A 72,089-nucleotide genomic window follows, 5' to 3' on the forward strand; every position below is an offset into this window, starting at 1 on the left:
TGCCGCTCCGAGGGGAACCTCGCCCGGAGCTACCAATTCCAAACACTTTGTGTCTGCCGACCCCGAATCTCCCGATGTCTTTTTCGGCTCGTTTGACGGCTCGTTCGGGACCCCCTGTCCGGCAGCGGCAGCCGGCGCACACGGGGCTCTTCCCGGAGCTCTGCCGTCCCTCCGCGCTGCCCGCCGGGCTGCCGGCAGTGCTCCCTGCTCCAGCGCCGAACTCACCGGCCTCGCCCGGAGCAGCGGCGCTCCTCCACTCACCGACGGCACCCGGAGCAGGGGCTGCCCGGCGGGCGCGGGCGCTGCATCGCGGGAGCGCGGACGGGGTGCCCGGCACGGCCGCCGCCACTGCCGGGAAAGCCGCCGCCTCCGCGGGTCCCGCGGGCGCTGAGTGGCTGCGCGGCCGGGCCGGGGCGGAGCGGAGCGCGGGGGCGGCCGCCGTCCCGGCGCGGCCCCGTCCCCAAACAGCGCCGAGAGAAGCGGCGGGCGGTGCCGGGCCAGCCGCCGCCGCGCCGTGCCGGCTCCGCCGTGCCGGCTCCGCCGTGCCGGCCCCGCCGTACGCCCCGGCCCCGCGCCATGGAGACCGAGCCGGCCGCCGCCGCGCAGGTGAGAGCGGCGCCCGCGGCCCCGGCAGCGCGGCCCGGCCGGCGCGGCGCGAGGGGCGGGGCGCCCGTCACGAGCCCGCGGAGCACGTGGCGCCGCCCCGCCCCCCGGAACGTGCTGAGTCACGGTAGGGGCGGGGCCGCGCAGCCCCCGCCCGCTGCCCGCGGGGGGGCCGGGCCGGGCCGGGCCGGGCCGGGGTCAGCGAGGGCCGCCCGCAGCCGCCGCCCGCAGCCTCGGCAGCGCGCGGAGGGCCGGGCAGGGCGAGGGGCCGGAGCCGCCTCCGAGGGAGCGGCTGGGGAGGTGCCGGCGCCGGAGGGGCTGCCCAAACCCGGTGCAGCCTCGAGTCGCTGCCCCCGGCGGGCCCGAGCGCTCCCGTTCCGCACTCGGGTGAGTTACCGCCGCTTCCCGCTGCTGCAGCCCGGGCCCGCTACGGGGCTGTTGCACAACCACGCGCTGTCCCGGGGCGGCTCTGGGTTCGCCTTCGGGTCCGGATCAGCCTCGCACACGCAGCCCGAGGAGCCCGAGCTGGACTGGCCCGGCCGGGGAGCGCCCCGGCACCTCCGCCTGCTGGAAACGCCCCGCCAGGGCTTTGGGCACAGAACACACGGGGCCGGGGTGGCCTCTCCTAGGGCGAGTGTCCTGGAGGCTCAGAGGTGTTTGTGGTTTGTACTCGTGTGCTGTGGAGCCTTTTCTCTCGAAGCCTGGGGAAGCTCAGTACTGTTATGTTGCAAACTAGTTGCACAAGAGTTACGTGAATAACTGAAAACATGCTTGAACTCCATTTTAAATTTATATAATTGTGCTTTTCTTGGACTTTTAAATAGAAATGTATCCTTATCAACAAAGTGCTAGGTCTAAGGAAGTAATACTTAAAACTTGTTCTGGATCTACTTTAATTCTTTTTTTACTGCAAAATTAAGACTCAAGTGTTCAGACGCTCTTCTAGTGTGTGTTGGTACAATATACGCTATGCAGTAGAGTTTCATCTAACATTGTCCATTCTTTAGGATATATAAGTGGGTACTTCCTACAGGTACTATCACTTTAGCAGTATTGGATGTACCTTTTTCTGTTCATTGGATACAGTTCCTTTCAAGTCTTGGGCTGCTCATAGCTCTGCTTGGCCCATCTGTTTTTCTAGCCGTGGGTAGCACAGCCATGACCTCCACCTTGCCTCCTCAGTTTGTTGGAAAATACTGCAGCAAAAATCACTGTCTTGGCCTGTGCTACGTAAACACCCTGTGAATTTGGTTTTGCCTATATTATCCAGGCACTTTTGGTCTCATTCCTAAGGGACTCTTGACAGACCAATTCCTGCATATATGCTTTTGTACCTTCTTCACCAATCCACTGTGACTTCTCTTCCAGAAACCTTGCTTTTGTTACTCGTTTGCCTGCTTTGCCAGACCCTCTCTACTAAGCCACCTGTTACACTTTTCCTATCTGAGCTCAGCAGCTGCTGGTTTCTTCTCTTGCAGACCTGCCTGAAAAGGCACTGTGTTTTTTAGATAGCAACTTATCATGATGTTTGATATACAGTTCTAAATGTATTCATTAAATGGAAAATTCACATACCCTGTACCATAAAATGTTCACTCAGAATGAACAAGGGGGACCACAATTTCATTTAGCCCCTCAGATTTTGCAAGGCAGCAGATGAGAAGGGTGTTCTTAGTGTCTGTGTGTCTGGTAGCAATTGTCATTCCAGTAAAGGTGAGTGTGCAGGGATTGATCGAACTCCTTAACCAGAGTGTAAAACCTCTGCTTTCAGCTACGTACTTCTGTGGGAGTTAGCAGAGCTATTGCCTGCAATATTCTTGTAAGAAGTATTCCCTTGTTGTACCTTCCTGCCTGGAAATAGGATACACCTCTGTATACAGAGATGAACTGAAACGTTGCTTACATGGACCTCAAACCATCCAAGAAAAAAGATTGCAATGGAACAAATAGTCTGGATGTTTCAAATCACACTTGTGAAGGCAGGACTTAGTAGCTGTTCCCTTTAAGTAAATGTGAAGTTATTGAAATGGTTGCTTGTAACCTTGTAAAAAAGCTCAACAAGCTCCTTAGTTATTAAATTTTGACCCTCACAACAAGAGGGCAAAAAGAATTCCCTTTCCAACACAAATAATGAAGCTGTGGGTTACACTGGAGTGGAAGTAAGACGAATTACAACAATTGGCAAAACCAAGTAGACAAATAATTGAGTGTGCATGCAAGTGTATCTGTTAGGGTTTTTCTACCTAGAGAGCTGTCCTGAAGAGTCTCCAGCTCAATTTGTGTGATCTCTTCAGTCTAGAGGGCTTTAATGAGGAATTACACATACTTCTCTTTTTGTTGTCCTGCTGCATTAAATTGTTAAGTGAGTGGGTTTATTTTTATTCTCTAATAGCCTCTCATTTCCACATGAGGGCAGATTCTGTGGGAAAGTCAAACAAGTACCCCACTCAGAGCTTTTTGGGTTGTTGTTGTTTTTTTTTTTTTGTTTGTTTGTTTCTTGATAATGAGATTTAATAACTTTATTGAATAGGAATATCTGATCAAGATATTTGTAGATATATCTATTCACGTATGTGTGTGGATAAGATTCAGAAATGCCCATATTTCTGAATATATTGTTAGCTACTAAAATGGAGGACAGGTTTGGAGGAAGTAGATGAGAGGGTGGCACAAGCACTTCCTTAAGTAAAAATGCATTTATTTTGACACTCCCAGTAGTTCTGTGCTCGCTTTGATATCGAGCTGTATTGGTAAAGCTTTCTTTCCTTCAAAACTCAGAAAAGAATATCTTCCAGTTAAGCCAGTGTTAGATATAATGCAGTGTAGCATGTTTGGCTGGAATGAATGTAGCCTAGCAGGAGCTGATCTTGTCAATCCATTGAGGAGAACAGCTAATTGGATACTGTTATTAGTGTAGTAAATATCCATCATATGAATCCTGTTCTGTAGCTTGTCTTTAAAATCTACCAAGAACTTACAGTTGTATTGGAAACTGGGGGAAGTGCAAGTTCATTGTCTCAGAAAACCTGAGTATCTGACTTGAAGAAATTAATTTTTAGCTCTCAAAGTTGGAAAAGAGATTGGCTTTGAAAGTTTATTGGGAAATGTTTGAAAGAGACCAAACTAGAACAAAAAAGAACACTCATTGTCAGTAGAAGGCAGCTGGATGTTCTTGTGTGCTTTAAAGAACTTGAGAAATTTTCATAGGACTGTGTGGGCGGTTAGGAAGGTTTGTGTACACTTCCCGCTAATGTTCATGGGCAAGAATAAATTTTGGCTTTCTGTCTCTTACTTTTTCCTTTTTTAATTGAAAAAATAGAGATGGTATAATACTCATCCTGAATAAAAATGCAGTCGGTTATATATAACCCTGAAAGACAAGGAAGTGGTTGAAAATTATTATCGTATCTATTGTTGGACATGAATACCCTTTTGATTTCTTTTGCTTTCTTTACCTCTTAAATTTGCAAAGCAGAAAAATACTTGTTTGGTAGGTACTGCCACTTTCATGATCCCGACTAAAATGAATGTAGCAATAGCATCTTGAACATGCTTATTTTGTTAAAAAAATGTCAGATACCTTTGTGGAACATGCTGGACTTTGTGAGGTGATGTTGAGGAATACTAGAAGTGGAAGGACCTAAGTGAAGTATTTATTCTGAGTAAAATCAATTCATCTTATTCCTTACTCGAGTTTTTCATACATAGTTGTAAAATTTTGTTGTACTTGTTCCTTCAGTAGAACTAAGAAAACCCAAAACAGTGAAAGCTGTTGGAGTTTGTCTTTGAAAGTTTTTGGAATGCAGTAGACTTTGCAAGGAGAATGAAAATAGTCAATTGCAGGCTCAGAAAAGGGTGAACTTGAGGGAGAAAGAGAAAATATAGAAAGTCCAGATGAAGATGCCAGTAAATTATGCCAAGTGTACCCATACCTGTAACACCGGGTGTGTGATTGATTGTGAAGAAGAAATTAGTTGGATTTTTGTACCTAGAACACTGCTTCTTCCTTTTTTTTTCTCTTTGCAATTATAAAGATAAGCTTTAAAATTACTAAACCATTCACTAAAATTAGGCCAATTTGTGCAAGTGTGATGTATTTACAGTTATTGTCTTGGCTGAGGCCGATGCAGTACAAGTTCAGACAGTAACCCATTGGCATGAATTAAATATTAATCCCCTGCTGATTGAGTCGCAGCCAGCAAGAAGTCCTGCAAAGTCTCCAGGTTAATCACCTGGTTAAAGTTTGCTTTGGCCTCTATCTCATTCCAACCCTCAGTAACTTATTGTTTTAATATAGCACATTCCTAGAAAACTTGAAAGTGTTTGAAGTCTGTTAATTTTTCTGACCCAGTATATTATACCAAAGTTGGACTTTGCCACAGAATGCTGCTTGAGGTGAAGGGGAAGGAATACAACACGTTGGTCGGCTTAGTCCTTTTTCAGCAATAAACAGGTTTAATTGGTTTTGAAAACACGCCACCTCTGCAAGTCTTTGAATATGGACCAATGAAAAGTTGTGGAGGAGGAGCTGGAAGCCATGACTTTGAATTTGTGTTATCCAAGGATGACTGATACACTGTGAACCACAATGCCGCTCAGGGTTGCTCAACTGCAATTCTTGTATGGCATATTTGTTTCATTAAGGTAAACAATTAAACCAGTGGTAAGAGCTGAAGGCGGCAGTGCTCTCTGTAGTGGATAAAACTGCTGAAAACCATGGAAGGGTTATCTGAAACAGATACCGGCAAATGCATTTCAATTAAAGATAGGCAATGTGTACTTTTAGCTTTCCTACCCTGTAACTGCTTTCTGTGCAGGAAAAGCAAAGCTAATGACAGTCACACGTTAATTGGCAGGAGTAAGAATTTAATTATCTTGTAGCACTTAAGTTTTTCTAAAGTGAAAGAGCAGTATTACTGCTCTGTGCAGCACAGTAGTGAAGCAAGCACAGGGACAACTATTTTACTGTTTATGATTTATAGATACATATTTCTTAATTTTTCTTTAGCATTCTTTAAAATAAGGAAATAAAATATACATTCCCCAGCAGATTATCTTGTTTTAATATTACTTTAGTTTTACTTTGACATGCATATGCCAACAGTGTCCATTTCAAATGGAAGCAAAGTCTCTCAGAACCATACATTTAAATTAAGTATTAATTTGGCACCATACATTTAAATTAAATATTTATTTGGGTAACCAAGCAATCTGTAACAATATTTAGTAAGGATAAAAGTGTTTAATTATTTGACTGCTTTGGAGAGGAGCATTTGTCTTTATCTTATGAAGGATCTTCTGTTTTCTGTCCTATGCCATTTTGAAATCATGGTGAAATATTTTCTCTGTTTTATTTAAGTAACACATTGATTTTTCAATGTAACGTGTCAATACATTGGCTTTGTATTTGCCTCTTAATTTATATGTTAATATTCACTTTAAAATTCACTTTAAAATAATTAGATGTTTTCATATGTTGTTCTGGAGATCTCGGAAAGCTATTAGGAGATCATAAGAGTGTTAATAACTCAAAGTTAAGTTACCATTGTCTTACCAGCAGAGTATAGCTGCTGATCAGTAGTATATTATTAAACCCTAGCACAAGTACTAATTGGCAAAGCTCTAGTAGAATGGGTATAGCTTAGAAATAAAATTTATGTGTCTGCAATTTATGTACTACAGATACAGTTGAAGTTTATTACGTCAGTTTGGATTTCTGATTTTGGCCTGATTAGCTGCAGTTTTTATACTGGGAGGAGGGAATATAAAACAGTGTTTGTTTAGCAAAGTTATTTGGAAGGTATTGTAAATGACTATTAATGTTTTCTATCTTTAAATGTAAACTAAACCATTCCTATAGGTAATGTCTTCATTGTCAATGCTGTTGCAGTACTGAGGGAGTTGAAACCACACAACTTTGTACATGTCTTGCAGTTAGACTTTTAGCCTAACTCCTGCAGTATTATTATTAGCAATATAGTTAAAAAAGAGAAGAGAAAGGAAAAGAAAGTTCCTTTAAGGTTGAAGTTGCAGCAAGAAGTTATGTAAGATCAGTTTGAAACCATCTCTTTAAAACCTTTTAAGGAAGTATCTTCTGTATTGCTATGAAATGTAAAGATATCAATCTTTCTGTCCATGCCACTACTTCTGTCTTGCAGTTTCAAAGTTTTATTGCTGTTTGCTGTATTGATTTTACATGCTGTCTCTTGTAAGTATAACAAAAATTCCAGTCCTGGAGACAGCTTGCGAAACAAAGTTTGCATAATTGAGAAATTGACTCAGAAGGAGCTTGGTTGATAGTGTGCCTGTAAGAGGACGTTTGTTTTATGATTAAGGGTGTGTCTATTTGCTGTGTTTGAAAATTAATATCTACAAAATGTTAAAGCAGTGGCTTTTCAACAGCTGAGTTATGTGAAAAGTTGCTATGACTTTGATTTGCTTCCTGCTTAGGTCATCACCACCGTTTAGCTGTAAAGAGATGATAAAAAGATCCTGGGGGTTTTTGTTTGTTTGAAACCTTGTGGTAAAATTAGTATCTTCCTACTTCTTGCTGTAATTAGAGTGGAACAACTCCTGTGCTGCTTGGGTTTCCCAGTGGGAGATCCCCGTTCAGAATTCTCAGGCAGCACGTGGTTGATGCAGGTCTGCTGCTCGGAATGCTGCCTGCTCCCATGTAAGGTGGCCAGTTGTAATGTTTGCTCTGCAGCTGGCCGCCTGGGCGTGGGCACGCCATCATTTCTTCTTTCTGCCTTCAGGAACTGTTTGCTTGAGTTATGTGCTGTTGAGTAAGAAGACTGAATTTTGTTCTAAATCAGGCTATTTCCAGTTGTATTGTGTGCAGTTATGTGACGAGATGACGTGTTCCACAGTCAGCTGGGTAGCAGAACAATGGACAAGAGAGGATGGCAGGGATGAGTTAGTGGCTCTAAAGGCTGGTGCAGCTCAGCTCAGATGGGTAAGATTTTCAGATGCTTCATGGCTGGAAGGAGAGCATGGAGACTGTAGCAGCAGAGGTCGTCCAAGATCTGTCAGTGGGACTATTCCACCCCAGTTTGTGACACTAATGCTTGGCTTCACCGCTATCACAGAAGGAGTCACTGGTATGTCTGCACCAGCGCAGACATGAGTCATGAAGTCATGACTGCATCATGGAGTCATGAAGTGTCCTTGGTACAAGTGTGCTGTAGACCCTGATGCAATCTGCTGTGTATTACTTGACATGAGATGCAGGGACACGTTTTCTGTTTTCTAACACGGACTTGTATTCACGCGTGGCTTTGTTTCTCCTGTAGATGGGTCTTGAGCAGATCTGCGTCAGCTGTGGAATTTCTGGAAGATTGTCTCACTGATATTTGTAAAATAAATCAAATGATAGCATAATACGAAAACTAGAACTTACATTTGAATCTAAAACGTGATTTCTGACAGGTGGTCTTCCACATTATTTAAATTTAATTCTTTGGTTCTGGAAATGCACATCATATTTATGTGCCTTATAGCTGTGTAGGTTGTAACAGAGAATTACAGCACAGTGACTTCTGATACTGTGCTTTCTATTTTGGTTTTAGTATTTGAACTAGAATGTTATCAGGTTAATTTTTCAACTAGTATGAATTGTTGTGACTCAAGTGAAATGTTGTAGTGCCATGGAATGTGTAATCCTTTGTCATCTACTACTTCAGGAGTCTAGTCTTCACTGACCACTCTCGGGAATCCTTGCTCAGCTGACAGCTAGCGTGTACATCTCTAGACATCTTTCATCTCTCAAAGTTTCTTTTTGTTGGCAAAGGGAAGAATGGAAGCCACTTAAATAATAAAACTGTTAATGGAGTGCTTCAAATTAGTCTGAAAAATCTCACTAAGGTCAGACCCATAGAATTATTTTTTGATAAAATGGGCTATGAATCTACTGTATAGTCCAAGGGGACAGACATGGAAGAAGCCCCAAGAAAAATGGTGGGTAGTGGAGGCTCTTGATTTGGATGGAATGACACAGTTACTGATGGTTGAGTTCTGCAGTTTTGTTGCTCTTTTGAAGATATTGAGCATTACTTTGGCAAGAGGTATAAAACCATTTACCTACTCTGGTTTATGCCTTGGAAGATGATTTAGATCCTTCTGCTTTCGGAATTTATAAATTGAAAAGTGAGAGCTGGAATGCACCACACAGACAAAGCTTTAGTTTTCTACCCAGTTATTGTTCACTTCCTCAGTGGGTTTTCCTTTTTTAAGCAAAAGCTGTCGTTGTGCACAGAAATGATAAATTGACATATGGATGCCTGACTTGTTGGGCCTTATTGGGCTTTCTGATTTAGTTGTTTAACTTTGCAGGACCTTCATGTGAAAGAGCTTCCTGAAGCTTTTGTGGGGGTGCATGACTTCTAGAGGCTTGCTTTTTTTGCAGATAAATGTGTGGATTACAAGTGCTTAAGAAAATGAGTAAAATCTACCCTTGCTTCATTCTATGAAAGGATAATTCATGTATCTTGGTGTGGCTAGAGAAAGGGGAAAAGCAATACAAACTCCTTTAATGCTAATTAAATAATGATTTCTAGGATGCATCATGTAAATTTAGGGAGGGTGGTTTTGGTCATCAGTTCACAGTTGAATGGTGTTATTATTGGCTGAAGTATGTCACTAATGAAGGCTGTTCACAGTGTCAAACTAAGTTCATAGTGTCATTTAACCATGAATTACTCTTTTGGAAAGATCTTGCCAGCACAGCTAAAATGTGCCCCACTGGGTATACCTTTCTCAAATCTGTTACAATTCTGTACTGCCCAGTGGTGAGCAGTTGAATAGCAATGTATTTTTGATCTCTTTCCTGGGTTTAGTTTCTTTTCCCCTTGCAAAAACTAAATAATAAGTGTATTAGAGATTGAACACTCCAAAAAAACCCCCGACCCTGCTTATTTAGTCAGAACTGTGCCCTGACAATGAATTCCCAGCACGATCTATATGGATTATGCATGTGAAAAGGGCACGTTAATTGCAGGACTGACTCACAAGAGTATTTACCACCTGTGCCCCACAGACTGCAGTGGGAACTGTGTACCTATGTACTCTGCCAGATGTGGGTACATCTGGAGCAAACACTATTCCCTGCAATATAACCCTATTCTTAAGCTTTTAGTCTTAGGTAGTACTCTTGGCTGATGAGGTGTTCGTATGGAATTTCCTTGATGCAGCCATAATAGATGTCTGTGTTTCTGAAAGGGGGCTGCTGGGTATGTGCTGGCAGGACACTGGGTGAACCTCATTGCTTTCTAACTCGCCCAGACACTCTAGTTGCTTGCCATTGTAGTTTGGTCCACAAACAATAACAAAGCAAGTTGCTTGTGAGATTGTGAGGTGGAAGTTGACAAGATGTGTAGAGCATGCAGTGTCCACATCCAGGCCGTGGTGCAGCTGTAGTGACCCAGCTGGTGCTGTCCCTGTAACTTGCCCAGCCATCAGCAAAACGACAGCTGGAAATGGGGTCCTTACACTAAGGTGCCAATGCAGTCAAAATGTGTAGTACCAGGAAGATTCTGAATAATCCTGGAGAATATATGGACCCTCAAACAAACACACAGTTTTCATGTTGGCTTGAAACCTGCTTTTCCAAAATGTATGAAGCCAGAATAGTGGCTAATAGGTTATAATCCAAGATTTATACAACTTAATAAATGTTACTTGCAGTCTTTTAGGTTCTTTCTCTGTCCCTATGTTCATTTTGCTTCCTGATTTGTTTCATTGGACAAAAGAATGTGCTGTAATTTGACTGCATCATGTTTCCCAGATGACTGAGCCATTATTATAAACAAATCCTCTTGTGTATAAACTAGTGAGTATCCTGTGGCAATGTCTGCAGAGTACATGTTTGGCTGGGTACAGCAGAATAGCTTGAAGATAATAATTTAACAGGTAGCTGTTTTTCAAGTAGTGTAGGTTCAATACAGAAAATAAAGTGGGGCACAAAGGCTTTTGTGTTCCTATGGTTAAAAGATCAGCAGTATTTTTCTTATATTATTTCTTTACATATTGGGGGGTTTTGTTGTCATATAAATGACAAAATTCAATAAATGCATGTTTTATTATGATGCAGTTTTAAGTTGGGAGAAAAAAAGAAACGCAAACATAAATAAAGCATTAAAGCCGTATTTCATTTCAGAAAAATCTGGTCTATCTGAGATGGCTGCTGTTTGAATGCCTTTCAAAATGGAGTTACGTGGTGCAGTACATGGTGATTTAGACAACAGCTACAAAGTCGGCCGCAGCAGAATCACTCATTTTACTTGTTAGGGCAGCACAGCAGAATTTTGTTGATGTATCAAGCATGCAAAAACAAATAGACAGACTAACCCAGTCTTAGAAAACAATCCTGTATTTTTGCCAGCCTCCTAATTTTATTATGCAACTTGTGTAATAGATTTTAACTTGAATACATATTAACTTTTTGTGCTTATTGACTTAACTTTGGAATGCTGCTGATGCAAGATAAAGAAATAGCAAGTCAATAACTCTGTTAAGCTGAAAGAGGGATCCAGAATTTGAGTGGAAGGGACTGCAGCACTACCAGCCAAATATACTGTGGAAAAGTGTTAGTTGGATTAACACAATATAATTAAGACTGAAAAGGGAAAAACAGAACCCATTTAACCAAAACAGCAAAGCTCTGAAAACATGTACGGCTCATTGCTTTAAATACAGATGTTCCAGAAAGCACTCTGGGATGTCAAGAGTTTTAGGACTAAGTTTGAAGAAGTGAGATGACAACTACGGACATTTTTAGCTTGTTCTGAGCAGCCAGGGTCATACTTATAAATATGGGCATAATTCAGTTTATTCAAGAAAAATTCATTGTCATCACTTCACCATGTTGAATCTTACTCTGTCTTTTCCCTTTGACTAAGGCATAAATAAGGGAATTTGGAGCAGATACACAATGCATGTTTGATCTGGTCCTCAGTACTAGAGGATAACTTTGGAAAAACCAGGTACTGGGCAAAGAAAATAAGTACTAATGTCAGACTCAAGATTTTGCTTTCTGTAAGCCATGCAAATGAGACAGTGGGTTTGGATTTTTTTTTAAAGTATGTTGAGGTGGGATCAGTCTAGACTCCATTCAGCCCCTGGAGACCAACACTCCATATTAAACTCCTACTATTTTAAACCTACCATCTAAAATATGTATTGATTAAACAATTTAGAAAAGCACAGCTGCTTCTGGAGCGTCTGAGATCATGAAACAGTCTTCTGCAGAAAGATCTGCAGCACTGAGCAAGAATCGCCTGATCTGTTGTACCGTAAATGGTCTCCTCAGGGCAGACCAGATGTGGTAGGAGAAGGACATAGATGTGTATTTCTGGCTATTGATGATGAGATTGATGAGCTAGAGAGGAGAGTGTTGCTCCTGCTGCTGTGCCCCAGGCTGGGAGTGCTGTGAGGCACTTGCACATGTCCAGTGTTTTAAGGAGTGGCAGGGAGGTGGGGATTGATTGATTTTGCAGAAAAAGAGAAGACTTGCCAGAGTGAAGAAGTAAACTCTTCTGTGTCCTTCCTTTTCCTCTTCTTTGCTGTGTTTCTGATGGTGTTTTTCTTTACCTGCTTTGGTCTTGCTTTACTGTTAGCATTAGGATTTTGCAGATCTGGGAATTGAAATTGAGTTAGTACTTTAATGACCATAAACAGCCTTCAACAGGTATTTTTTATTGCAGTTACATTCTTGCTCTTCAGGCTTAAAGAAACTTGTCTTTTCACTATATGGGGTGTATTTTTTATGAGGTGTATTTTTTCCCTGGCAGTTTGCAAAGCTTGCTTGCCATGGGATGTGTATAAGAAAGCCATCATGTTGAGAGCTGTACATAACGTACAGGCTTAGCCGTTGTTGATACCATTCCTAAATATTCCACCTCTGAGAGAAGTTGTTTCTGGAGTGAGGGTTGGGAGAGTGGGTGAGTAGTATCCAGAGTTGTACTTCCAGCCAGGCAGAACCTCTCCCCATCTTTGTCAGAGTGATGCCCTTAGACAAGGCTTGTTGTGAAGCTTCTTAAGAATGCTGGACAGTCATTTTCAAAGAAATTTTTCAACTAATCTAATTTATAAGAGTAGATCCTGGCAATTTTGCATTTATTAAGAGAGCATGCTGGAATACAGTGGGAGGTACAGTTTGAAATATGAGATGTGTGTTAGGAGAAAATAGAAATTTGCATACATACACTTAACATTTCAGGAACTGATCTCATCTGGCTCTCTTGGGGCAGAAGAATGTCCCAAGACGGATGGTCAGCATGAACAGCATTTAACAGGTTTATTTTTACAGACAGGGAGTGAAAATTCTCTTGCAATATCACTTCTTTAAAGCTAGGGCTTTTCAACCCTTTTTGAGTCCTTTCCTAGTTAAGTTAGCCTGCCAGGGCTTTGAGAGTGTTTTGTGGCTCAGGCATCCAAAGACTTTAGGACCAGGAAGAGCAAATGGGCATAAAGAAAGAGAAGCAGACTGGTGTAGTGTCAAAACATACTGGTTTAGTGTCAGTGCAAGACAGAAAAAAGACACCCCCTTACATCCATCCAAGCACCTTGTTTTCTCCCAGATTTCTTAGAAGGTCTTGGTGAAAAATATGGTAGAGTTGACAGCTCTGCAGGGCAGTCAGGGTTTTGACCTTGTGTATTCACAAATCACAGGCTGCTGTCATGTGGCTTTGTTTGACAGCTGTCTGTTCTGTCACACTTCCAAACCCTGAATTCAGATGTCTGAAATTGCTGTTGTACCCTTCTGCCTGCCAGTGTAAATAACTTCTGTCATTCCCTTTCCCCCATTCTTCTCAATTGTTTTTAACAAGTTTGGGTGTTGGGCTAACTTCATCTGCTTTCTGTGCCTTCTCTTAAGCGTAAGGCTTACGTGTCCAGAATTTTGTTCTGTAATTGTAAGCTGTAATAAAGTAACTTACCTTGAAAAAGATTTAGAGAATGAAACAGTAGTTACAGAGATGCCAGAAATCATCTGAAAACATTAAATTATTTATAAATAATTCTTAAAAACTACTTGAAAAAAATCGGTTTCTCCAGAGGATGAGGGGAAGACATTCAGCTGTTGCTTCCACTGTGCTTTTCTTAAGTGGTCAGATGTTTCCAGCTCCTCTCGTACTTGCCTTATCACTTGATGGCCTCCTTTTCATTCTTGCCTTGAAGTATCTTGGGTCCTTGCGCCTGCGTCACTTCCAACACGTTTTTTTGATTAAAGCAAAAATGTAAGGTGCCTTTTTGTTCATTCCCTTCACTTTCTGGAAAACAGATAAGAATTGAGGGATACTTTGCCCTGTCTCTCTCTGTGAGTAAGGTGTAGGAATGCTTTCCTGCTCCTTGTGCGGTGCTGGTCTGAGCTCCCTGCTGGATGCAATGGCCATTGATTCTGTGCTCTTCTATTGCCTCATGCTGGCATGTGAAATCATCTGTCTTCTTGGGGTTAGGTGCTAACAGATCATGGGAAAGGAAAACAAATCCTTGTCTGATGAGAGATTCTGCTCATGTTATCTCAGTTTATGGTGCAAAAGGCATGACTTTAAGAAGTAAATGCACAAACCCCACAATGTGCTCTGTATCCAGAGGATAGCTTACAATGGGTTGAAGGTGCTGAGATACCATGTTGTTTCTCTGCTGACACTTGGGGTGCTGGATGTTTCTATTCTAGCAATGCTACCTGTAAATGGCTTATATTCCAAACAACACCAAAACCAGTCAGATAAACCAGACAGGGATGAAACAAAAGATCAGCATTTTGTTTAAAGCACGGAAGTCAGTCTGTGAAAGTAACATGGAAACAGGGTCTCTTTCCTTTGTTTACCCTTCTGCAAATGTTTGCTTAGGAGCAATAAGAGTTAATTGTCAAACTTTACAATGAGATTTTCTCATAAAATGTATAACAGACTCTGCCCAGATGGCAAATGCTGATATGTAAATCTAAAACATGAAAATTTCCATTGGGGGCCAGATGGTGGCTTAATGTGAATTGTTTAACATTTATGTTTATCTTATTAAAAGTGCCTTTGTATGTCCAAACTAAGCTATCAGTGTGATAGGAAGAACATATCACTAAATGAACAGAAAAATCAAACCATCAGTACAAGGCACCTCCTGCTTACATGGAGCATGGGAAAGCAAAGCATGTCTGTTGAGAGAAGTTGTTTCTCTGTCTTCAAAATTGCAAAGAAAATGTTAAAATCAAATCACTGTGTGTCTGCTTGGGGAAAATCTTAAACCTGTACCATTTTCTCTGAAGTTAAAAATGCTGGACAGCAGTGGTACACAAGTTGAATCCCATAACGTATTTGCCCTTGGCCTAGGCGTTGGTGTTCAGCGGGAAAGAGCTGAGCTCCAGGCGCGGGGGAAGCACCGCAGCTGCAATCCCTCCTGGGCACAGGCCTGGCTCTTCCTGCGAGGCCTCTTGGCTCTGCCAAACCCAGCATTTCCTCTGATGCAATCCAAGGAGTTGCACAACAGAGGAAAGAACAAGCGGGCACTTGTGGAGGCTGTCACATGAGGCTGTGCCTTTGCAGTAAATGTGTCTGATATTCAGGGAAGTGGTCAGCCTGGCTCTGCAGGGCAGCAGCCAACTCTGGGTCAGATGAATCTTTCATAGGACTCCCAGTGCACATGTTCCAGTTTGGATGCCAGTCTGTGCTCACTTGTCCCTCCAAATGAGTCTTTCTGAGACCAGCACATTATGTTGAGGCACCTAAAAACCAGCAGGTCACTCTTGCACAGGAAAGCTTTTCACAGCTTTAGTTTAAAGACTCCAGGTGTCAAGTACATAGCTACTTTTGGGATACTTTCACAGTAGAAGGGGAAAATTGCTTCAGTGATGAACCGAAAGTAGAATGCTTGCCTATGGGGGTACCTCTGTGTATGTCTGTGCTGGTGTTCAACAAGGCAGGGAAATAACTTAAAGAGGAAGACTGTGGGGAGGCTAAAGGAACAAAATTGCAAAATGTTTGCTTTCGACTGCAAGGTTTTTTTTAAGAGTTCTTGGCCACTACCTCGTGCTTGTGGTTGTGATTCATTCCTTAGTGAATCACTGGTCGATGTTGACTCCATTAACTTTGACCTGAGGCTTTGGACTAATGACCAGAATATTTTTTTTCTTGAAAAGGGCGGTATTACTAAAAGCATTGGCTGAAATCATAGATAAGTGTTTTAAGTGGCAGGTTAATATTTAAATCAGTGTGCTGTTAGATACTACATATCAGCTTACTGACCAGAAGAACACTTCCTCCATGTAGCCCATTTATGCAAAGAGTAATTAGTTGAATTGTTATTCAAAGTTAAGACTAATATTGCTGTAGTTATGTACAGCTTTTCAAACTGAAAATAGGAGGGCTGTTTTCTAGTTACACGGTGGTAACAAAAATAAAACAACTCATCCTTTTGGTTTTAAGCATCACTAACACAACAACTAAATAAAATTGAAAAGATGCTCCTGACAAGCATTGCCCTCCAGGGTAGAGCATGACACTGTTTGGCAAAGCTCAGCTCTTTGCCAGAGATAAAACACTGACCTAAATATGGTCCCTTGAGAAATGGTGACACAAGCCAATCAGTGCTGTCACATTTATCAAACAACAGCTCAAGATCCTGACAATCTTGATAAGCGGGCAAGCATATTCATTCAAAAAAGAATCCTGGTTGCTGAACTGATTGCTGCACACACACAGAGGCAGTGGTGTACAGCCACAGCATTTTCTTTGGTCAGCTGGTGTCTTTGGAGACATCTCATCCCACGAAGGAGGCAGCACCCAAAGCTACTTACTTTGATCATGAATATGGCCAGTAGAATGGCTGACAGATGTAATAGCTGGGTCTTGTGGTTTTGTACTAAGGCTGTGTGGATTGTCTTCTTAAGGAAAATGTGTTTTGCCTTCTGTAGCTCTTCTTTTTGTTCACTTTTGTTTTTCATGGTTTAACCTGAAACTGAGCACCAGTTCTGATATTCTTGTGCAGCAGTCTGTTGCAGCTCATAAAGGAAAACAGCTCTGCTAATTCACAGCTTTCTGCATTATATACACACAGGCACACAGAAAAAAATCTTTTGAGTCACATTTTTAATGGTGCTTTGTAAATGAATAATTCAGAAGTGAGCCCTAAAATCCAGATCCTGCAGTTTTATCCAGAACATATTGCAAATGCTCAGAGACTAGGAAGCACTTTTGGATCTGCTGCAGGAGGAGACACTGAGCAGCTGGTAAACTACTGGCCCTTAATGAAGCTATACCATATTGCAGTATCTCCAATTACTGCAGAACTTAATTAGTTTGTTTTACCCTGCCAATCTGGAAAAACCAAACACTGTCTTGGGCAGCCACTGTAATAATTTCAGCTTCTTCATTGCTGGCCATTAAAGCTGAGTTTGGTGTCTCCCAGCAAGGTATATTAAATATGTTTTAGATTTGGAAGTGCCTGCATTGTGTTACACAAAGATATTTTATGTAGTTACCCAATTTTAATAAAAATACATTTTTTTAATGTATTAATAGAAGTCATTCATGCCAAGTGAAATGAGGACACTGAATTGGTTTGTTCAAATGTGGACTTGGCCTGAAGCTTTTTGCCATAGCTGTTGTACAGACATGATCATTTTGAATGGCAGCATGAGTTGGCATGCAGGTTACTTTGCTTTTCTATTTGAAAATAACCTTTAGAGAGAAGGGAATGTTTTAATTTGATATGATGGCAAAAAAATTGTATCTTGGGTGTAGAGCTGCTGAGTGAATCAGGAAGGTTCTGTTTAAATGAAATGCAGTGTTTGGTGTATTACTTGTAGGGTGTTAATCTGAAGAGGATGACCAACACTGAACATTATTTTCACATGCTGCCCAAAGGGTAATTTTAAGCATAATGAAACATGATGTAAAATCAAAAACTTCCAGGCACCAGCTGAATGGTTGGCTGGTTGGTTGGTTGAGAAATGTGGCTACCAAGTAATAAAATTCTATATCAGCAGGCATACAAATTAATAAATTTTGGGTGTTAGGTTTTCTTCATAGAAGAAAATACTCTAGACTTCAGCCCTAAAAATATTGACTATTTGAACAGTAAAAAACAAAAATAAAATAATCTACTAACCCCCTTGCCCTCCTCCCCCAATTAAAAACCCTGATGCAATAAATTAAAAGTATTTGTAGACAAAGCAAATAGTATCAAACAATTGCTTTTTCCTAAATAGCAGAATTTTGTTTGTCTCCTGAAACACTAAAGGTGCAAGGGCAACTGATTTCCAAGAAATCTAGGTCATTGTTAGCTGTCTGATAACAGTGGACTCTGATGAGCCAGGGGCCAACTGGTTAACAGTATCTGAGACCTTGCGACCACTGTTTATACTTAGCTGCTCCAAACCAACCACATTTAGAACATCAACACTGACTAAGCTTTAAATTACAATTTCTAGTAAAAGTCTTAATAATTGTCTTGAGTGCTAGTGATGTTATGTCACTTGGTGTCTTTGAAACCAGATTCTCTGCCATCTCTGAAGCTCTGTTCTGCTGATCTTTAAGATCATTAATATTCCAAAATGCATTTTGCAGGATGGCTATTATTGTTTCTTCAGGAAGCCTCCATCATGTTTCTTAGTCAGCTTTTGCAGTTTTACAAGAACACGTGGAAAACAATTTGCACGGTCAAACTTCCCAATTTCTCTCTTTTCTCATAAAAATTACTTTCTTTATGACAAATTCATTCTGTATCTTCATATTTTTTCTAAGTTGAAAAAGAAGAATATATTTATCCTCTGGCTAGTTCCTTTATTACCTTACCAGTTGTAATAAATTCTCGGTTTCTATGAGCCTGTGTGTGGGCCACAGAAACGAAAGCACCAGGTCACACACTTCAGAAAGGTCATATAGAACCATATTTTATTTTGGTAATTTTGTAGGATTAAGAGAATAAGTTTCAGTTACGTAAGTCTACCTATTTGACACAGAGATTAAAGCTTTGCTGTTGTTCTAAACCAGGTCTGCTGGGGAGGAACTTACTTTAAAAAAGCACTTCTGTTGCAGGACATGAACTTGATCGACATCCTTTGGAGGCAAGATATAGACCTTGGGGCAAGACGTGAAGTTTTTGATTTTAGTGAGCGACAGAAGGAGTATGAACTCGAGAAACAGAAGAAACTTGAAAAGGAAAGACAAGAACAGCTCCAAAAAGAGCAGGAGAAAGCCTTGCTGGCTCAGCTGGAGTTAGACGAAGAGACAGGTGAATTTGTTCCTGTGCAGCCAGCTCAGTGCCTTCAGTCAGAAGATACTGAGCCATCTGTTGTTTTCTCACAGGTAAACTTCAGTGTTGTGAGTGTGTTTAACCCTTTTTCCCTTCACAGGAAGGCATGGTACTCATGGCTGCCTAAAATGAATTTGCGTGTGTTGCTGTAATGGAAGATCCTCAGTTATTCAAAGACGCAGTAACCTTTTTTCATAACTTTCCTATTTAGGCCACAGAGCCTTCAAAACCAGAAGCAGAGGCTTTGTCCTTTGATGACTGCATGCAGCTCTTGGCAGAAGCATTCCCATTTATAGATGAGCATGAGGTAAAAATGCACAGTACCGTGGTTTCATGGGTGGTCTTCCACAGGGTCAGTCTCACATCTTCTCTAAGATTTGTCTTCAGCATAAGACTTGATTTGTGATCTGAGTATTTTCCTCAAGCTGGCTCCAGCTGGCATAAAGCAGTGAGTAGGCTTGAGCCTATTTTTATATTATTCCATTATTTACAAAAAAAGAAGCTTTTCTTAAGAAATACCTGTTTGTTCTGCAGAAATGGTAGAACTCCAAAAGCTAGATTTTTGCTTTGGAAAATGCACATCCAGTTTTTTGAATGAGTTTTTTAGTTATCATTGTTTTGTTTGGCTTTTTAATTTTTTGCTTAAACTTTTCAGGCTTCTTCAGCTACATTTCAGTCACTGGTTCCTGCTCAGGTCAATAGCAACCCAGCCTTCATTTCTTCTGATCAAGCTCAGCCACCTGAATCCCCTGATCTAGTTCCAACCACTGATGCAGAGAATATGCAGAACATAGAGCAAGTTTGGGAAGAATTATTGTCCCTTCCAGAGTTACAGGTTAGTATGATAAGCATCTGAAAAGCAAAGCATGATATTTTTGGAGGACTGTAGTATTTTGGAGAAGGCAGTACAATAGCATCTGAACAGATGGTGATAATGACGGGTTCTACACCTGTAGGGTGCTTATAACAATATGAGCTTTAATTTTTTCAAAAATAATATCTTGAAAAACATGTAGAAAGAAGGAAATGAGTTGTTTATGGATCAGCCTTAATGAAACTTCTCAGTCAAAACTTCCTCTTGTTTAGCAAGTCACTGTTTGCCTCTGTGTGCAACTTGTTACAGCGTGATCATGGTTAAAATTCAGCTGCTCAAAAATGGACACTTCTGAGTCATGGATCTACAACAGGAATTGTTTTCACAAGTGTTATTTTAAATAGTAGGGGACTTTTTGGCAGTGTCTGTGTGAATATGATTACTTTTGATTTCAACTTTTATCTAAGGAAAAGTTTTTTTTTAAAGCTGATAGTAGAATATATATTTAGGTACACAAAAGAGTCAGGTATATTTATATAAATGCTGTTTATATATATTCAGTAAGAAAAATTTGTGTAATGTACATGAACTGGATATTTCAAAAGAACAAAAAAATCACTTTGCTAATACAGAGGATATGTAGGGATTTTTAGCCTGTCCTTATATTTCTATTTCCCTTATATTTGACTATAAAATTGAATAAATTTATTTTCAAATATAATACTGTAGAATGTTATCATGCTTTCCAGCATGATGCTGCTCTACTTTATGCTCTAATACAAGAGATGATTGCTTGGTGAAATGCCCATAAATCTGAATCATATTTCAAAAAAATTAAGTGAAAAACTTGCAGGAACTGAGTTTTTCCTGCCATTCTACCTTTTCCCTTCATCTTTTTATATTTTTTATATTTTTCTAGTTTTCTAGCCTGATTACTGTGTTAGGCTTAAAGGACCCACATAAGTAACAAGGGCAAGTGGCTGTGAAGAGGCAGCAGTGATGGTGAAAATACATTAAAAAACCAAACTAAAATAATTTATTGCAGTAATTCTGAATAGTAAGTGAATAATTTTCTGGGGAAAAAAAGATAATTAAATGGAGGGCACTGCCTTTTACAAATTATGTAGAGAAATGGAAAAATAGAGCTCTCACGTTCAAAATCTTAGCTTAAACCTTGAACAACCTCTAGTTAAGTAATCAGTGTGTGGACCCTTCTTCAGAGAAACAGAATCATTTTGATAATTATCTGATTCCTGGGGGACAGCAGGCCTGCTTATTTCAACTTCAGTTAAGCAAGTGCCCCACCCCATTGGAAAGTTGTTCTTGTAGCCTGTGAAAGCCCATCAGTGGAGCAGTCTGATGCCAGCTGTTAGAGTGGTGTTAGCCAGCTGAGCAAAAGTGTGTTTGCCAGGCTCCATGTTAGTACTGTTCTTATTCACCAAGAATTACATTTCTCTCTGCTGAACAGCTACTTCATTCAGTAAATCCTAGAAGAATCTTGCTTTTGAGGAACTGTGACATGAAATCAATAGTGTTAGAAGTAATTGTTTGGTATAAATGCTCATTAAGTCTCATTGAGGAATTCCACATTTCTGTACCCATGCCATTCCTAGCAGTGGTGCTTGTGAGAAGTTCAGACCGGGCAGCTCCAGGATCCCCACAAGCAGTTACCAGAACAGGAGGGCTCCATGCAGTTTCCATAACACGTTGGAATGGGTATCTTCAGCATCTTGCTCTGAGCTTGAGAGGCTCTGCTCTCTTAGTCTAAGCAGCTTTGTCCAGAACAAGTTATGTTGTGCCCTTCCTTTGGTATCTGTCATCTTCCTTGATTGCCTCTCCACAGTACAGGGGTACTGTAGTCATCTAGACTATAGCAGTGTTATAAAACCCCTTTATGTCTATGCTGATTGCCATTTAATGCTTGTGGGTTGTAGAAAAGAGTTTTATCAATTGGAGATGTGTTGCTCAGCTTCTCCCTTGCATTTCCCATCTAGTGCCTGAACATCGAAAATGATAACCTGGCTGAGGTGAGCACAGTCACGAGCCCTGAAACCAAGCCAGCAGAGATGCACAACAGCTACAGTTACTGCAGCTCATTACCTGTACTGAAAAAAGAACTTAACTGCAGTCCAGATTTCCTGGATGGTATGGAGGGCCCCTTTTCGGGCATTTTGCCACCAGAAGACACCAACCCGCTGAGTGTGAACTCTTTAAATGACACATCCCCTTCAAACCCCGACTTCTGTGAGGATTTCTACACCACCTTTATTGATACAAAGGCGAACGGTGATGCAGCAGCAAGGAACACTATCAGTCAATCCCTGGCAGAGATTCTAAGTGAACCTATTGATCTTTCTGACTTCGCACTGTGTAAAGCTTTTAATGGCAGCCACTCAGGGACCAGAGCAGAATGTAACGATTCTGACTCTGGTGTTTCACTGAATGCAAGTTCCAGCGTAGCATCGCCGGAACACTCTGTGGAATCATCTGCCTATGCAGATAAGACTTTGGGTTGCAGTGATTCTGAAATGGAAGACCTGGATAGTGCTCCTGGAGGTATGCTGCCGAGCAGTGCTAGTGTGTACTCTTTGCACCTCCAGGATCAGGTGTTTTCTTCCTTAGGGCCAAACACTCAAGCACCAAGTTTGCCATGCACAACCACACCAAAGAAAGAACCCCCTCTGGCTCCCAGCCCACCCAAAGCTCCATTCACAAAAGATAAACCTCCAAGCCGCCTTGAAGCTCATCTCACAAGAGATGAGCAAAGAGCACGAGCTCTGCAGATCCCTTTTCCTGTTGAAAAAATCATCAATCTCCCTGTTGCGGACTTCAGTGAAATGATGTCTAAGGAGCAGTTCAATGAAGCCCAGCTTACCCTTATTCGAGATATACGCAGGAGAGGCAAGAACAAAGTGGCTGCTCAAAATTGCCGTAAAAGAAAACTGGAAAATATAGTAGAACTGGAGCATGATTTGAGTAACCTAAAAGATGAGAAAGAGAAATTGCTTAAGGAAAAAGGAGAGCATGACAGGAGCCTTCATCAAATGAAAAAGCAATTTACCACCTTGTACCTCGAGGTCTTCAGCATGCTACGTGATGAAGATGGAAAGCCTTACTCTCCTAGTGAATATTCACTGCAGCAAACTAGAGATGGCAATGTCTTTCTTGTTCCTAAGAGCAGGAAGTCGGGGACTAAACTTTGAAGGGCAGTACAGCTGGCTACTGCTCTCTGAGTTACTATTTTTGTATCATTATCATGATAGTTTCTACTGTGAGGTGGAATGCAAAATTAAGTAATATTTGTCAAGTAAGTCTATGCAATGATAATTTTAAAGTTGTTAATTAGTTTATGGAAGATGCAAGTTGATAATTAATCATGTAATGCAGATGGGCATATACAAAATTTTGAATCTGATTTTTATAACAGACATTTCCTTCTTATAGCACCACTTTGATTAGTTTCCATATATATGTAAATATTTAAATATGCCATATTTATATACTGTTCCTATCTATTGTTATATTCATAGATTTATTTGGTATATATATAAATGATTTTAGCCTTCTAAATATAATTTCTTGCAAGACAACCAGGATGGCTTCTGATATTTTTTATAAATATGCAATAGTGTTTCCCATTTCTCTTATACATTTATACTTGCTTTATATTTAATATATTAATTTAGTATAAAAGTTGACACTCAGTGTTTGATTTTGCTTTATCAGCTCATTAAACTTTTTTAACTCTACTTCATACACATTTATTTCCCTAAAGAAGAGAAATCCTCGCTAGTTTTCCGAGGCTAAGTCTTCATGTAGCATAATAACCAATCACACAGCACTGTCAGCATTACTAATGCTTCATTCAGCTTCATTTTAATAACCTTTGGAAAGACCATGTAACACAAAGTTTCAAGTCTATGCTAAGCTTACATTTTTGTTTTCCTTGAACACTATGTAAATTCATGAGATCTTTTCTCCAAAGGCTTTTAAAATCTGATAAAGCATTGTCAGCATTATGCCTTTTTCCAGCTAAACTTGCTGTATGCTTTTGAGCAATTCTCCTAGAAATACACTACTGTGCCTCTGACTTCAATCAACGAGCATCACTTGTCCCTGCTGTTACTTTGGTGCTTACGGAAAACTGCAGTCTAGCAGCCAGCCACCTGCACTGTTTGGAATCTCGGCTCAGTGAATTGAAAAGCTTTGTGGAGTTTAAATTATGATTTATAAAAGAATAAAGAATGGGCAAATAAATAGCATTGTTTTGTTTACTACTCAAAGGAACGCACTTTGGATTTTTTCAATACAGAAAATGCGTAATTTGTAAGACATGTTGATCTGAACATTAAAAATTGTATCTTCATCCCTGTGAAAATTCTAAAAGGCATGCTTGATCTGAAGTGATTTTTTTCTTGCCACTGAGGGCCTATATCATTTTAGGAATTTATCTATTGCAATGTTATGCATAATGTCATTTAAATAGATAAAAAAAAGTCGCTCTGCAACTTTATTGGTACATATTTCCAAAATAAGGAAATGGAGGTGTCGAGAAAGGGTAGAATAGGACCCACAGAGATGGTTTAATAATACAGTAGAAGAGGTTTAAAAGATTAGGAATCCAGCCTTCCATTAGCTCATTATTCGCAAAGTTAGGTTAAGTAAAATGATACAGGTTGTTCCTGAATTCAGTCTTGATGTGTTTATTCCCAAACTTCTTAACTGTGCTGGAGTTGCATGTCAATCAGAAAGCCTCTCAGCTGGCTATGAAAGCTAGAAGAACAATTTCATATCATCCCAATTCTACATCATATCACTTTTTATGGACCTTTTGAGTGTCCTCAAAAAAAAAAACCACTGTGCATTTAGGAAGCAGAGAAAGTATTGTGTCACAGGCTGCTGTGAAAGGATTCCAATTTCCAGCTGTTCTGTGCTGCTTGCTGCTTTCATACAACACTCCAGTGCCTGCAAGCCTTCTCACCTGAACAGCAATAATTAGTTTGGAGCCTTCAATGATGTAGGTACCAGCTTTGGTTTTCCCCAGATGCACTGAATGGCAGATTATCTTTTACTGCTTGGCTGGCCACAGTAGCATCAGTCAGTGTAACTTCACAACGAGCTTTTGGTTTTACTACCCCACAACTTTGTCACCTTGTCTCCATCTTCCGTGAACTCATTTACCAGTTCTGAATAGCAGAGGCACCTGGTGCAAACACGTTCTTCCTGCCCCTCTGTCTTGGCAGAGCAGGGGGAGGAAAAGCAGGGCAGGAACAGCTTCACCACAAAGGTGGGTTTGTTCCAGGGCAGTGTAACACCAGGAGCCATGATCCTATTGACTATATTGTCTTTAAAAGGCAGGGGTACTGCCAAGTACCAGGACCAGAAGGAAGTCTTTGGTACTTAAACCTGGGACTAGCAGATGTTCCAGCCCTACCTACCTGAAGAGTAAAAGATTTCACGAGGCTTCTCATAGAGGTAGTTGCTGCAGACTTTCAAGTGAGGTTCTGCCCTGCAAATTGTCTGTGTCTGACACTGCAAATACAGTGGAGTCATGAAAAAATTCAGCTCAGCTTTCCAGCATCTCATGAGTACTAGGAACCTGTTGCATCAAGTACTAACATCTGTGCTTTTGCAGAAGACACTGGAAAATGCAGATCTAGGTGATCCAGCTTGCACCTTGAGGCTGCTTACCTGACCTTCTGTGTGAGCTGTGTGCCAGGCCATCCCCCTGCCCGTCCTTGACACACTCTGAATGCAGAAACACTCCTCTGCTTGGAGTAAATGGTCAGCAATAATGGTTGAAAACCTGGAGACTCGATTTAATGGACTTTATTTGCTCTAGAGAATTTAGCTGGTGCCTGGCTGTCCTACATCAAAACCACCGCAGCAGCGGGGGTTATCTTCCCTTCTGACGCTGTTAAAATGTGCCTCCCAGCTTTGGCACCAGCACTGCTCAGGAAGGAAAACCCCAACAGTTGCCAAGCCTGGCTGAGCACTAGGGGAATGCAAGACACTGCTGCCATTTAAAACAAGAGGACTAATCCATATTTGAGGATGGCAATTTTAGAGCATAGGCATCAAGGAGCAAGCACACCGAGCCATGGCCCCAGATAGTCTTTCAACACTGATACACAGTAACTCTTACACTCAGGCAGGGCTGATTGCAAAGCACAGAGCACCTAAAGAGCTCCTCGGGTCCCCTTGCCATTAACTACACTATGAAATGTCTGTCAGAGAAAATTCTGTCTACAGCTACAATAGAAATACTTTTAATTACAGATCGGCTATAAAACAGACACCTCAGTAAACTCCTGCCCTGCACTTCCATTTGTTCCTTAATTTGTTCACTAGGGGAAACCCAAAGGCAAACAGCATGCTTACAGCCTTTACAGGCTGTACCACCCATTTGTCTAAAACATAATACAAGATACTTCTTCCATTACCAAAACAAAAGTGCAACAAGAAGAAACCTGCAGTTAACACAGCAGCCTTGTTTGAATTTTACCAGGTGAAGAATCAGGCTAAAGTAACTCGGCCTGTGACAACTTGCATTCAGTTTAAACCAGTGTTCTTCACATCATCAACACAGTGAATGCTGCACTCTCATCAAAACACCCAACATCATGAAGGAAAAAAATTCCACATTACCTATATAAAAACATCAGATTGCAAACTATAACCTTCATTTTATTATTATTATTACTGAGGTACAAAGTATGTTCCCAAACCTGAGAATCACTAGTGACATTGCCAAATCTAAAGCATCACAATGCTGACCTCATATGTTGACAAGCTGCCACGTAGAGACTATTTGTTTCTTTATCAAAACATTCAGTTTTAAAACTAGTAAGAGTAAAGCTGAAACACTGGGCTAAACCAAAATTTTTTGGCTTGCAGTCCCAAGTCAGAAAGATGATCCTGTAAGAAAACGTGTTGAAATAATTCAAAACCACTTTGTGTTCTTCACGGCACTAAAAGAAGGTGATGCCAACACATTTTAGATTGTAAGTCATTTGATAATATACACTTTATTCTGATACAAAATTGAAATATTTTAACAAATTTCAATCCATTATGGACTATACTGAAATTTTAAATTTCCATGCTATTTTAACTTGTTTAACCACAAGTTCTAAGATGTCAGCACACTAGCACCATTGCTCTTGAAGTCTTTCTCAGTTATACCATTTTATTCTGTTTCCAATCTTGCAATATTATCTTCTACATGAAGGCCATTTTTTCTTCTATGGAGATACTTGGACACTTTAGTTCAGGAAAAAGCTAATAGAGAGAGATGTCAACCTGTAGCACCCACAGCAGAAAAAGAATCATTCATCAGATACCTGAATTTCAGTGACACTCAAGATCTCACATGCTCCACACAATTTAAGATACACACACTTGTCAGAGACCACAGACTCATTTGTGAATATTCCACCTCAGTGTAGACAGTACATGAAAACATGTTAATGGCTTAAACACAGGAACCAAAGACAGCACGTCAGTACATCACACAGTCAATGCTTGAAAAGACTAGGAACCTTAAGTACTGAAAGGATATCAAAGTTAAGATGCTGTGTTTAATTTCAGTTTTCTGTAATAAGAGTTACCAATTCTCCATCAATCTGGGCTGCTTTTGGGGAAACCCCCTTCACTACCTGGAAGTACCATTTTTGTTATCAAGTAAATCTCTGTACAACTGCAGCTTAGGGACCAATGCTTCGTTACACTTGCATCTTCATATCCCCATCTCCATTTACAGCTGCTATTTTCAATAGAAGCCAGTAAACAAAAGCATGACCCTGAAACAACGTTCTTAATTCTTAGAAGTGCCTCTTGGACAGAGATACACTTGACCAAGTATTCCCCTAAGAATGTGTTTATTTTGGTCAAAGTTATTTCTGAACAAATTTGGCTGTAAATAACTGAACTTTGAATTCAGCAAATTAGTCTAACAAGAGTGTTATAAATCAAAGTGTGAAAATAATTCTAACAGTAATTATCTGTTTCTGTATGCAGTGCAAAAAGACCTGTCCAGAGCATGGAACAAGTCTGCAGCAATGTGGAATCCTCTCATGTTAAGGAAAAGTAGAGCTCTGCTCTATACACAGGCCTAGTACCAGAATGTAAACTAAAAAGTTTTTGTTAAAAACCCATTTCAAAACATTTTCAAAATTTTACTGTTGAAAAAATCCAAAGACCACTGCAAGTACATGAGCATTTGCCCTCACCTGAGGGGCAATGCTGTTCCCCATAACCTGTGGCTGCACATGTGCCTGTGGGAGTTTTGCCACGCACAGCAAAAGCACAGGTTTCCTCCCACTTTTAGGTCTAAGAAAGCAAGCTTGTCACCTCAGCAACAAGCTATCTGGCACATTACCATACTGAGGCAACTGTGACTGTACTGCTGCAGCTTCAGATTATGACTGACACAAATTTGTGTCGTTTTTTAAAAAATATATGCAGTCATCATGAGAATTTCAATTAAATAGCTTCTGATTTTATGAAAATCTCTCTGTATTACTTCCAAATTACATTTAATTGTGTATTACAAAGTCAGGAATTACTTTGTGGAAGCCTATAGGCAGCAGGTAAAAAGTTTAAATACTTGAATCAGTTTGTGAACATGCAACTGCCTCTGACTAGGCAGGTTCCATTTGACTACTTTCAGAGCTACTGAAGTAAACCAACACTAAAATAGAAATTGACTTCCTAAGAATGCACATGCTCAGAAATGTATTGGGAAGTTTAAATAGATGCTGAAGTACTTTATAAAAAGACCTCTAACAACCAAGGATGCAGAAATGGAAATAATACATGTTCCAAGAGTTAATACATGTTCCAATCTGTGTAAAATCAAGATTCCACAAGAAGTTTCTATTGCCATTCACCTGTACAAATGCCATTGTGGTTTCAGCTCGGTATCATGACAGTATTGGTCTCTACTATCCTGCCTAAAAGCACCCAGAATCTCAAAGGGAGCTCTTTGATTTGTGCAGGTAAATACAACATCACCTGCTAAGCCAAGGTCCACTATGCAGGAGGGAAATCCCAGCTTGCACCAATGCCAAGCTCCCTCCCAGAATGGGTGCAGCAGCAGCGTGTCACACACTGCTGAGAACTGAAGAACCACTTCAGGGTCACTGCCTTTCTGGGCTTCTCTGGGGCACCCCACCCCAGCACACTCCCCAGTAACCAAAACACATTATTTCAAAACATCAATTTGTCTTGTTGATCTCAGACACAAAGCAATTTTGTATCTGCCAGGAACAGAAGATTCTTTAATAGGAATTATGCCAGCAAGCAGCCTTCATCCAGAACAGGAAACACTGGATGACGTACGCTGGAATATTTGCTGCTTAGTACTTATGGCCTCCCTTGATACTAAAAGGCTGTCAAAGGAAAGCCTAGAAGGAAATAAGGGTTAAACACATTTTACTATACACTACAAATCTTACCCAGTCAGAAACCTTCATTTGAAGAGGATGTGCAAGACATTCCCCATTTTGTCAAGCAGCAGCTTCTCATTCAACCTGAAAATTAAAGAAATTACTCTTACCTTGTTTAAAAACCTCCCACCACTCTTTATAATTCATGAAAAATTTTAAAGGCAAACCTTACCTATGCTCATTGCCCTTCCTTTCAGGTCTAAATGCTAGACCTATTGATTTTGAGTCAACTCAAGTAGCTATCACTCAAGGAGGTTCCAAAAGGTGAAGAACTCTTGCTAGACTTTCTTCGATATTTCAGCTGTGATAAGCAGATTTAACTAGCCTTGGGAAAGCTGCTCACTATCAGCACAGTATCTTATTCCTTCACTTTTCTGGAAGTTGAAGCTGTTGCTCCTGCTGCCTTGTCATTCTTTAATTAGGCTGACTTCTCCATACTCAATAGGCTGCTGAAGTCCTGTCTTACGAGTCTCCTTAGCAATGTATGGATCAAAGAAGTACATCCTAGGTTCTGTAAAGCTGGCGGATCACTGTCCTCATGGCTTACACTTTTCCACGTCACAAACAACAGCTAAGCTACCCCACCCACCTACAAAGCGGTCACTTACATCCATCTCTTAAAAGGTTGCATACAGATCTTGTTCATAAAGTTTATTATAACACTATTTTTCAAAGTTAACATTGTAGTCACAGTACAGCTACAAGAGGCCCTGTTAAAAACAACACTGTCAATACATTCTAAAAAAATTTAGAAATACCAGATCAATTGTCAGAAGGGAAATCAGCCCCATCCTCCAGTTGCCCCTGCAATCAGATGCAGGCCCCAGGTGCAAGTCTACACATCTTCTAGCATGGTAACGTACAAAGCAAGTCGGTAGTTAGGTGTCTCACTCCCTAGTGAGTTGTGGTTTAGTTTCCCATGTTTTCAAACTCAAATGGGTTGTTTAAAAAATGCCTTTATTGAAGTACAGCCTCCCCCCCACCCCAAGCCCAAATGAACATGTACAACAACAGAAGCGTTCACTAAACCACCAATTCTTGCTTTAACTTTTGAGATCTTTCAGAACTCCACAGACAAGAATAAGCAGAAATCCATTTTTGGAGGCTACCATCTTGACACTGGTTCCTTGTTTTAGTGTACTGCAGTCTAAATACACTCCAATAACAGCGTTTAAATAACATGTTTAATTTTTTTCAAACAACACACTTATTTTTCTACCACTTCTTAAAAATTATAATTCATTATTAATATGACTGATTATGCCTTGAGCAATTTCATACATCTTTGCAGATTCATTCCTACACTGGAATTGCATTTACCTTATACTGCACATTGACCCAGAAGTGAAACAGGCGTGAGTAATTCCAATACATATTGCCAAGTGTCTGAGTATTTCTTTTATTGACTGGGTCCCTACTCTTCTGAGTCTGAATTGACAGCAAGCACTGGCCTGGCAATAGTCAAGAGAATTCACATCAGATGAGGACAGGACAGACTGCAGTGCCTTAATTTGGAGGTCAGAAGTGAGAATGAATTACAATTTCTAGCCATATGTACTTGGTCACATTTTCTACTCCACTGCACCAAATCCAGTTGTAGCACACTATCATTCTGCCTGTGGAAACTCGGGGCTGTACCACTCTACGTTGTGGGAGTTTCTAGTTGGTAAAATAGAACTAGATCGTGTTTTATCTGTGAGCTCTCAGCTTAGCACACACATCTGCCAGGGAAACAGCTCAAGAACTCTATTAAAGAGCCCATGGGGAATGGGCTTTTGAAACGCATTACCTGGGACTGTCAGTGATTACACCTGAGCTACCCTTGGCTCCCAGTCAGAAGAATGTGTCCAGAAAATTGCCTAGGGTGCATGCAAGAAAGTATATAGCCATTAAATTATGAGGAACATACCTATTACTCTCACTATGACGCCTCATTTAATTGAAACAGTGCAGTCTGGTGCGAGGGAGAAGGAAATGGGGACAAAGGGGATGAAAATTCCAAGCCACCCTCCCCAAAGTATAGTTTTATTGAAACAGAATCATTGTATATCCCAAGGAAACAGGCACTTGATTCCCCCCACCTTAACTTCTCGGGAATTACAATAAATATAAAGGTAAAAAGCAAATTTCTTTTTCTCTTCACCCAGGACTTAAACAACTTCAGTTATCCCTTATGCATCTCAAATGAGACGGGAGACAGCTTTCATGTGTCTAAAGTTGGTCTTGTTAAAATATTTATCATGCCTTATTTTCTTGAAGCGCTAGTACTAATACAGAACTACAAATTAAAAAAATATGCACAAACCAAAAAGTAATTTGAAATTTTCATTAAGGTAAAGCTTAGTTCTATGATTCACAAACACTAATTTGAGTAACTCAATCCTAGTTATACATCTAAACAAACTATAATGCAACATACAGATGTTTTCCCTCTGTATGCCTATGTAACTCATGTCAATGACAGTTACGTATATACACTGAGACTAGACCCCTTAAGACTGCAAATCAATAGGTGTTTCTATTGTTAACTTTAAATTAATACAAAATAGTAATTGAGAAATGCATTTATCTTCTCTATTAACTAACAAGGAAACACCCTAAACTACATTTCATTTCTGTTATAGAGTTCTCTGTACTAAATGTGGAAAAACTGAACTACACAAATATTGAAAAGTTAAAAATTCATTGATTTGTTTATTCCTGGTACCACTACCACAATTTACAGGGCAATATACCTGATGTAATGGGAAAATAAAAAGAAAAAAGAAAGACAAAGCTACAACAGAGAAAGACCTCAGGAATGTACATCTAATCGACACTACATTGCATGAATCAATAGCTGCACTTTTTGCAAACTGTGGCTATGACAGTCCTGATCAAGAAGGGTTTCCTGTTTAAGCTGCAGTAACTTTTCTGACTATGGATCATCGTTCCTTCTGTGGCAGATTTTACAGTTCCTCTAATTCATTTGGGACGACTGTCTCAAAGTAACCTGCAGCTTTCCTGACAACTCCTCGCTCTCTCTCCTGCTAAGAACTGTAGCCTGTTGAATACAGGATAAGAAAATTATTACTCTCAGTGAACAGTTGTACATCATTAATCATCATTATAAATATGCATTACACCTACCCTTTTTCTGGTAGCATTTTTAGAATCTTCTACCACCATAGCCCCCACTTCCACTTCCAGATCCATAACCACCTAAAAAAACAGTGTGTATACTGAAATACATGAACAAGGGATTTTAACTCAAAAAATATTTTCTGTACAGAATCACACTTACCACCATAGGGACTGCCTGAACTTCTGCCACCAAAGCTGCCACCACCTTTCATGGGACCATAGTTAGACTGCTGTTGTCCACTGTAATTGCCAAAATCATTGTAGTTTCCACTTCCACCATAATTACCTGAAACAAGTAATTTATAAAGCCATGTTTGTTCAACACTTAGGACATGAAGATCACCAAATTCTGACATCCAATGTAAAAATAAATTGCAGGAGTTTAGAACAACTTAAAATTAAGCTCATGTATTTTGATGCGACCTCTATGAAAACCTCTATGCAATACTTGCACAAGTAACAAAGACCCTTGGTATTTTTACTATTAGAAATTGGTATTTTATCGAAGATGAAACACATCACATTATAAGCACATTTGAGTAGGCAATTTTCTGTTAACCCAATAGGCCAAATTAAGGCCCCCAAAGTCAGAAAAACATAGGTTTCACCACTGTTCTTCTACTGCACAACCTCGCATGTATGACAGTAATGTACATGACTATTTACTCCAACAAAAGACAGAACTGTAATGGACATACTGCACACATACATCAGAAAGTACAGCAAGTATATAGCACTTTTAGCAGCTTAACTCCCCACATTCTGGGCAAATAATTAAAAAAACCTTATAAAAATCTGTATAGTCTTCACAAAGGAGGATGTGATCTACATGCTGTGACCTGGTATCCAAGGACAACATACTTGAAATGGTCAAAACTTAAAATTCTTATACTTTGCCTCCACGCACAGATTCATAACCAAAGCTTTTTGAAAAATACATCCCTGGCAAAACAACGTTGTACTTTATCAAAGCTGATCCACATGGAAAAGAACTTTCTTTATGCAACATGGCCTTCTACATTAAAACCTGTTCATATAACTCATTTTATGCATTACCATATTTCAGGTGTTACGAAACGAAACCTAAGAACCATGGATGTCAAACTAAAGCTGCAATCTTACCACCACCAAAATTTCCTCCTTCATTGTAGCCATCATATCCTCCTCCCCCACCTCCATATCCACCACCTGGGTTTCCATATCCTGGTCCTCCACCACCACCATAACCTCCTCTGCTGCCATAGCCAGGACCGCCTCCATAGTTGCCACCTTTGAACAGAAGAAGAGTCAAACTTAACACACCAAAGCTAAGTACCAGTAAGGAAAGATCCATTTAACAAAAAAACCCCAAACCAACACACTTGAACAATAAAAATGACCCATGGCACTTTCCCTGTACTATATTCATTGTGGTTGCATGATTTATCAAAACTATTTAATTTAAAAAACAACCCCATGCCCATAAAGTCAGGACCTAAGTAATTAATTACATGCTACTTGTCTCATCCCTTTTTGCTTTTCGGTAATTTCTGTATTTCTCTTCAGATGCATGTTGGATACTCATCCTAACTGCATCATGAAAAAGATACTACTGAACCACAAAAAGAAGTCTTAAGAGCCGACTGAAAACATTTCTGGTATGACAGTTGATTACTGCTTTATTCAGTTTTAGTCATCTCAACTGACATCAGAATCTTTACTTAGTTCTCAATAATAAACAGCTCCCTCATGACCTTGTCATACGAGATTTTTTAAAGGGTAAATACAAACAAGTATTTTTTCCACCCATTATTTTGTGGGGAAAACAAAAAGAAGTTAATTCTTCACAGCTCTACAATGTAGACGTTTTATTTTCGTTATCGCCATTTTCACATTATCACCAAAATAGACTTTGCTTTCAAGGTGAAGGCAAGACTTACAGCTGGTTCTAACATTGGGGAGAAAAGGAAACGAACAATACACTTACCATCACCAAATCCATTGTATCCGTCACCACCCCCAAAGCTTCCTCTGCTCCCACCACCGCCACCACCACCCCCATAGCCTCCTAGAACACAAAACAGATGAGAATGTTTTCCTGAACACACATGTCAAGTGTTTGAGCCAACTGACACAGGAAACAAAAAAACCAACCAAAAGATAAATCACATTCTGTACTAGTATTCCAGCCATTTACCTCTCCCGCCAAAGTTTCCTCCTCGGCCAAAATTCCCTCCACCGCCTCCAAAGTTTCCACGGCCCATGAAGTTGCCTGAGCCACCCCCACGACCTACAAAATATTTCACTTGAATTACATTAATTGAAAACCTGTTACACAAAATAGCTATGCACAACTACAACTCACCTCTCTGAGAGCTAGCAGTCTGCATCTCTTGTTTTGAGAGTGCTTTTTTCACTTCACAATTGTGTCCATTTATAGTATGGTATTTCTGAACTACAGAAAACAGTGAAATAGGAAAGTTAGAAAATCACACCACAGCAACAAAGTGTAAAACTCTCATAGAAAGCTACTGTAAGGCATGAGCATGCTTTGAAAAGTAACACTAAATCAACCCTATCCCTTACACAACAGTAAAGCAGCTGATCATGCGAACACCTCATTCCACACATGGCTGTTATGAAATCTTATGTGAACACTTTTATCCCGTAAGTAATTTCTCACTAAAGAGGCTACGTACCAACAATTTTATCAACTGTATCATGATCATCAAAAGTTACAAAAGCAAAGCCTCTTTTCTTTCCACTCTGCCTGTCTTCCATGACTTCTATGGTTTCAATCTTGCCATATTTTTCAAAGTACTCCCTTAAATTATATTCTTCTGTGTCTTCTTTAATTCCACCAACAAATATTTTCTTTACTGTGAGGTGTGCCCCAGGCTTTACAGAATCCTGCAATACCAAAAATGACATTCAGTGCTTTAAAGTATTAGGTAAAGATTAGGATATACAGTTAACTGGAACACTAACTCACCTCCCTTGAAACTGCTCTCTTTGGTTCAACCACGCGTCCATCAACCTTATGTGGTCGAGCACTCATGGCAGCATCCACCTCCTCCACACAGGAATAAGTCACAAAGCCAAAGCCTCTGGAACGTTTTGTTTGTGGGTCTCTCATCACCTGCAAACACACAAGGAGGCATTCTTCATTTCTGTGCTACTTTAAGTACCTAATCCTTTCAAAAGCACAAACTAACAATAGAGACTTTACCACACAGTCCGTGAGCGTGCCCCATTTCTCGAAGTGCTCTCTCAAGCTATCATCTGTTGTTTCAAAGCTCAAACCTCCAATGAACAGCTTTCGTAACTGCTCTGGCTCCTTTGGCTCATGGCCCTAGAAAATCAAAAAATTGAAAACATATTTTGAATACAAACCACAGAATTAAATTTCACTGAATTACTAGAAATTATCTTTGCACATTATAACTACAAATAGGTGAAATGCATTTACATAAAAACAACGACTTCTAATGGGTTTAGACAGCAGCATAGTAAACACTTAATGAGGTGTGATTTTAATTAGAACACTAACTAACAACTTAAGAGTGCTAAAATGCAAACAGTAAAGGCATTTCCATATACTAGGTAACTTGGTTGCTCCCCAGCACCCTGAAGTCCATTCACTCTGTGCCTATCTTTGAGTTGCAGATCGCGCTGTAGGGACTGGGGATGACGCACTGTTAGATAAAGGGAAGCTCTGACACCTTATGAAACATAATTATGCGGAAGTATAAAAAATTTAAGGACGCGGTATGCAAGAATAAAAGGGTCCTGCTCAGACTGAGTGTCTACTCTTTGGGGATGTCCATTTTGAAAGGTTACTTTCACACATTTTTAAGAAACGTATCAATTCTAAATTCCTTAAAATTATAAATTTTGTACTTGGGTCATTTTATGATTGGAGTACACGTAAGCAAGAAAGAGGAAGTACATATGTGGATTTTAGTGTTATAAGAAATACCTGTCAAATGTGAAGCAATATGGACCTATGTCTTAAAGACAAAAAAATGCCATGAACAACTCATCAATGACCAGTAGTGGGTACAACCACTGGAATAAGATGGGTAACTTAGCAAGCATCACAGAACAAGCAAGTTTTAATAGCTCTTGGTAACATTGCCTATATGTGATCAGTCACGTTTTAAAAGGCGCAAATTTGCAAGCTCGGTTTGCTATCACGTGGCTGAAATGGGCTTAAGAGTACAATTGTGTTTCTGCTCTGTTTCAGTGCTGCACTTTTTTAGTAGGCCTGGAATTTGACAGTGAGTTTACAAAAATTTGTTTTACAACTCCTATCATCAGAGAAGTCTTATTAAAATCTCATTCAGCAAGTCGGTACTTTTGTGCATGTAAAAACACTCCACAAGGTGCTTGCCAGCTATGCTGTGTATGACTTCAGTTCTGCAGCATCAATGTTCAACAGCCTTCACTGTTCCTGCTGCAGGGCATTAAACCAGACTATATGCAGTATTATCCTGGGAGGTAAACTACGTAACACCAGCCACAGACTTCTATCTGTAGACATTTTGCTTTAAATCTGAAGTGCTTTAACTTCTGCCATGCTGCTAGGGTTGGCCAGGAAAGCTTACACCCCTTTGAGTGAGAGTTTCTCAATTATACAGTGCTTTAGCAAACCGCTGGTTTATAATGCTCAGGTTGTACTACAGGAAACAGTAACTAAGATTATGAAAAGCTATCCAGGAAGTAAATCCCTGCCCTTACATCTGCTGAATTTTGTGAGAAAGAATCCCAGCATTCTCACAAAGAGCTTTCTATTTAAGGCTTTGTTACCTCAGCATCATCATATAAATCTTTAGCAGTCAGTCATCCCATGAGTACAAAGCAAAGCTTCTAGCGTCTTCTAAAGTGATCCAGACTACAAAGATATAAAAAATCCCCAACAACTCCCTTCTCACTACATGTAAACTTCTAATTTTATAGGATTACACACCTACTACATATAGAAACTGCTTTAGGTCAAGCATTGTTACTTGTTGCTAATTGCAGTTTTTAAAAAAATCTACTGACAGTTTTGAGTTATGTTAAAGCTGGGAACACTAAGTGTTTCAAACTCTCCTACACATACTCCTCAAGGCTACGAGGGTTTTCAGCTAACAACTCAAGAGTGCTTTTACCTTAAAAGAATGATCAGAGAATTTTTCAGGTAAGGAAAAATGAAGCTCTTTTCTGCTTATTGTTATTATGTGCACGTGAACTGCTGTTCTCGTACAGCACGAAGAACAACTGCTGTTACAGCTTCTCTGTTCTACTAGAAAGAAATTATCCTCAGGACACATACATATTATAGGAACTCTATCCAAAAATAGGTGGCTACACTTTCTTGGAGAAATCAGGCATTTTTTTTTTAGGCAGTTTGTTCTCACTGTAGTTTTCAGAGTGCTGTCCTCAATCACACAAGATGCTGCTTTTCAGTTGTCCTGCTGCAAGTTATTTCTAACAGCAGTCTCTCCTGGACAGAAAATCCTGCACAACACATCTCTCCCTTAGTGTAACTATCACCCTGCTCTATCAGAATCAGCAGGCTGCCTCCTGCTCAGCTGACACGGCAGGCCAGCACGCCATTTTGCAGCGCTGCTTTGGTGGGGGTGGGGAGAGCAGCCGCAAGAACGCCCAGCCTGCCTTTAGTCGGCAAGACACCATTTCTCCCTCATAGCTGTTAAGAGGGGCTTCCAGACACACTAGAAGCCTCTGCGGAGGCGGAGATCTTTCATCCTGCCTCAAATTTAGCCTTCCCCCCTACAACCCAAGCTCTGCGCAGGCTCGGCCGCCTCCATTTTGTGCTCAGCCGCGTCGGCAGCGCCGCCAATATGGAGCCGAGGGCGGGGCGCGCGCGGGCCGGCGCCGCAGTGGCGCCATGGGCGGGGCGCCGCCGCGGGGCCCAGGGAGAGGCCGGCGCTGCGGGCCCTGCTCAGCCCCTGCTGCCAGCAAAACCCAACCGCTGCCTCCAGGCCCTACCGAAACCCCCGCACGCTCGGCGCACTGTAACTGTACCTCTCGCCTACGAGGGGAAGAGAAGATGGCAGCTAGAACCCCCTGAGATTCCTGCAAAAATCCTCACCTGTGCAGAAATCCCGACACCTTTTGACAACACTGCTGCAGATACATACTGCTTCTATCCTGAGGCTGCCATCAACTGAAATTTCGTATGGCAGGGGTTTTGAATCGTCAGCGTTTTGGAGTTGCAGTTACTTCTCTCTAAAGACACAGTTTTGCAGTGGAGCCCTCCCACGCATTCTACCTCTAAGCAGCAGCAGGTGTCCACAAAATGCCTGTCACCAAACCTACACTCACAGCTGTGGCTAAACCTGAGACCACCCTGTTCCCCGGGCACTATGATCCTAGACTGTCTTCTGAAACAAGAAAGCTTACAGGCAACTGGGGCCTCAGCAACTTTCCCTGTGAAACATTCTCTAGAAACTCAATAGCTTCTAAAGATCAATGCAGGGCAATCTACTTTTGTGAACTACAAGAGCTTATTTAGTATGCGGCTGATAGACCCCAGTTACACTCAATCCAAAGTCCAAATGAGTGAAGAGAGTTTCAACATTCCTTCCAAAAGGACTTTACACACCATACTCTAATACGAAATAACCATACACTACCAGACACATGCAACTCAGACAAGATCTGTTCGTAATTCAAATGTATAGGCCCTCCCACATTGCAGTAGTATATCATTCCAGGAAAAACTTGGTTTGAACTAGCTAAGATATTCAGACAACCTGAAAAAGTAATGTTAGAAAGCAAACAAATCCAAATAAACGAAGAGAAAATGCCTCAGTGATAAGCTATATAAGCATATTTAATACCCTTTTTGCTGATCTTAATACCCTTCAGAAAATAATTTTAAGAACTTTCCCCCCCTCCCACTTCCACACCCTACCCCAAAGTAACTAGCTCCCATCCTCCCAGAAACAGCCCCAACATCATCTTCTCTATACTACGCACCTTATTCAGTCTACGGTATTTCTGCTAGAAGCAAAAGAAAACAGTTATTTTTACTTAGTACAGCTCGCTTTCATTTGCAGTGACTATCAGGCAACCATTTTTTTATTAAAAAAAAAAAAAAAAAGAACATAGGAACCTGTCTTCATTCCCACTAAAAACAGGACTTTGAAGGTAGGCAGTAATCAAGTTCCTGCTGATACTCTGAGGATGCATGAATTTCTTAATAATTACATCTTGCTTTAATCAGAAACATATATTTAATCAGTTTTCTTATAACAGAAACTAGACAAGCAAAATTTCCCCATTATGCTTAACACCCCACCCCTTAAATTTTAAGTGATAAACTGCAATTTAAAGTTACTCGCTAATACGGGGATGAAGAAGGTAGAAAAAAAAGAAGATATTAATATATCAGATATAAATGGTTTTTCCGTATTTTCCCCTTAAAACTACTTTATTTTTAATAGAAAAAACCCATGCTCTCACCTGTGAGGATCGTCTTCCTTTCCTCTTGTAGTCTTCCACTTCTCTCTCTTCCTTAATAGCAGCCATTTTGGAAGGGTACTCTAACTCGGCCTTTCTTTTAGATCTAGGAAACCTAGAAAACAGGTTGGATAAGTCAGTACTTACCCCAGTTCCTGTGACACAGGGCCTCCTCTGGCTGCAATGCACCGGTGTGGTTTACAGGAAGAAACGGGTTAAAGTAGAAAAAAAAAAATCCCTGAAGTATTTAGAAGGGTAGAATAAAAAGCCTCAGCCTATTTAGCAGATGGTTACAAAGAGCTGGAAGAAGAACATCTGCTAACCTAGTAAAGCTCACATTACAACTGTTGGAATAACTAAGTACAAACTAATGCTCAAATCTGTAGCAAACCTTTATCTATTACTGTCTTACAAAACTATTGTGAATACAACTAATACACAGCAAGTAAACTCTACCTTTGATACCCAAACCCACTATATAAATTCTGCTTCTATGGATTTTAAACCCCAAAACATGTAACATTTTTTCTAATACCACTTATTAGAAATTTCTGATGTGTAACCTCTTGTAATCAGCTATCCAGCACTGTGGAAAACCAGAGGATTTATTTTCCACTAAGAGTGGTACAAGAACCCTTTACTGATGCTACCTTGCATCATCAAGAACTTCAACAGCCGATCCTCAGCAGTCTACAGCACTGGGCATCTGCATTACTTCTGCCGCCATATTTGACTACTACCCTGTACTATGTATGTAATGTATGTATCATTACAAATAGGAAGTCTTTTACAAGATAAAACTCAGTAGATGAAGCCATACATTCAAATAAAAAAAACCATGTTCCCTTTGGCCTTTTTTCTATAAAATTTTCTAGGATAATTCAGTTACTCTTAGTATTAATGTACTGGTATCTTTGGCCAATAGTCGTTACTACTTTGGATGTTTCTTGAAGCTCTACTACAGTAGCCAAAACGCAATATTGTTAACTACATTTAACATACTTCAGTAAAACTATACTTATGCTACATTTAAAAGCATAGGTATTTACAAGATTAGGTGGGGGTTTTGTTTGTTTGGATTGTAGGGGTTTTTTTTCAGGTTTTCTTCTGGCAAATTTTGCTCCTGCATACAGAAAGGCAGGCAGGTCTCTACTAATGAGCAATATATGCTGTTATTCAAAGTGGAAATTCTTGAATATAACTTCATGCTAAAATCCGGTTTCAAATTAAACTCAACTGTGAAATCACCAGTATCATGACTTAACACATTAACAAATTAAAAGGTTTTACTGAGTACAGTAGAAGTGTATTATCTTCAGTTCCTCTCTACACAACATTAAACGTACTCCTGAAATCCTTTACATCAAACATCAGTTTGGCCTAAGACATATTAGGACAGTAAGTGCTTTAACTGACCTGTTCAGTTTTTTAAGTCATATATAGGACGTATGAAAATAACACTTCAGGGGCTTTCTACAAACTAGCTGTATGGCAAAATAAAACTTCAGAAATTGTTAGGGAGGAAAGGGATAAGCTTATTTAAATACCTTCTCAAAGTAATGGAAAGTATGCAATGCCCTTCTGAAGTTGTCACCCACTGCTTTCCCCAGTGAGGCTTCACACTGGCCAACATAAAGCTCCGGGGCATGGTCTCTGCCCCAATGGCCTCTGAAGGCCTTGAGGGTTAAAAAGGGAGTTGTCTTCTTGCCAATGCACACCATCAGCTGAGGCAGAACACAGCCCTGGCTCAGAACTATTCCTATTTTCCCTTACAGAAAAGTTGTTAAGGCTGACAGTACTAGATTCTTATCACCAACAAAATACTCTATTTAACTCGAGATAAAAATATTTAGAATACTTTTATTATTAAACACTAGCTAAATTGCTGAGCAATTATATACTGCAAGTTAACTACAGAACTTAAAACAGTCTCCAAGGAAATGTGTTAGTTATGATAAAAGACACCAGGACATGTCTCATTACTTATAATACTGCTCTATTTCTTACAGGAGAAAAGAAGCTAACAGAAACAAACCAGACATTACGAAGATGCAAGTTCACCCATTCAAACAGAGAATACTATGGAAATACACTGGTCTTTTCTGTAAGCAACTGAAGTTGGACCTAAAGTGCATACAGTAGGGTATTTTACCAAATCTAAAAGTTAAAAGCAGGAAAAAACTGATTCTCAGCTCTAAGTGTGTTGGAAGTGTATTCCCAACACCAGTAGGAACATGTGCCTGGAAAAAACTCCAAGATATTAGCTTAATACCTGACATGATAGGTTTCCAAGCTTTACTGAAACGTCTTTCAAAAGCTTTGAACACATCACCGTTCCCAGTTATTAAACCCTGAGGCAGCTAAAGCAACTGCTTACACGAAACAGTTATTTTTAACTGCTTTGCTAAGTGATCCAGTGTCTTCTGTTTTTAACGTAGTAACAGAAACTAGTGTAACCTGCTGATTTCTCTGATCTGAATTATTTAAGGTTTCAGGAAAGAAGGGAGCAAATGATAAATGATAATGAAGGAAGCAAAGATAAACACCACACACACAAAAATGCAGTTTTTGCTTGCCATACTCTGAAACATTTGAGCAAAAAAACTTTTAAGTTTTGAGGAAAGGGAAGAAAAGCAAGGAGAGAGTGTCGTGACTAACGCCCTCCAAGTACGGCAGGGATGGTTCCTCTACATTTGTGCAGGACTGCTTCTTCGTACTGCCCACCAGGATCATGGCAGGATACCAGCGAATGTCGTGGGTCTTTTGCATGTGTAATTGGGGGTTTGGAGAAAAGCAAAAGAACTCTGTACTTTACTTTCCCCCACCCCCCGAGCAGCAAAGGCTCTCGACACGTTTTAACTCCCCCTGGGCAGGGGTGAGAGATATTAGGGGAGGTGCTGCAACGCGTAGCAGCATTGTTCTGCGAGAAGCACCGTACTGCACTAAACGATCTTAATGCTTTCCAAGTCTGTGTGTTCAAGAACATCCCTGCCGCACTCACTACTCCGGGCAGCTTACACTGGGCCGGGGGGGGGGGGGGGGGGGAAACACGGGGAGAGCAGAACAATGACGCACGCACGCGTAGGGTTCGCCTTGCCCTACTCCTGCCCGAATACGGGCCCAGGTGCTTCGGTGTCTCTGGGATTCCTGCAAAGGGCTCTGCTGCCCACAGCCCTGCTCCGGGCCGAGCCCCTCTCACCCACGCGTCGAAGCGCTGCGAAATGGCGGCCGCAGCGCGCGGGGCCGCGCGGCGGAAGCGCCGCCTCTCCCGCTCCCTCTCTCTTCCTGCCCGCGCCGCCATTGCGGAATAACGCGGCGTGTCGCAGGCGAAAGCGGCTCTGGAGCGCGCCAGGAACGCTACAAGGAGGCGGCGGCCGCGGGAACCGCAAGAAGCTCTGACGTGTTGCCGCCAACTACCCCCTTTCCTCCGCATTTTCCCGCCCGCAGGGCCGGGCGGAATTCGAGCCGCTGCAGCTCCGCGCGGTGCGGCAGGGGCCGCCTCGCCTTCCACCCCCGCCTCGGCCGATGGCGGCCAGCCCCACGCCCCGCGCGCAGTTACCTCCATTTTGTGCCCGGGCTCGGCCAGCGCAGCGCCAATATGGAGCCGGGCGGGAGAGGAGGGGGCGGGCGCGGGGGTCACGTGGCGGCAAGGCGGGCTCGCGGCGGCGCGCGCGCTGCGGCCGTTACCGCTTTTCTTCTCAGGGCCCGCCGCCCATCCCCCCCTCCCCCCCCCGCCCCCCCACCCCTCCCGTCCGCGCGCCGCGAGCCCCGCGCGGCGCTTTCCCCGCCGGGAGGACAGAAAGGGTCGGGAGCGAGGGAAGGTGCGGAGAGGGCTAGGGAGGGCAGGAAAGAGAAGAGATCACCGTGCCGGCGTTCAGCGACAGCGCCTTCCCGCCCTCGTCGGTCCCACGCCGGCCCCGCGCACGAACCGCCGCCCGCTGTGGGGGTGGCGGCGCCGGCGCAGCCGCGACGGGCGCGCGGGGCGGCCCCGCCTCCCCTCACTGGGGCCGCCCCCGCCCCGCCCCCGCCGCCCAGGCCGCGTCCCAGCGCCGGGGGCCCTGTGAGGGTGCGCTACGCACAGAGCTCCGCAGTGCCGGGGACAGGCAGGTGGCATCAGATGCTTGGTAGGAAAGAGAGGACAGGGGACTTCTGCAGGAGTCCCAGGGTGTGCCCGAGGTGCACAGGGCTTTCTAAGAGAAGTTATTTGTCTCAACGTATTGTTTTATGCTGGAGATGCTGCAGAGAGGCAGCTGAAGATTGGCTGTCCAGAGCTCGTTCAGCGCTCACGCTCAGAACTGAGCGTAGCTTAGTCAGTTTCCGGATAAATACCAAAACAAGTCCAAGCAGTAAGTTTCACAAGCTTCCCCATTCAGAGGCATTGCCTGTAGCTTTTGCTAGAGAGTTCAGGAGAAAGGGTATTTTGGGAGAATTTCATACAGAATGAATCATAGTTAAGCGCATACATTACAAATTCTTCTTTACCTGAGTAATGGCATCAGGAAAAGCAGTGTTACAGAAATTTACTGTTAAAGTAAGGTTTCTACAGTGGTTATCCTCTCATTAGTACCAGTACCTATTTTAGTATGATGACCTAACCTTAACAGAAGGAGCTGGCACTTACCCCTTTAAAAAATATTTTTATGCTACGTAAAGGAGTAGAACAGTTGATGAGATTTTGCTGAATCACTGGAAGTTTAGTATTAGCTGTTAATTTAATTTCTTTATTTTACCCTATTTCTAAAAAAAAAAAAAAAATTTACACTAAAGTTTGCAAACCTGTTCGATGAAGTAAATACAACTTTCCTAATGCATAGAGAAATCCCCAACAGGTCTAGAAATGTTCTCACTGCTATCACGTACAGGGATTGAAACACATTTTTAGATCATTCCTATATCTTTAAGAAGGTAGATGTCTACACAGAATGTAAAAGTCACTGAAAATCTCATAAATCTCCAGATACTCTTTGCACTGAGAGCAAAACCCACAATTTCTCATCTTCTTTTCTCAACAAAGTAAACCACACAATTTAACTTTTTATTTAAAATAAAATTCTTCATATATGTTGTTTGTTCTCTTGCCTCTGTTACTCTCAGGGTGACAGCACCGAGAGACAGACGATGGTACGGGCTAAATACGTCTCTTAATTTCAAAGGTTTTTGTAGTTTACACAGGAGCTGCCTCGCCAAATGTGAGGAATTCCTTTATTAGTTTGATTGCCATTCATTTCACATCTAACTGTTACTCATGGAGGCTGTTTGTCTTGCAGTTTCATTTGGTTGCACAGCCATAGGCAGATCACATTTGAATTCTACAGTTTCAGTACATGATTGCCCTCCCCTATGTGTAATCAACTGTACAGAATGTAATAATCTTAGAATACTGTGCTTACTGCACTGAAATAAAAGACAAACCAGTAAATGAGGGAGATGCACACTTTACAAAGATTCACTGTTGCAGATGAAAATTATACACAAGTTTGAGGGCTTAGATAAAATTATAATTTTGATTTCTGGCAAACAGTTTCCTGCCAGTGAAGTGTTTTCAGGTTATCTAGTAAAATACTGCTCCCCGTTTGGGGCATGCATTTTCTTAAGTGAAACTGTACCATATCTATCCTGGCTCGTGTAGTTTCATAGTGAGATGAACTTTCACATTATGTAGCAGATGCGTATTGGCCGTCTACGCAGATGGCTAACATGCTTTTCTTTTTACTAGCAATGTTTGCAAATATGTACTCTCCTCTTTGTAAGCCAAGGGAACAGTAGTGTGTGTCTATTTAAAAAAAAACAAACAAAAAAACAGTGGGAAAAGCTTTTAGCTTTTGTATATTTATGTGGTTGGAATGTCAGTTTCGCTTCATTGTCCTTTTTTTTGTTCCGGGTTTGTTGGAGGTTTTTATTGTTCAATTCTTATACAGCATTTGTTTGTGAAGTGAATCTTAGGATAGGTAAATATTGTTGGTAAAACTGTCCAAAGTATTTTTTAGTATTACACAGAGTTTGAGATGAGAATATGAAATTGATCTTGGAACTCTAGTCTCCAGAATAGTAGTGTTAATGGAGCCGATTCACTGAACTAAATATATTTGCTATAAAACTCTTGAGATTGCATAAACAAATGGACTCATTATTAATTAAATGTTAGTACTGTCATAGTTTTGCACATGGAGTTGACTTGGACATATTTAAGTTTCATACTTCAAAAAGGGTGGAGACTGCAATTTTGATAAGAAAGCCAGAGTCCTATATAGCAAAACATTCATGTGAGCTTCAGGCCAAAAGGCTGTTTAACATTAAATTCTATTTTCTGTGTTGTAAAAATATGGTCTATTTAAATGTGGGCAAGTGTTACTGGAGAGACTTGACTGTTTGTGCAAGCAGCTGCAGCTTCTGCTATCTTCTTCATTTGGAAACAGTTGTTTTCATCTCTGAATTTGATTTAAATTGCTGAGCTTTGCTAAACAAAGATAGGATAATATACTAAAGTCTGGTAACATTTTGGCAATTCTCATATGCAGTGCAGGGTGCATGAAAATCTTTTACTTAATTGAAAAATACATAGAGCCAATACACTGATTATTTTTAGTGTGATTATGCTACAGCATTTGCTTTATTTCAGTAATTGTTATAACTCTTTGTAGATCTACACAGATATATACATATGTATATTTGTACACACACACACTCCAGAAACAACAAATCCTATAGATCCTTTCCACTACAGATGGTGCCAGTCAAGTGTCTTGTGCCCTGGAACTCTGGCAGTCTGTGCAGGACTCAGTTGCAGTGGTTTGAGAAAGCTTTCTATCTGCTTTTTCCCATGAAGTTACAGAATGCATGCAAACACATCAGCTGCTTCAATTTGCACTCTCCTATATTAATTTTAATAATTGATAAGGGTGTGCTTGACGTAATACACCAGTCTATGAGCTAGTTTGAAATTAAAAGATATGTACTTATATGCCAGCCTGGGTACAGGTTTAGTAATCTCCAGTAAATATTTTGGAAATAGCAGCAAGCTCTTGTGACTGTGTCCATTCCACTCCATCTGTTAGAAACCTTAGATCAATTTTCCATTACTTCTGTTCCTCAGGAGTTATGTCTGAGAGTTGTGATGCAGGAAATAAGAGAGATTGAACATTTTTTAGCAGGTAGCTCAATTAAAAATACCTTTAAACTTTGTATATTTACCTTTGTATGTTTCAGTTTCATTCAGGGTCACAGGATTATTTCTTTCTACAAAATGTATCTCTATTTAAAATGTTTATTCTTTACAATACTTTATTTTCATACAAGATATGGAAAATAATACTGCGTTTTGGATTGCTATAAATAGTTTCCTAAACACATCTTTTCCCTTTTTGTTCTGCTCTTCTTTGTATGTTAATTAATCTCAGTAAGATTCTATTTTATTCCATAACCTGCTATGTCTATGTTGTATCTGAATTTTATTTTTAAAATTTTATTTTCTCGAACCCTTTTAACAAAAATTAAAGAAATAATTGTGCATTGGTGATAATATTAGGACTATCCAAACAATAAAACCACTTGCAGTGAGGGGAAGATAGCTTGCTGAGATGCCATTATAGCATAGCTGGCTCTATAACTTGTGCCCAAGATTCTCACATTTTTTGTCTAGGTCTTAGGATAGGGGGAATTCTGTTACTAGCAAAAATATGCCCTAGACAAAGTGTAAAGATGTCATGTTGAAATGCCAACAATCCTATTAAAGGAGCTTACTTGAAATAAAGAATCATATGCCTAACAGCCTGGGCTGTTTGATTTACAAAAGGCTCTAGGGTAAATTTAGGGCTTTCTTAAAAGCAATAGTCTTTGTTTATGCTAGAAATTTCTTTGTTAGCAAACATACATTTTCTTTAAATGTAGATCAAATAGAAAGGAGTTTATGTATTGTTAGTGGAAAAAAGAATGGGATTTACAGTTGAAAACTCCAGGTAAAATGGAGTTTGATACGCTATAGTTGAGATGCCAGTGCACAAGGAGTCAGCTGTTCTAAAATCTGTATAATAAAGTCATCACAGCGGGGCAAAAGGTGGGAAAGAAAGGCAAGATTTCTAGATTAATTTTTAATTGGGATTCACTTGTCTACACAGGAAGAAAAAACCTCTTGAGATGTAGAAGAAAGAAGAAAAATGGAGGATGTAGCAGGTAATATCTCCCGCTCTTAAAATCAAAATTGTAGAATATAATATATAATTATGCTTGATCTTAAGTGTTCATTCTTTGTTACTAAGACTTGCAAAACACTAATTAGAGGTAATTGCACAACTAACAAAACATTTAGTATTATTTGGTACATTTTATTAAGGCGAGAAAACTGCGGGTGGATTTCCTGCTCGTGTACGTATGTGAGCAAGAGAGCAAACCATGGGAAATAAATCTTGTTCTTCCCTTGACTGCAATGCAGATCTGGCTCTGGGAGTGGTTTCCATATCCGCACGGCTCGAACACATGGTCAGTGCTCAGCCAATCGGGAGCATCACATCTGGCACTGGATTTGTGTGGCTCAGAATGCCTCTTTGACTGCTAAGCAGGAAAACCTCTCACTTCCCCCCCCCCCAAATTGAATTTGCACACATTCTTCAGACTGTGATTTATGTCAAACACAGTTATAACTGTTTATCTGGTACACACTGTAGCTACCCTAACAACTACTTTGCCAACATCTGTCACAGACAGGATTTTTAAAAAAATACAGCTACATAGTTGATCCTTTTCCTGTACTTACTCTCCATGCTATGCTCCAAGCTGCTGGGATCATGCTTTTTGATGACATGGTATGTTTTAGTCTGTTTGTAAATTGTACTCCACTTTTAAGTATCACACCCTCTTGCAAGTCAGTTATTTCAAAATGGGTTGAATTGATCTTTTACATAATTGTTTTTCTGGTGTGTTGCTGCTAAAAACCAGATTATTCTTTTTATAAAAATCATTTGAGATGTTTAGAGTAGTGTGATATAAGGACAAATGAACACTTCCTTGTATATAGAGTGAAACATACGTGAATAAGGTTATGTCTTTCAAAAGCTGTCAAAATAAATTTAAAATTCCAGAGGGTACTACCACATGTACTAATGTTTGCATTTGGAACAGGAATTAGGAATTTGGAATTAGGGCATATCTGTTTTTAAAAAATCAAGTCTTCATAATGAATTCCTTACAAGTTTTCTTTTTTCCCCTAGCATAGAAATTTTGTATTTAGTTAGAAATAGGTATTGCTAAATACAAAATATTAAGCCCTAAAATATGAGAGGTTGTAGTTTGAACCCATATCATAAGGATTATAATAGTTTCTATCAAGTATCTTACAATTCTTTCTCCTTATGCTTAAAATGGTTATACTGACCAATACCAATGTAGATGCTGGGCAAGTAGAATAAAACTGCAGAAAATGTCAAGAACCAATCTACTCATTATGGCTGATTAAATATCCTAATTAAGAGAAATATATTGAAACTGCTGCGAGAATATAGCCAAAGGTGAGGAAACTGCAGCTGGTAGTAAGTCATTTGTACATTCAGAGACCTCAAGTGTACAAGCTGATCTATTCAATGGAAAATTGTGTTAGTTTAAAAAAATGCCCTGTAATGCCTGTAATGCTGGCATATTTACCAGGGAAATGGCTGCACATGCTTGTTTACCAAATATTGCAGGTCATGTGCAATAAACACAATTTGAAAAAGCTGAGTAGTGGAAAATTTTATGGCAATATATAACTTCATTACATTTCTGCCTTCAGGACAAACATGGTTGGAATTCATTGGCCATATTATTAATCATTTTCTATGTGTTAATAAGAGGATGATAATGTAAGCAGATAGATTATGCAAGAGAAATCCAACATAAGGACAACTATCTAATTCAAAAGAATGTATTAATGTTTAACTTTCAAACCAAATACTTTGTACAGATGGGAACAATTCAGATTTTAGGTATTAATAATTTGCTTTTGGAAAAATGACAGACAAACACTTTTTGCGCAGTTTCCCCAGAAACCTGTCACTCAGTGAAATGCAATATAAAAACTAGTACCTTTTTAATGTTTGCAACTATAGCATTGTTGTAGTTTTATCATATGCATTTGACATGTATTCCATCAATCTACATAATCCAGGTGTCAGAGGACTTGGTTATAATATCTGGTACCAGATATAGTTAAAATGTAGTTTGATTTTGTGGTTCTTAAGGGATTTAATAAATAAACTGTCTAGCAATGTCCCCAACATATACAAAAACTCTGGAAAAAGGCTCTAGAATTGTGAAATTAGATTCCAGTCTGATGTCTGATTCTGCTTGCATTTCATGTTGGCTGAGGATGAGGCCTAAGGAGATACGAACAATTTGCGGGTATTGTCCATTTCCATTTTCTTTCTGGGTGCCATTTCCGAGGCTCATTAGTAAAAACATGCAGATAAATGGGTGTGTTTGCTTCACTTCGGTGGGACCACCTTGAGGAAGTATCACCTGGGACTCCGTGACATCCGAGTTTCTTTTTAGGTCTAGTCAACCAAAAGAGCTGTACTATTTGGAACACTGGCTGTAGTTGTACCACAACACTTCTTCAATTTTTACATCTATAGTATACAGGATTTTTAAAAAAAAATAAAGGTGCTTATAACATGTAGATATAGAAAACACACAGCTTGCTATTTCTGTAAGTTAAAATTGCCATTATATCTGAACAAGAATTAGCTGCTTTTTCATTCCCTCATATGGACATGTGCTTACCCTCCAGTACACCTGTTGCTTTTACCTCCATCTTGTGAATTCGTCTATGGGAATAAATGAATTAGTTTTTTTTTATTTCTGTTCTGCATTCTGGTGCCCAAACAGAGCTTCTGTCTTGCCTATTTTTTTAGCTTAACACCCTTGCAAGAGTTTCAGAAAGCAGACTGATGCAATTATATAGCACATCCCAGTGGAAAATTAGGACTACTATGTCAGGCCTCGAGCAGGAAGGCAATATTCCAAGCTGACTGCTGGAAACCACAAATCTTGACCATTATTGCAAAACTTGTGATAGGAATACAAAGAAGAGTATTATTAGCCAGTCATGAAGTATTAAATTATACATGACTGCAGCACTGCTGAAACATCAGCTACTAGCCTAAAGCTCTTCCTCTTTCTGTTTTGTTCTCTTTAATGACAAGAGATCAGATTTTCCTGGTTTGACCTTTGGATTAAGTCTGGCAATATTGATTTTAAAATCTGCCTACAGTCCAGTTTTTGAACCCAACTCCTTTTTTTTGTTTGTTTGTTCTTTTCACCTGTGAAATCAGTATCTGAGGACCCCAGTACGTATGTTTCCAAGTGGTTTACATGCATTTTAGTTTTAGGATGCTGACAGAATTGGCAGTATGTAAGCTGAAAAATGTCTGTGCAAGCTTCATCCCATTGTTAGGGTTTTACTTTACTGGTATTTAAGTAAAAATAAACATAAAATTTAGTGTGTTCTAGAAAGACTCCTATACATATATGCAGTAGCAAGCTTCTTTAATGAAAGATGATTACTGGACCAAAACAGTTGTTGAATTGCTTCTCTGTGGAAGGTAATGAGGAGAAAGGAATATTTTGGTATAAAATAAAATCTCTTTTGGGACATGCTTGTCCCCACTATTTGCTGCTAAATATCAGCTTGATAACCTCCCACAAACCTTCGGTTCCTCATAGCAGGGGCTGTGCTGCTTTGCTGCCTGCCTCACAGAAATGATATTAGTGTGCCAGAACTCAGTTATTTACTACTGAATGACACCCACCAGTGCAGTTGTTCTCCTCAGACCTTGTCAAAACTGTCTCAAACCTTCCTGGTAAGTCTCCTGGTCACAGCTTCTCTTCCTACGGCTCTGTGAGTGTTCCTGCTTCCACTGAGGACTGCATAGGAAATTTGCTATGTAATACTGTAGGACTGAAGCCTTGTAATTTCACAGTCTAGGTAGGATGACTTAGGAAGAGAAGTACCTGTGTTTTAACCATTCTGGGAGGAACTGGGTTGTAAATACACACAGAATACACACAGAATTATGAGTATTTTGAAAAGTTCAACTAATAGATAATGGCTTATTGCTGCTTCTGGGGACTGGAATATATGTGTTTCTAATAAAATCTGGCAAAATGCTGCTTTCATCGTGCTGAATTTGAATACTTTTTGGGTATGGGGGGGTTTTGTTTGTTTTGGTTTGGTTTTTTGTGGGTTTGTTTGGTTTGTTGTTTTTTTTACTACTGGCAGATTGGTTATGACTTCTATTGTAATTGAATCCTACACCCCATGATTTAACATGTTGGATTGTGAATTGAAGCAGCTGAAGTGTAGGCCCACACTACCCTCTCCTCACTGGTTTCTGAAGATGGTAACTTCCAGCAGGGGAGGTACCAGACAACAGTCATTGTGCAAATTACTTAAATCTCTGCAGCTGTTGGCTCATTTCTATTCTGGTACCACATGTTGTTATGAGTAATTTGTGACATTCATCAAAAGTGGAAAGTGTGTATGTTTTTCCCTCTTTGTAATGTATTTGCTACAATTGTAGTTAAGCTGAATATTAAAGTATTAATGCAGTTTGTTTTATTAGTTTGGCAATACTGCCCTAGCAATTACTGCTCAACAGACAGAATTTGTTCAGGGAAGGAAAGTCAAGGTGAGGCATGGCAAGGAAGAAAGTCATTGGCTCCTGGTTAATCACACAGAAGATGTTACTTTGTTTCTTTATTTTCCTGTTGTTCTTAAAAATAATAGATAGCAGAGGAAAATGATACCAAAAAGAAGGGGCTTGATGAACTTTACTGGGGCAAGTTATGGAAACAAATAAACCCCTTTGTCTTTCTCTATGAGTGCTTGGTGAATTTCAGACTATGGACTTCTCTGTGATTGTACTTAGAGATAAGATAATTGGTATTAATTCAGTTAGAATTAGTATGAAATTAGATCAAAGAATAACAGAATAAACAGTGGAGTCCATCTAGAGTTTGCTCAAATATATTTATAATAATAGGCTAAAAGATTTCCACCAAAGGTTTCACCTACTCTTCTAGTGATATGTCCAGGTTCACAAAATTTGAATTCCAAGCTGCAATTTTTCACAATCTGAAGGTGTTTTGTTTCCAGGTTTGCTTTCTGATCTCTTGATAGACATTGTCTTTACTTTGCTTTTACTCATGAGTGAACTGCAGCCTTGCTCTTTTTTAATCTTCCTTTTGTTTTTCTGTTTTTGATTCTCTTCCATTTTTATTGCTATCATCTGTTTTGAAAAATATGTTGTAAAAAATTTAAATTAATAATAATTTTATTTTTATATTTATAATTTGTATTTTTCTTCAGTCTCTACTTTTTGTTTTAAAATAAGATGGCTGATATAACACAAAGTAAATTTAATTAAATATTAATAAGTAATGACTATAATTGCACAGCATTCCCCTGTAGTTGGTCCTTGGTAAAGAAGAAGTCATTCTTAAAAAAAATTATTAGATGACCAGTATCCAGATTTTTCCTGAACGATGGATCTAAATTTTTCAATTTCATAATAATGATACTACTGATTTAATATATTGTTTCTGTTGCAAATTAAAACATTTTGAAGCAAAAATTCAATCCTATTTGTTGAAGTAATCTTTTTATTCAAGATATGAACAAAAATTTAATTTACCCCATGTGGTTAGTTTGATATTACATTGCTAAGTTATATAATATTTCTCTTGATTTTGACAGTGTCCAAGAAGAATGGCAAAGTTAATGCTACTTTTAAGAGTACAATTTGCCTTTTACTAATAAAGGTGGTGCTTTTTGTATGGCATAACATTTGAAACCATCTCCTAATACATAGATTAACTAATTGAATAGATTAAGCAGTGTCAAATTTAAAGCCTTGTGTTTTGGCAAACACCCCAAGGAATGCTATACTACACCATTTCTTTATTTCTTTGGGAAGAATCAGGATTGGGGATATCAAACTTGAACCCCTTTTGCAAAGGAAGACATTAAATACATTTGACATCACTAAAATAGTATTATCTGAAAAAATACTGAATTCTTGAGTATGAACTCTTTGGGTTTGTAGTACTAAGGCTGTCATGCGATGAACTTTGGGGTTGGTTAAATACAAAGTTATAAGGTAGGTCTCTTACCAGAATAATATATACTAGCATTGTAGAAAGGTTGCTAAATTCCTAAAAAGAGGATGAACCTGTCTTCAGTTGAAAACAGTACATTTGTCAAATCAACCTCACTACAGGTGATGACATAGACGTTTTGTTTTTTTCCCCAAACAGCTTTGTAGACAATTTAAAGCAGTGAAAAATCCTGGTATTATGAAGCCTGGTCTTGCTTTGTGAGTGAGTCATTCCCCCCGCCCCCCACCATTCCACATATAAATACTGAGAAGCTTGGCATAAAGAATGCAGCCTGGGGCATACCCCATAAAACTTACAATGCAATTAAATGAACAATTTCTACTGGAAATAAAACGGGCATGTTGAGTAGAATATGAATTAAACTGAGCAAGAACAGAGTCAAACAACCTTTCGTAGACCTCCAGGCTCTTGGAGAGAACCCCCAGGGTCAGCAGTACCAAATGCAGCTGACAGGTCAAGGCCAATCAGTAAAGAAAGATAACTGCAGTTTGCAATGAAAAGCAGGTCATTCCAAATTTTGATTAATGTAGTCTCAATGCTGTAGTGTCCACTCGACTGGGTTAGCAAAATAAAGACAGATAGCAGTGGATTAACTCTAACACTTCTTTATTATACTGCAGCCGTTACAGGCTTCTCTGCTGCTGCATTCACTAAGACGAGGTTTCTCCAATTTATGATCCTTCGTCCCCATTGCCGCCTGGCCTGAATTCTGTGGAATGACTCAGTTACAGGCTGCCCTGTGGACTATTTGCAGGACTACCAAAATGACCTCAAAATAACTTTGGAATGAGGCAAACCCATAACATTTTTAACATTATGATTAGTTGATGTTGGCAGGGTTTATCCTGTGGAGCATAGATGGGGAAAAGGTGTCAACTTCAATGACTTGTAAAAAAATAGGGGGAACGAATTTGTTGTTTATTGACAGTTTTTGTTACACAAAACAAAGACTCGAAACCTTTGGCTACAGAAGGAGCTTTGTAAGTGTTACTTGCCAAGGCAGGGATATGAGAATATGTTCTTTTTCCTTCCAAGATAAAATTAGTTTTGAAATAAGTCTTTGCAAAACACAAAATATCTCTATCAGTGAAGAATGAAATTCACTAGCAAATATGAAACTACTTGAAGAGATTTAGAACACCATTTAAAAAGAATTTGTTCTAGGTGGATTCCTTCCATTTCTTTCCAGTCTTGTTTAATTGTTTTTCTTTTGGTAGGTAAGTATTTGTGCCATACCAGTTTGAATATATAATTGTGTTTTTTAACCCAAATCCATGCATGCATAGTCTTCCAAGTCAATCTGTTAGAACTCATTGTGTCATTTTAGACACCAGCACTGCCATGACGTCAGTGATTACCCTGGAGACACAGGTGCACTCTGTATCCACATTCTGCTCGGCACTGAGGGTTGGGAGCTGCCTTTTGCCTGCTCTTCAGCTGTGTGGAGGTGTAGTGCTTAAAGCAGGCTGCAGACTGGCCTGGCAGTGCTACTGGAGTATGTTCAAGGCAGAATCTGACCAGTGTAGATAACAGTGATGGTGTAGACAGAGTTCTGCATTTCCCTGTTAGGTAGGACAAAACTGTCGTTATAAAGTTACACAGGAGGTTGCTTTTTCAGAGTAAGAATTAGAATGCTTCTTTTCCTATGTAGCTAAGAGTATAAGTTAATCTGTGGTTGGTGTTTTTTTTTTTTTTTTTGCTTTTTGGGGGGGGGGAAGGTTGTGTTTTGTTGTTGTTGGGAAAGAGCTATCAGCTAGCCATTTTACTGAACCGACTGCAGAATTCGTAACATGTATAGCACTGTTCTTCAAAATGTACATTCTCTTCTCTCTGGTCCTATGGAAGATTGTAAAAAAGAATATGTGTAACTTTATGACCTATACTGTTTAATGGTGACAAGGCCAGAATAGCAGGGTTCTTTTCAGGTGACTGCCATTACTGATATCAAAATCTTGCCAGTATGTCCTAACTTTCACAGTGACTTTTGATTTGATTCACAGCTGCACAAAACCATAGTAGAGAAAGCTTTATTTTCCTTTTAGGGAAAATTTTCTTACATTATGGAAGTGTTTCTTCTATTCAGACCAGAGCTGAGAGATTTGCCATAAAAATGATGTATTTACAATTTATCAATCCTCTGTTATTGGTATTAGGTGACCATTTATTGGTTTCTTTGCCCAATCTGTAAATAAATATAAATTTCATAGACAGTTTGGAACAGTTGCCTGAAATTTTTTTGGCCTTTTCTGAGACTGAGTGGTAAACTACTGGCTTGTAGTCCCTGCTTTGACCTTTGTGTGGGCCTGGATGTGTGAGTTCCTGTTGCAGTGCATGTGTCAGGTCAGCCCACAGCAGCTGGTCTGAAAGAATTGGAGCAGAACGTGGCAGTGAAGTCGATTGCAATGTCACAACCACTGCAGTCAGAGAATGGAAACCAGGGCCCTGCCTCTTAGGGCATCTGTATCCAGCCAGGAGACAATGAAAGCAGCAGGCTCTAATGAGAAAAGGGAAGCCAGTGAAGGAGACAGAATCTGTGAAATTTATTAGCTGGTGCAATAAAGCTGCTTCTTTGGGAGTGAACCTGAAGTGGCCTCCGAGTTAATTTGGGATGAAAAGCCCAGCAAGGGAGGCAGTTTATTGGGGTTCATCCTCTTCATAACCCAAGATATTGACCCCTATGGTCTCCCAGCCAGCAGCAAAAATATCAGACTCTCCCATTTGTGCACAGCACCGTTTATTTTCGTGTAATAAAAACACCCCCTGAGTCTGTTAACTATTATCCATTTCCCTTTGCAGGATGTATCGTACCAGTCATCATTGAGAATATTGCTTTCAGACTCATTTTAGTTTATAGCCCGAAATATTTCTTGTTTGCTTTGAGTAATTGTTTTCTGTTAAAAATTGGGTAGCTGGCTTGTTAATTAGTAAGATATAAACCAAATACATCACTGCATTTTTAAAGCTATGGTGCCAGCTAGTGGTCAGAGATGATAGACAGTGTCTCAAGTGTGACATTTATCTAAGTGCACGGTATATTTTTATTTGCATCATGATAACGTGACATTAAGTTTTATTTGTCAGTTATCAGTACCTTGTGACCAAAAAAATGTAAAACAAAATGAGACACTGCTGTAATTGTACAGTCGGATTTTAGTTGGGTATTGTTTATTTGAAACCTTCCTGCTATTATTGATGGAGTAATTGTATCATTCATCAGACCATTTGCCAGTGAAGCCTTTTAATCCTTAGTTTTTCACATATGAAGATCAGGTCTTATGTGCTATGAACCTGTAGGTGCTCTTTTACTTTGCTGGCAATCTGAATTTCTTAAAAAATGCAGTAGACTTTAGTTGTGAGCAGCAGAAAGATGCTTAGAAGGTTTCTGCAATTGATTCACTCATGCAAATTAAGGAGAGCTTTAGTGTGGCCAATCCAGGGCAAAATTCTTAATTGATTCTATTTATTTAGCTGATGCACCTTACTAAGATGAAAATCCTGTATTTTATTAACATGTAAGGAAATTTCAAACAATTCATTATTCACATGCACTGTCTGTATTTGTATAAGCTCACAACAGAAAAGAAAAATAAGCAACCCTTAAGAACATTTGTAAAGAAATGTAAAAACAACTTATTTTTCTTTCTAACAAGGAGTCATTGACAGGTCATCTTTTCCAGTTTAATTAAGCAATAACCGAGAGAGGTTGTGGAAGGCACTTGAATACTAATAAATAAAACCAGAAGATGAAGCATTTCTTTCATTAAATAGTAGGAGCTGTTTATAACTATATTACTTACTGTTAAAATCAATTATTATTACTAATACTCTTCAAGTAATTTATAACTGAAGGCACACTGAAGGTTGTAAAGCAGAACTTTTCTTTTTAAATGTCACACATAGCCACGAAGGTCAGCTCTTGTGAATAAGGACACCTCAGATGAACACACTTATAATAATATTTGTGAAGATAGATCTCGTGTTAGTGACAGGTGCCGGCAGCAAGCAGAGCTGCCACAGTCTTGCTTCCACTCTAATACATGTGACTACACTGGTGTAAAAATACAGGAATGTTTCTAATCCAAGGGAATGAAGAAAATGGAATTGTTTTTGTATGAGATTGAATCAACCGAATTAGACACAGAAGCAATTTATTTAAAAGAGACACTTAAAATACTAACCTGTCAGAAATAGTCTTCTGTTATGAAAATGAATTGTATTATTATAGGTGTGAAAGAATTTCAAAGGCCTATGGTGCATGTTTGTTTCTTTCCACGTAACTACTTGAAATACACTGTCATGGTTTCATCATACACTTCCTTCTGGTCCCCTTTCCATACCACTGTGTTTGCAACAGGTGTGCACTTTCTCCTTTTTGTCCTGTGCTGTTACAACACAGTTGCTTTAATTTAATACTGCAGGGAATATTTCAATGGAAAAAACCCCCTAAATCCCTTAAAATATTAAAATGCAAGTATGAATCTTCACGGATTTCTTAACTGTGGGTTTTATAATGTGTTTAATGCTGTTGCCTTATTTATTACTTAAATTGTTTGATTTATTCTGCAAATTGGTAGTCTCTTAATGTTTACATAACTTCGGATTCAATAAATAAGGTTTTAGTTTTTCAAAGAACGTATCGTGTGTTGCCCAGTAGCAACAGTCATAGAAGATTAGGTACACACTGCGAATTTGAGATCAACAAACAGCATTCTACAGCCTAATCATTCTCTTTTTGTGCTTTAAATTAAACAAATGTCTATAAACATAGTATCAGTGTATAAACCACCATTTTTATTTTATTTTATTGTAACGCCACTGTCATTAAAAAAAGAAGTTGCTTATTTGGACTAATGTCTATACTGTTGTCAGCACTGAGATTAAATTGCCAAGGCATTTGCCTTCCAAACAAAATAATATGGAGTTCAGTGACATAAACATAAGGACCGATATGTATTATGTTGATACATCCATTTGGATTGACTGTCTAGTTATCATGGTATTAGACACCAAATGTATTTCTTGTCCTAAATTAATAATTTTATATGGAAGACAAAAATTATACAGAAAGATTATTTTAGAAACCATTTAAAAGGTATTTTTAAGTTTATTTTTCACACTATTACTGGATAAGATATAAATTTAGCACTTTGCATTCTTTATTACTCTAGAACATGTCTTGTTAATACAGCACTGAAATAATATACACTTAGTGGATTCTAAACTGCATACCCTTATGCATCTCATAAAACTCTCTGAAATTCATGTATTTAAATATCTGTATGATACATTAAGTTCATTGGACTTAGAAAAATCCAGAGTTTAATCATGAAGCTTAATTAAAAAAAAAAAAAAAAAAAAAAAATCCCTGCTGAAATTGAGCTATCATATAATTCCTTTAAATCCACTGATGTTGTGTTGGAGTTGTTGGAGTAGAATGTGATACCGTGGCTGATGAAGTGGGAAAAAAGCTTCACAATAATTTCGGAATCAAGAGGAATGTGTTTGGAAAGCCCTTTGGCAATAAAAACCACAAACAGACAAAACCACACGAACCCCAAAGAAACAAACAAAAGCCCCACAAAAACAACCAACCGAACAGCTGCTTTACTATTTACAAAATGCTCCCACATTTGAGTACCTGGGGGCACCGTTGCTGCCTTCCCCTTGGAATGCTGTCACTGGAGCCCTCCACAGAGCTCTGTGTCAGAAGATGGAGTGCCCGGTGTGGGAGTTGGCCACATCTGTCAGGAAACTGCTACAGATGGTTCAACTCATTAGCTGCCAGAACTCCTAGCAAACATCATCTGAGAGTATGGGGACCTCACTTGGACTAAATGTTAAGCTTGCCTCCTGTTCAGTGTCATTACATTTTCTGCAAAATAAGATCCTTAACCATTTCTGTTAGACTGGATACTCTTGGATGTGACCAGTCTGCAACTCTGTTTTGTTCAATTTGCAAATGTAAAATAATTAACTACTGGTTCCACCACCCAAACAGTGTCTCAAGTGTAGCTCACTGTATCTGTTAAGTTTTGGCTCTATCTGGTATTAGTACATCTCCATAATGATACCATAACTGTGACGTGATGAACTCCAATGTAGTATACACTTGTATTTGCAATGCCTTTCTTTGGTATCATGTCTATATTGAGATGTGTGCTGTCACTCAGGCAGAATTTCTCAGCTTACCTGTCTTGTTGTTTGGTATTTCTAGCAAAGTTGTTCCACACGTTTGTGTGAGTGTTGCTGTAGCAGAGCAATCCCAGTTAGCTTTGAGGCAGAGCCAGCAGAGGGAGCAGACACATTGGTGTTTTCTGGTACTGACACATTTTGGCCATTTTTCCCTATTGTTTTTGCAAATGCATGTATTTTCATATATGTAGCCATTATATAAGAAATTGTGGGCAAATGTCTGTGTGCTGGAGGTTCAGTAACTGTGGAGAAAAGCTAAGCTGTCAACTGTTTTATGATTACAAAATTATCTTTGATTTTGCAAGGATTTGCATATATAATTTTGTGTACCGAAAGTAATTATTTTTGCTGAGGTGTTTTGTACCCTGGAAGGAAGAGACTTTCCCTTAAAAAAACCCTTCAGTTATACTTCAGAGCACGCTGCCTTTAGAAAAACCACAGCATAAATGTAAGTACAGGTTAAAATGACTTCACACACTTGCAAGGTCAAGCCCTTAATAAATCACTGTACACATTGTGTGCGGTTCACCTGTATGAAATAGGCTTGAAAAGACTGTTCTGGTCATAGCTGATATTCAGAGATGCATTTTGGGTGTATGCAAACAGACTTCTTTTTCTGTTACATCTAAATACGAAAATTGTGTGGAAATTGTTCTCACACTCGTGGTCATTGTACCTTAGGCCTGTCCCAAAGTTGGCAGGAATTTTACACGAAGAGGTGTCAAGGTAGAAAGGTGGAGGTCTTTATACAATCTTACGTGTGTTTAAACAATACAGTGAAGTAAGTATTACTTTGTAAATGATGTTGTTTGCATCATGATTTAAACTTTGTTTAAATACTTTTTTTTGGTGATAGCATTATTGCACTCTGTGCTTGGTTAAGCCAGGCGGGGTTGATTATCATTAAGTGTTATTTATTTCTATTTTATTAAGCCTCCTTTTACATTCATGTTACAGGTTAATTTATACTTTTATTTCATGCACTACTTGGCTTTACTGATTAATATGCCCCATGGCATTCAATAAAGCCAGGCAGTGGAGGAAATAAGAGTGGTATTAATTTCTAACATTGCTATAAATTTGCCTTAATAAAACTAGCTCAATAACACTGCAGTAGTAGTACAATGGATGCTTCCAAATTGTTAGCAAAGACACAACTGAAAGAACAACACATTTTTTTCCTGAATTTAAGAATGCTGTGCTGTCTTTTTACTAGTGTTCAAATTAGTCTACCTGTTATGATACTGAGTTTTCTTACATTGTGTTCTAAAATGCAGTATATATTTTTCTAAAAGAATTATTATTTTACTTAGTCAATCAGTTCAATCATAAGCAGATAAATCTCTGGATCCTTTCAAATGCCTTTTGGATTTTCATGACCACTGTAACTTAGCAGACAGGTTTCAAAATATGAAGGAAAAAAGAGAAAATTCTGGACTATAAGGGCAAACAGAAAACAAGAAAAAAATAGAACAATGGGTTTTCTTTTTAGTAGTAAAATAACTACTACTGATTTATACTTTCCAGTATTTTTCCATTGATTTATTTACATGTTGCTTTGTAGTAGGGGAAAATTCTCAAGAAAGAAATGCAGATGGGATTAGTGAATATTAGTTTTAGGTGCACAAACTACTCATTATAGTGGAAATATTTTGGCTATATTTTCTTTATTAAATATTAACTATGATAGCTCTATTTTTTCAGGTCTAGATTGTGAGATCTGTGTAGTGTATAATCCTTAAGTAACCATTGCCATGTAACATCTAGTTGTGACAATTTTTTTCTCATGCCTGCATTTTTTTCTTACTCAAACTAACATTGACTTAACTGAAAATTTGCTCAGAAAGAGGGGTTTGGATACAGCTGTTATGTGACCTCACTAAAAAATGAAAGCATGATAAAGCAAGTTAGCACAAAAAAATCTGAACTAAACCACAGCCCAAAAGAATTGCCAGATCCTCAGAGCTTGATCTTAGAAGGTTCATGGAGAAGCTGGTTCCTGAAGTCATTGGGATGTGAGTCTTTGCACTTTGCTGGGTCAGACCTTAATAAATCACTCAACACATTTTGCAGAGATCACCTATGGGGTGAAAGGCAGCAAATGTTTAAAAGGATTAATATAAACATTATATATCAAATAGAACTTATTTTTACATTCGGGCAGCTATGAAAATAATACTGTCATTTTGATAAGTGTATTGGTTAGTTAAAATCAGATGGGCAGTAGACTGACTCCTATAATTTGGTTTTACTAAATAATATTAATTTGATTTTACTAAATAATATGAATTTACGTAATGCATAGTCTAAGAATCTACCAGTGTAGATTCTAATTAAAATTTTAGGCTTTATGTAATTACCTTTGCTTAATATGTTTTTGTAAATAGTAACAAAACCTGTGAAATTGCCTTACTTACTATAAAACTTGTATATGTCCAGACATAGCATTTAATTAGGTCATATGATGCTGCTATAGTTTAACTATGTCAAATAATTTTGTTTAAGTGTTCTATAACCTTGTAATCATGGAAACATTGAAGTTAGAAATGGGAATGTTGTCCTCACATGTGCAGGGCACATGTGCCCTGCTAACATGATGTGTGATATTTTGTCTGGGCTAACTTCTTGTGGAGTTCCATTTTATCAACTGTTTTCTCAGAAGAATATTTAGTTTATAATGGAAAACTAAATGTCTTCCTTTATCTAACTTTTAATCAAGGTATTAGCCAACAATAGGGGTAATGACATTCATGGGCACATTTGATTCAGTGTTTGGGGGGGGGGGGGGGGGAGGGGAGCGTGTTTAATCCGTAAGATGTTGGGGGAAATTTGCCAATTGCTGTGCCAAGCTGGATAGCTTACTCGAGAACTGTACTTCATGGAAGCTCCTATATATGCCCCTGGAGTGGTGGAAAATTAGATTAGATAAATAGACCATTGATTAGATTGTTTGGCAGTTTAGTTTGCCAGAAATGATGAAAATCTGTACCATGTATTAATATGGGTGATCTGTGCAGCCCATGAATGCTTTCTGTGTTTCATTGACAAGAGCAGAAATTTGGGCTACTCATTTACTCTCTGGGTGTATGTGAAGGCCTTTGGGGTGTATGTGAAAGATACTGAGAACATTTTCTTTCTGTTGCACACATAAGCAGCAGATAAGATTATTAAAGGAGAATTCACAAGAGTAATTTTTCATGTTTAACCCCCTAATGCAAAACTATAGATCTGTTTTCTTCTTGGATCACCACAGCCAAGCAGAATAAGCTGCAGTGTTTACAAAACAGAAAATGTGGTTTTGGGCTGAGAGCATAATGTGCAGTTAAATGTGAGCAGCTATCTAAAGTGTTACCAGTGTGGGGTCTGGGGAGTGGGATGAATGAGAATGTCAGCCTAGGTGCTGCAGGTGAGGCAGAAATGGTTAAAGCAATGTCATTTTCTTTGAGAGTTTTTAAAAAAGCTGTCTGTTATAAAGGGATGTCTAAAAAGAAGGGTGAATCCTCCTCTCCATCTCTTGCACTGTACTTACCTTCATGCAGATGTTGAAACAAGAATATTCACTCCTGTTCCGATGTTTCTCTAAGTGTCTGTTATCAGTTTAGTTTACAGTTAGGGGTAAACTGATATTTTGATGCTCTTTTTGTTTTATTTTGTTGTGTGTTGTGTTTTTCCCCTGACCCGTATGTCACACCTGTACTTCTGTGGAACACAGAAAATTCTGTACTTTTGTGGAAGGAAGTACATACTGATTTTCTATTCTGCCTCTCGATAAAATGTTTCTCCTCTTCCAATATATTTTTATGGAATTAAAAGGTGTTGCCTTTATTTATTGGCTGGTGGTAAATATTATTTATTTTTACACCTTCTTTACAGCAAAATCTTGGAAGAGAAACTGTGCTCTAAAAATTGTTGTTAAGTTTTACATTTCTAGCCACGTGTTTAAGTGACATTTGTTTCAGATCTCTTCTCAGATGACATTTTCTGGGAACTAAAACCAAAAATCCAAAACCTATATAACCAAATTCCTGCCTGTATCTATGAGAAAACCATAAATTGATCTGAAGAAACAGCCAAACATGATCGTAGTTAGGATCATTGAAATATTTTCTGGATGTCTGAGGCAAAAACGAATGTAGTAGCACATAACAATAAGTACAGTCCATTGTGTATGAAGTATTAGAGAGCGTTGAGCTGATCTAGTGCTGATGCTCATGAGGAATTCGAACAGTGCCTTTATTTAGGCCTTCTCGCAAGCAGCAAGTTGTACACGGCCCCCGAAGTGCCTTGGCTGCGTGCCTTGGCTGCGTGCCTTGGCTGTCCGCCCCGGAGCGGCCGCTCCCGGCATCCCGCTGCCGGCATCCCGCTGCCGGCATCCCGCTCCCGGCATCCCGCTCCCGGCATCCCGCTGCCGGCATCCCGCTCCCGGCATCCCGCTCCCGGCATCCCGCTCCCGGCATCCCGCTGCCGGCATCCCGCTCCCTCCGCGCACCGGGCCGGGGCGGGGCCCTTTCCTGCGCCGCGGCCGCTAGGGGGCGCCCCGGCCCGGCCCGGCCCGGCCCTGCAGGGCGGGAGCTGAGGCCGCGCCGGGATTGACGAGCGGCGCTCAGCCGGGATAAAACATGCCATAAACTTAACGTCACTCCCTACAATTCCTATTATATGATCATTTACTGGCGATCGTTATGGGATCGCTGTACGGAGAGCCGTGCTGCCGCCTCTGCAATCCCGCACATAGCTCCATGGCAGCAAGTCACTGCCTTGCAGCCTTTGCAACTACCATTTCCTGCAAATAGTCGCAATGTGAATAAAGAGATAGGAAAATGAAAGTGTGATGGAGAGAAGGATATCAATTTGCATATAGTCAGATTTCTCTTCCATGTTTGCTTTCACGTATTTTTTTAAAGTCTTGCTTGAAACACAGATATGGAGAAATACCTAGGTGTGTGACCTACCCTATAAACTGTTAGAAGTTGAATTCAGTTGATGGGTTTTGTATGGATTGTAGTCTAACCGCAATTCCGAACACAGTAGTTATAGAGATAATTTTAGGAACATTTGCCTCTGTCTGCAGTTTGTGGAAACTCCTTCCTTATGTATGGGCTGGAAATGCAGATACAGAAAGCTGAACTTCACATTTTGGCCACCACATTACCACTGCTCCTAACATGATAATAAATAATGATGGTTATAGTGATGATGATAACAATAACAATACTATTAACAACTGGCATGAAGAACAGAACAGACAAAAGGTCTTGCTACTAGGGAAAATCATCAGAAACATTCTGTGCACATTCTGTCTTCTCATGCGAGCAGATGCTTGCCTATTGTGGTCTGTTAAGTGGAATGTTGTTTGGAGGATCCTTAGAGAGTGTGGATGTGGTTTGCTGCAGTTCAGCCCAGAGACAGAGTCCCACTCTTAACTGAAAGATGAGGGCACATATTGCAAATTGTTAAAGTATGGCCTTTTAAATGAAAAATCAATGGGCCTCATTTTATTGGGCCTTCCTAGAACTGATGCTGGGCAGCTTTATATTTATTTAAAGTTTTTATGAAATAAATAACTGGCATACATATAATGAATATATGAATTTATCTAAAACTAGATATTGGCAAAGGAGCTCAGGGAGGTTTTCATAGAGCGGTGGTGCTCTTAGCTGGGTGCTTTTATGAAAACGATACAATAGGTCTTACTAAACATCTGAAGTCAAGGCATCTGAGATAGTTTGGACAGTTTGTGTCAGCTATTATTCCATTTGTACTATGATCCCAAGATTTTTTCCTAAAATCTAGTAACTTTTATGCTTGGGTTCCTGTTATAATCCTGCACAATAATTTCAATTAGTGAATTTAGGGACAGTGCAAGACTTCATGGATTCAGAATTCCATCTAAGGAGATGCATCTGAGAATATGTTTTTTTCCATGGTTATTTTTATCCCATTCTTTGTTAGAGAAAATATGTAGGAAAAATGTGTTTCTAAAATGTGTTCCCAACAGTAATAGTTGTTACAAAGCAGGGGCTTTTTTTTTTAAACTCTAGAGGATCTTCATCCAAATTGCATCTTTTTTTTTTTTTTTTGGCATTTGTTACTTGGTAAAGAAAAGATGGGAATGACAGAAGGAAAAGATGAGAAACAGGTTACAACAAATGGAATCTCTTCAGGAGCAGTACACTTTTCACCTCTGGGTGCCACTGTTCAACTATTTCTTGTGCAATGACCATCTGTTTAAAAGTTCAGTTCTTATTGGAGAAATATTCCCTGAAAGAAATTGTTAAAGAGATACTGCCTATATCTCTGCATTATCAAGAAACAGATATATAGATATTAGTTATGCACTGTTCTCATATGCTTTTTACATGCTGAACAAGGAAACAGTAAACAGTTGACATTTGTTCAGTTTATTGAGAGTAGTCTGATGGTTTATTTAAAACTTTTCTTGCCTCTTCAGTTAGAAGTTGAAACGAGAATCTGGGGTTTTTTCATATAAATGAATACTATAACAGAATTTATTAAGTATGCTGATTGACTGTAATAATTCAGTTGATTTAAACAAGTTTTACAATAGCAACAATGATTTGCTTTTTTGCCCACAACCTACGTAATTCAAAAATCTATTGACTGATACAATTTCTTTTCAAATACTGTAGAACTCTTAATATTCAGAGCAGAATTCATTGCAGTCTGTGTATCCAGGTGTTCCACCATATTAATTATATTGTGACTATTTCTCCTAGAAACTCAGTCAGGGCAACTTATTGCTAAATGACACTGGACCTCTTCTCTGAACTGTTCTATAATTTTAATTCTAGTCAAATAAAACTATTCTATGAATGAAATCAAGTGTGTCATTTAACTCCTTCATTACTATAAGGTGTGTTTAGAGCAACATTTTCAAAATAGTAACAGTTGCATTTAATGTCATGAAATGTCCCTTTTCTCAGCCGGGGGGAACACTGCTGCTGTCTTGCCCATACCTTCAATCTAGTTCTTCCTGCACCCTGCTGAGCACTGCAGTCTATCAGTGATAGCCAGCAAGCCTTTTCATATCTGCACACAGACAATGGAAAGTTCCATGATTGCCTCATAAACAGGCATGGGCTGCTTTTATTTCTGTTCAGTAGTTCTATATATGTTCTATAGATGCATTTCTTCAAACTGGTAGAGGAAAAATTCAGACAAAAACATCTGTTAAAAATTAATTTCAACTTTGTCCTGGATTTGTAAATTTTCTTTCTATCCAGTTTCATTGGAAAATCCCAAATAAATAGAACACTTCAAAATAAAAGAATTTAACTTTATCCTGGGAACATGCAGTTTAGGTTTTGGAAAGGGAAATGTGTAATAAAATGCTGCTCAAATGAAATTGGTGAAGCTGTAAAATACGTAAGTGGAAACTCTGAGGAAGCTGGCAATGAGAAACTGGAAATCAAGCAGTAATTTAAGTTTCACACAACCACCCTTTGCATGTGTGAGTACAAAGGAGAGACTAGGAACAAGTGTGAGTCAGATCTCTCCTCTCAGGAACTGAAGGGACAGAGATTCCCAACATCTGTTTCCTTAACTATCACCCAGAGGATACTGGTGGTAAATCACCGTGAGTAAAAATAGAATCAGAAAAATAGCTCAAAACAAATGAGGTACTGTATTTTGCAGTACTTTTGCAGTAGATCTGTATCCATCTCAGCTTTCATCGGTGTTCAAATTGGATGTGTCAGCTTATATTCACTTCTAAACAAATTGTTAATAAAATCACAAGCATGGCTAATTAGGATGTTCCACAAAACAGCCAGCCAAATTTGATGCCTCAATGGGAGATTTATCCTGCCCACATATTTTAATGAATGTCCTAATGTCATCGTTATAGGAGAAGATGGCCAAACACTTTGTTAATCACTCCCCTTCTTTTGGAGTGAATGGGCCTGCATCCAGTTGAATCAACTATGATCCAGCCAAGAGACTCCAGCTGGAAGAGTGAGTTTGCATGTATGAATTATTTTAGGTGCCCCATTGATTTGTACATATTTTCCATGTCATCAGTGAAGGCTGAAGTAATAATACTTTGCCTTGAAGGGCTCTAATGAAATTTAATTAAAGTACTGTGAGTTCTTCATCTGGAAGGCACATATAGTTGCAAGACATTCTTATCAACCGTAAGAGTTTCGTTTACGCTCAAACATCAAACATGTAAAATAATGTTTTACCTATTTCTTAAGGTTGAGATATTAAAAAAATATCAATGTGGAATCAGCATATCTTCAGTATTTCCTATTTGCTGTAAACAACCTTGTTTTTAGGTATGGAAATATAACGTGACTCGAACTTCTGAAGAAAATCCCAACTTTTAATTTTAGAAATACATTTATGTGTAATTATTATGAGATACTAATGGAATCTGTAATACTTTAGTAAAAAATAGTTACAGGTTTTAAGAAATACAGCAATTTTAATGAAATAGATTTCCAGGTAAGAGAAGTTAACAATACGTAGCAGAGTTGATCCAGCAAGTTATCATTGACAACTCTTAGTGACTACCATTTCATAATATACTATTGTTAAGAGAGAATAAAAATTTTATGTCTTCTTTTAGTATTTTTCCTCATATTTTGAGGAGATGTACGTTTTTAGTCTTGTTTTATTCATAATAGAAGATAATTTAATTTTATTTCCAACACAAAATGTTTGAAGAAAGCCTTTTCTTCTAGAGATGTTAGTATTTTTAGTAGAAATAGCCCTATTTTTTTTTTTTTTGTGGTTGAGGAATAAAACATAAAAAAAAACCCCAATAAAAATCTGGCAAAGAAAGCACAATCATATATGCAATAAGTACTAAATATAAACCACTGTTGGTTTTTCTGGCAAGCAGAAAAGAAAATGCTTTACAATGAGGAGCACCTAACCTACTACCTCCTCTTGGTATTATATAGGGAAAATTTGATTTAAATAATTTTCACAAACAATGCAATAGCAAATTAGGAACAGTGGTGTTCAAGATTATTTAAATTATTTAAATCTTTAATTATCCAGAATTAAAATTCTGAAAAAAAAATCGTATTGTGTGGTTCTGAAACTACCAAGCTTAATGATATGATTCTCATCTAACCATAAGTATTTGCTGTTTATAATTATTTTCATCTTTGCTCTATTGTGCATTTAGTCCAGTGTCCATGTTCTCCGATTTATTGCCGTTACCTTTCTAAGGCAGTTTTCTTTCCTTGGCATTCATGTAGTTTAGAATCTGAGCTTTGAAGAGTACATTTTAAAAGAAAGTATTCTTACACTTTTAAGTAGGCTGAAATATGCCAGTTACTATTTATTTGTATTTTGCTTAATTAGAGTCAGGGTTCCACAGCACCATATTCTTATGGTATGTGCTGTTATGCAAACTCTAGCCCTGACACAAACACCTTCCTCTTAAAGAATTTGTGAATAGACTTTCACAATGACTAGTTGTTGTTGTACCCACCACACCCTGTGCCTTTATGATCTATCACATTGAATAACCAAGAAGAGATTACTGAATAATATTCGTAAGTCCCCTTGCTACATTGATGATCCAGCTCCATTTAGTCCCTTGTGCTTACATCTGTTTGTGACATGATCATTTCCAGTGGCTTTTTTCCAGTAGTATTTGAGTGATGGAGTGAGGTGGGTGCACCAGCTGCTTCAGGTGCAGATGGCGTTTTCCTTGTGTGCCTTTTAATGCCATTTGGCATTTGTTTTCTATTCCGTGTGTTGACTCATTCATTCAGGAGCTGTAGTGACTGAAACACATCTGATTTGGTCATTGAACATCATACATGTTGTAGTATCATATCTGCTGCTGAGAAAAAGTGTGAAAGACCCTGAGAAACACGAGGCAAAGAAGGCACCAGGCAAATTAAGTGATACTAGAATTTTTTTCCTGTCTGTACCTAGTTTTCTTGATTTAAAAACAAAAAAAATGAACATTACCTACATTATCTATATTTTTTCAGTGTAGTAAAGATGTATTAATTACCCCAAGCATCCCCCACTAGAATAATGGCAGCAGTTTTTAGTAACAATGAGGGGAAAATCCTAAGAATTTAAGGCCAGTAGTAATTGCAATGTGCAATTTGCTATGGCTTTCAAAAGAATTACACTAAGCTAAATTATTTTTCTATGCTTTCTCCCACTGATCATGTAAACAGCAACATGTTTATTTATTTATGCTGCCTATTCTGCCATTCAGTCTCTGCCACTGTAATACTAGAATCTGCTGATTCATTCAGTTATGTTTTGCGACATCCATTTTCACACTGCATTTGGTTAAAAATCCCATCTGGCTCTGCATGACTGGAAAGCTCTGCTCATAGCTCCAAAATCAAGAGCTATGAAATGACTAAACTTGTCTGCAGATTGTTTAGTCACTGGGGGCAAGATTTAATGAAACTCTTGTCTGTTGTGTCATAGGAGCTTTTGTAAGCAATGCAGCTCATTATTTCTTGTCCTAAATGAGTGTCTACATTTTAGAAATAGTCTTAAGTGTTTTTTGAATTAGATTTCTGTATGTATGCATATAAAAAGTAAAATATATGTATAAAATATAATTGAATATTTGTATGTAAATGTATATATACAAATATAATATAAAAACATTATACCTTCTGGAAGATGTGTAGGCTAATGGAAGTTAGATGCAGTCTTACTACAAACCAGAATGATTTCTAGAAATTCAGATAGAAAAAAAAGCAAAATACCCATTTCTATGATGTCTTAGAGCATTTTTGAATTAGATGAGCAACAGGGTTAATACTGATTTTAAAGCACGTGCTGTCCTCCCGCCCCCACCACCTTCCTAATGGGTCCTCTGCTGCAGGTGAGCAGGAAATGGATTATCCTAAAGTGTGGGAGGATTTTGATCTGCTTTTTAGTAAAGGCTGTACCACAGTTGCTTGTACAAACAAAGCCATAAGGCTTTCCAAGAAACAGGAGTTTTGACATGAACTTGCTTGAAAAAAAAAAGTGACACAGAAAACAGAAGCCAAACTCTGTTCATAATGTTTTACTTCTCTTGGAGCTTAGTTTTAGGTTTCCTTTCTTTTGATCTGGATTATTAATACATTTAATAATAAAATAATTACATTTGTATACACATATTACTTAATTACTTTATTAATTAATTACTTTAATCTCTGTGCAGAGAAAGTGGTGGGGGTCGACCACATGCCTGACAGTAGGAGATACTGATATAATCAGCCTGCCCTGCTGATTATAATGAAAATCAATGTGATTTTCTGCTGCTTACTTTGAATCAGTTGAAGTGCTTATTCCATGTCTCTATAACTCAGCATAGTTTTTGATGAGGAATTATGTGTTGCCGATAGTTGGATGGCCTTGCTGGGGTATCAAATAGGTAAGCACCAGAGCTGATAGGAAGGAGGAGTCAGGTTCCTGCAGCCAAATGCAAATGCTGAGGGAGGGAAGCAGGGAGGTGAGCAAAGTCTATGGGGCAGAGAGGAGACAAGATTTCTGGCTTTTGTACTAGATGCCGTACAGGATTCTAGATTCTCCCATCTTGACTTTACTGTCACATAAGAGGTTAGTTAGCTTTTTTAGCAAGTTGATGCAAAAGGTCCTTAAAGCTATTGAAGTAATCCTACAGGCTATGTGCTGTTTTGAAGTAAATTTTCCCCTGGCTTCAGTTTTTCTGACAAGTTTTCAAGAATAAGTAGAAATTCCATCTAAGTGTCAGATTTGGTCAGTAGCCAATATTTTATAGAAATACACATGTAGAAAACATGGGGAAAAGCTAGCTTGAAAAAGACGCAGCTGGAAGCTCCATCTCTAAAAAGGCAAAGTGGTCTTGTATGTGGTGTTTTCTTGTTAGGAAAAAGAAAACTTTGTAAGTGTGTACTTCTTTCAGTTTTCACTTGATTTTTAAATGTTTGCCTTTGAAAGCAAAAGCAGTCGGTGATCCTTGCATTCCAAATGTGTGCCCTTTTATCTTCACAAGGTGGTTTTGCACTATCATTCCAGCTCCTGGGACTTTGTCCTTTTAACAGCTGACCCTAATTTACAGTTAATTTACACTCAGCTAATAAGAA

The 72,089-nt window shown here is 39.3% G+C and overlaps 2 protein-coding genes across 14 annotated transcripts; one reads left to right on the forward strand and one right to left on the reverse strand.

The window, feature by feature from the left end:
- The first annotated feature begins 476 nt into the window (after nt 1-476).
- On the forward strand, nt 477-24,467 carry NFE2L2 (NFE2 like bZIP transcription factor 2). Of its 3 annotated transcripts, XR_014226575.1 has the most exons (6): nt 477-606; nt 18,633-18,902; nt 19,061-19,156; nt 19,505-19,684; nt 21,658-22,970; nt 23,696-24,467. XR_014226575.1 is itself a non-coding variant. In XM_082285174.1 (5 exons), the coding sequence occupies exons 1-5, from the start codon at nt 577-579 to the stop codon at nt 22,864-22,866; spliced, it is 1,785 nt and encodes a 594-aa protein (XP_082141300.1). In that variant the 5' UTR covers nt 477-576; the 3' UTR covers nt 22,867-23,253. The 3 variants fall into 3 exon arrangements, 2 of the variants coding, with proteins under 2 accessions (XP_082141300.1, XP_082141301.1); XM_082285174.1 differs by lacking the exon at nt 23,696-24,467 and having other exon boundaries at nt 21,658-23,253; XM_082285175.1 differs by lacking the exons at nt 477-606; nt 23,696-24,467 and adding an exon at nt 858-990 and having other exon boundaries at nt 21,658-23,253.
- A 2,205-nt stretch (nt 24,468-26,672) lies between these two features.
- HNRNPA3 (heterogeneous nuclear ribonucleoprotein A3) lies at nt 26,673-43,668 on the reverse strand. 11 transcript variants are annotated; one of them, XM_082285304.1, is made up of 14 exons: nt 43,548-43,668; nt 39,688-39,799; nt 39,202-39,222; nt 35,444-35,566; nt 35,207-35,353; nt 34,914-35,124; nt 34,580-34,669; nt 34,412-34,504; nt 34,202-34,282; nt 33,358-33,504; nt 32,396-32,521; nt 32,242-32,313; nt 29,122-29,196; nt 26,673-26,965 (listed from the first exon to the last, which is right to left on the reverse strand). In XM_082285304.1, the coding sequence occupies exons 2-12, from the start codon at nt 39,751-39,753 to the stop codon at nt 32,261-32,263; spliced, it is 1,158 nt and encodes a 385-aa protein (XP_082141430.1). In that variant the 5' UTR covers nt 39,754-39,799; nt 43,548-43,668; the 3' UTR covers nt 26,673-26,965; nt 29,122-29,196; nt 32,242-32,260. The 11 variants fall into 11 exon arrangements, with proteins under 11 accessions (XP_082141430.1, XP_082141429.1, XP_082141423.1 ...); XM_082285303.1 differs by having other exon boundaries at nt 26,673-26,944; nt 34,412-34,519; XM_082285297.1 differs by having other exon boundaries at nt 34,412-34,519.
- Between the last annotated feature and the right edge of the window lie 28,421 nt (nt 43,669-72,089).

This window comes from Coloeus monedula (genome assembly GCF_965178545.1).
Source record: "Coloeus monedula genome assembly, chromosome: 7".
Taxonomy (NCBI): Eukaryota; Metazoa; Chordata; class Aves; order Passeriformes; family Corvidae; genus Coloeus; species Coloeus monedula.

Bases quoted from the DNA above. Each gene is read 5' to 3' on its own strand.
- NFE2L2 (XM_082285174.1), top strand. From the start codon at position 577: ATGGAGACCGAGCCGGCCGCCGCCGCGCAG. The intron at 18,903-19,060 runs GTAAACTTCAGT...TTTCCTATTTAG, and splicing joins CATCTGTTGTTTTCTCACAG to GCCACAGAGCCTTCAAAACC. The intron at 19,157-19,504 runs GTAAAAATGCAC...TAAACTTTTCAG, and splicing joins CATTTATAGATGAGCATGAG to GCTTCTTCAGCTACATTTCA.
- HNRNPA3 (XM_082285303.1), bottom strand. From the start codon at position 39,753: ATGGCTGCTATTAAGGAAGAGAGAGAAGTGGAAGACTACAAGAGGAAA. The intron at 35,354-35,443 runs GTAAAGTCTCTA...GTGTGTTTGCAG, and splicing joins GCACGCTCACGGACTGTGTG to GTGATGAGAGACCCACAAAC. The intron at 35,125-35,206 runs GTGAGTTAGTGT...TTGGTATTGCAG, and splicing joins AGAGAGCAGTTTCAAGGGAG to GATTCTGTAAAGCCTGGGGC.